Raw genomic sequence first — 60,948 nt, 5'->3', positions numbered from 1 at the left:
GGTAAATTTTTGGTCAGTTTCACGCGCACCTAGACCTATCTTAGGAAGACAATACTGAATATTGTTTAACACTCATTTACACTAATCGGGTTACGTACCCTGTGATTGTAGGTGTAAGTCTATGTTGCTTTCATCAATCGGTGCCCTTGCTGTTGACAACATGATGACACACCGCGCTGAAAAGTAAATGTTCCTCACCTGGATATTTAAAAAGGAACAGTATGCTTTAAAAGTTTTATTTTTCAAATATTAATTCAAAATGGTTCCAGAAGCTGAGTCTTAAAACAATGCAACATTTTATTAGTAATAATGGATATGTGAAATTGACAAAGCTGTAATGTGTGACAATGTCAAAAAGGTTTTGATTTCTCTGTATAAGTGAACGTGACAATGAATTTATTTCTTTTGTAGTAATCCCATTCAGAATCATGGCTTTTAATACAACATTAAATTCTCTGGAAACATTTGGAAGTTCAATGACCACAATTAATGGTAGTCAAGCGAATTCTACAGTAGATGACCAGCATTCCAACAACAATGATGTTCCAGGTAGCGGGGGCTTTATTACAAAAGTTACAGCAGATGTCATTCGATCGGCGATAAATTGTTATTTACTCCCACCAGTAGTCCTGTTCGGATGGATTGGTAACGTATTGAGCTTGATTATTCTTGGTGGCAAGAAAATGCGACAGTACAGTACCAACATTGTTCTTGCTTATCTGGCCTTTATAGATACATTGTTACTGTTAATTGCATTTATGAGAAAGATGCCGTGTCTTGTAGGTAAAGCCGATCCACTCACAGCCCAAACCATTGATTATGTAATGCTTACTGCACCGTTGATATTGGAACTCATAGCCAGTCGTACATCTAGTTTGTTATCGTTGGTTATATGCTGTGAAAGATTTATTGCCGTTTTCAAGCCTCTGAAAGTCAAACTTTGGGTAACCCCTAAACGGATGATATTTTCTGTAGTAGCTGTTACAGTAATCGTAATCGGACTTATTGCTGTGAACTTTGGTTTGATGACAGTTAATTTGTATTATGACAACACAAAGAACAGAACCATGGCACGAATAACATATCTGCCAATCTTTTTGAAGAACCAAGAATTCTTTAGTTTTTACAATAGAGTATTTCTAGCCGTGGCTTTGCGAGTTTTGCCTATGTTTTTTATAACCACCCTTACTATAGCAATTATCACGCAGATGCGTCGAAGGAAAAAATGGCTTCAAGATGTAACACTTGCTACACAAAACTCGAATGCAGAGAACGAAATTCAGGCAATTACCAAGATGTTGATGACAATTGTCTCTATATACATCGTATGCCTTCTTCCCGGAAGCATTTTTCTTGCCATATCATTGATAGATACAAGGTTCTCACTAGCTGGAGAATTTCGTAATGAGTTTCGCGTAGCTAGCGCCATATCTGCGTTTCTTGAGGTTTGTAATTCTTCTGCTAATTTTGTGGTTTACATAGCGATGAACAAAAAGTTTTCAAATATCCTTGTTGAGATGCTATGCTGCTTCCGAACGAAAAATAGAAGATATGATAATGGGGTGGTCGAATCAAACGTAACAATAAGTAGCACATTAGGTTGATGATAAGTATCACAATGACTCGTGTATAGTGCATCGCCTACTGTATAGTACTCTTGTTGTAGATATTGTACTTAAAGATGCATTAAGTATGAGCTAAATTTGCCTGTTGCAGATCTTTCTTTTGGTCTTAAATATAAATAACCCAATAATCAACTCTCTAGATCATCGGACGGTTGTGATTTTTAACGCATTGAAACACGATCGCTATTTAATAATTTAATTTATAAACTGATAATCCAGCATTTGTTTTTTATTGTAACAACCATGTCAGTGAAAATCGAGACTATCCTTCAAACAGTCATAACATTACTCAGAATGAGATAATTTATTAAAATTTTCAATATAATGCTTTTTCATTATCTATGTTTAAACTATTAAAGCGACAAAGACTAGCCCTTTTATCTATACCTAATGCATCTTTAATTTATGTAATATTATTCATGTATTTCTTAAATTCTATTATTACAAAATATTCTAGCTCTACCTTGTGTTTAATATACCATGTACATGTACTATCACATTGTGAATCTGTGATATAATAAATGTTACCAATTGGTGTAATAACATCAAACTAAAATATTGGCTGCACAGACTCCAAACATGGACCTACGGGATTTCGTAAAGGGAAACGAAACCTAAAATCATCTAACTAATCAAAAGAAGAATTATTTTAACTCACAAATTAATTTTTCTGGGAGTAAAATTTCAAACTATCACTGTTAATATAGGGTTACGGAGCTATTAAGATGTTGCAACTCAAACAAATTTGACCTGGGAAAAAAATGAAATCTCTTTTCAAACCCATATGGAATGTATTATCACACAGAGAGATGTGGGGTTTGAGGGAGAGAATTTGGAACATAATTTCTTGTCTTTCCTAAGCCAGATTCCTTACATGCCCTGTTAATAACAATTTGTGTGAGAGTTTTAAGTCTATAATCTTTCACTCTGTAGTAGTTGTGCATGCCATTTATCCTATTTAATGATTAAAAATCACACAATTAACAACCAAAGGTCCATAATATATAAATAAGAAGTCACATTATGGTCATTTCAAAACAACATGCATATATATTTAATAAGTTGAACCATGTCAATTATGGGATCGGCGAAATAATTCGCACATTGGGAAGCGTTTAAAAAATTATCAAAGTTTTGTAGTAATATCGGACTTTCTTGTTGTGTTTTCTTAGTGATCGTAATATAAAATTACAGGTTAAATGGCTTCTACGGCTTTATTAAACTGCTTGCAAGGCTTCTATGTTCCACGTTCTCAATAAAGCATAGATGATAGCTGCTAGGAATATCAGGGTGAGTTCTGGTCTGCCTCGCTCAACACCCTCTTTTATAACCTCCTAATTTCTGAACGTCCTAGACTGACCTTGTGTAAATTCGTTTGTGCTCATGGGTCTTTAGAAACACGGGGTCGCACAGGCGATCCTACCCCTTGTCACGAACAAATACAAATTCCGGTACAGATACCCATAAATTGCATGGTCTTTTGATCTGCCGCGAGGGTATAAAACCAACTTGCAACGCAACCGACTTTAACACACTAGGGGACAAGTTTATCAGATATTTAATGCTAGTAAGGAATTCCTTTCCTTTCTACTTATCCAATAACACCACTGTTGGTCCAGAAGTTTCTTTGTGTTTGCTAGGTACTTGGGCGTTTTCGGGGTCATTTATATAAAATAGGACTCCGCAATTCATTAAGAAATCTTGAATTTGATTATTCAAGAATTGATGGCAAGTTCTTCAACATACTCGTATTTCGTGCAAATCTGAGTTATTTAGTGTGAAATAATATGTATTTGAATAATATAAATATAGATATGATGATAATTATAATTACAGACATTACCATCTAATTCCTTGAGGAACCTGAAATTTACTTCGATTTTTAAATTAGAGACATGTCTATAAATTTATATTTATAGAGTTAATGAATGAACTGCCGGAAAATACGTCAATATAAACGAACTGCAACAATTATCTTAATAATCTCAAGGTAGCAACAAGCGGAAAATTTCTTTAAAGATGCATTATGCTGGCGCTTAATTTGCCTATTACCAAGCGTTTTCTTGCGTCAAATGTTATATAAATTAGCCCATAATCAACTCTCTAGACTAATGGTTCCCAACCTTTTGTTTGCTACGACCCTATTCCAAAAACGATCATCTAATCGTGACCCCTCTATGAAATATCATTATTTAGAGATCATAATGTTGTAATGAGTGACCCGGGAAACAAATCGTAAGCGCGAGAGAGGAAACACGATTGGCAATGTGGCAAGGTGTGTATAGATCAGAGATTTACGAGGGTTGGTCGATAAGTTCCAGCCCTATCTGTTAAAGACCTGTACAAATTCGATAGTTCCTTTTTTTTCCTACATGTATAGTCCCCTTCGAGGTGTACAGATTTTTGCCAACGATGTTGCGAGGCTTGGATGCCGATCAAGAAGAATATCCTCAGCCACCCTATAAAAGACGTTCGCAGCTGACATGGCGTCATCATTACTAGGAAAATGGCGACCGGCTAGTTCCTTGTTTGAAACAGGTCTCATCCATGGTTACAATTCTGGCGACACATATCATCAGGATCTGCTTCAAAACGGCGCAGATTGTCACAGAATGTCAGAAAGCTGACATGTTTTTGATTCGCTGTCAAGGGGTTTGGCGCCCATCTAAAGACTATCTTGCAGAAACTTTTGTAATACCTTAACAAGTTGGCGATAATGTGCAGAACCCTCTCATGAGAGATGCCCACAACACTGGCAATATGTCGAGTGATCAATCGTCGATCAGCCATCACCATGTCATGCACCCAGGTAATGCTTTATTGAATGGTTGCCGTTGATGGCCTTCGAGGACGCGGGTCATTGTCAAGGCTCTCTCTCTGTCACGCTTAAATGCCCTAAATTGGAGACCGTGTCGGCTTGTATTTGTGTTGGGGATAGTCCGTTCAGTTGTAGGTACCTGCCAGTTTGTCCATTTCTGGTGATATTAATGGGAAGGTTCACAAGATGATCTTGTGCGAAGACAATAATAACACTACTGTTGCAGTTCTTATGTATAAGATTCATTCAATGATTGTACTTGTTGGTGGCAAAAGTTTGTTTCAACCCAATCGATCTATCCTTTTCAGACTCAGAAATTTTTAGCCAGTCCTCGTATATGCCTTTCATGAAAACATAGCATTTATTCAAAAGTTTGAGAATATTCCACCGCGACTCCACGAAAAGTACTCCGCGACTCCAAGGTTGGAAACCCAGGCTCTAGTCTATGGGGTGGTTTAGATTTTGCGTAGATTAGACAATCCAGCCATATCTAGGCTAAACGCCAATATTGGCCAGAGACTGCTGGTAAAAGGACTGACAATCGAGATTTCTTTTATCATCATTGCAAATGGACTTGGCCATCGAGAATATGATCAGTGGGTGGCTCGCCATCAGCTATTTCTTGTCAAAACTTAAAACATTCATAACTTTGCTCAGAATAAAGTAATTTGACTAAAATTTTTAACATATTAAATGCTTAAATGCTTTATCGAAACTTACATCTTTAACATTTGCTCAGAATAAAGTAATTTGACTAAAATTTTCAACATATTAAATGCTTAAATGCTTTATGGAAACTTACATCTTTAACATTTGACGAGTTGCGAGTAAATACTCAATCAGAGGACTTTTTGGACCTGGTATATTTACATTTAATTATACATATAATCTTTATATACAAACTACATGACATAATTGGTAAGCGCACAATTTGTGCTTTTAAATTTTGGATTATGTATACCATGATTATTAATTCAAATGTTTACAATATACCTGTTTCCAAGAAATCCGTAGGCGCCAGCGTGCTCATTATAATAATATGTATGATGAGCACGCTGGCGCCTACGGATAGTCTGAAGCTGTACTTTGGGTATGTGGATAAAATAAAACGAGCCTTAGCCTCAACTTGGGATATATTGTTGCATTAATAAAGATAGGTTGCCAAACAATGAAACATGCGCCCATTGCAGCTAAATCGTCCGGGCGGTCGACAAAATGAAATGAAATGAAATGAAATGGGGTTTAACGTCCTACTGTTTTGCTCCGAACTGGGCTAATGAAGACGGGCATACGCCATACAGTGTGCTATGAGGGTAATTTTGCCCGGACAGCGGCACTACGGCTTACTCTTATATCGAATTCCAACTGTCAAGGGATCTTTTACGTTCACGCCAATGTGTACACGGGACCTCGGTTTTTCGTCTCATCCGAATGGCTAGACAGCTGTCCTTTTCAGGCCCTCCGTCCTGCATCACTGACAAGGGGGAACCACGCCGGAAAATCTGGATGAACTTTCTCGGCCAATGCAGGGATCGAACACCCGACCTCCAGGCTAGCGAGCCAGCGCCTTACTCACTTAGCCACCGTGATCCCCCGGGCGGTCGACAAGGGTTGTCGCATATTTATATTCATTTGTAAGTAATTGGGGGGGGGGGGGGCATTTACAAGACAATTTCATTCAGATCATATTATATTTTTTTTTTTTGTTTGAGGGTTCACAAGGTTCTACAAACTGAAACAATGGTCTTAACTCTGGAAGTAATTTACAGAAATTGGAGAAATTTGACAGGCTTTTTCGTTTTACTAATTAAAATAATGCATATAAATTTCAGATTAGATAACTTTTGTCATTCGAACGTTCACATGGTTCACAAAGTAAAACAAGGGCCATAACTGTAGACGTAATTTACGGAAATTGTTGCAATTCAATAGACCTCCGTTTTACAATTTCAAATGATGCATACAAATTGCATACATATCGGATGATAACTTTGATCAATCGAGCATTAACAAGGTTGAACAAAGTGAAACAAGAGCCATAACTCTAGAAGTAATTATTGTAAATTGCTGAAATTCAACAGGCTTCGTCATTTCACTAATCTAAATGATGCATATAAATTTCATACAGATGGAATTAGAACTATTGGCGTTAGAACTTTCACAAGGTCAACAAAGTTAAACATAGTCAATAACTTTAAACGTAATAAACGGAAATTGCTGAAACTCAATAAATTTCTTCGTTTTACTAATTTAAATAATGTATATAAATTTCACAAAGATCGGGTGATAACTTTTGCCGTTAGAGCGTTCACAAGGTTCAACAAATTGAAATTCTTCTTTTTACCAATTCAAATGACACATATAAATTTCATACAGATCGACCGATAATTTTTGATATTAAAGCTTTCACGGTGCAACAAATTGAAACAAGGGTCAATTAACGTAATTAACGGAAATTATTGAAATTAAATAGGATTTTTTGATCTCACAAATTTAAACAACATGTATCAATTTTAAAAGAATCGGGTGATAACTTTTGGTATTAGGGTGTTCACAAGAAATTATGGACGACGGACGGAAAGGCCGACGAACAGACGGACGGAACGAGAGACAGACGGACGGGTCGACGGCAAGATACGGTAAATAATAGTGGTGTACTTACAGGGGGTTGGGGTTGTCTTCGTAATACCCATTATAAATATAGATTGCCATATACCGAGAGGTATATTGTTGCATTATAAAGGGTAAATAATTATGCACTTACAGGGGGTTGGGGTTATCTTTGTGATAAGCAATGGGACGTACATCCAACAACAGCTAAGTTGTCACAAAATTCATAATCAAAACATAGATTTAGTAACATGGATTAATATGAAAATCGGAAAGATTTCACAACCAAGGGGAATGATGGGAATTAATGGGGGGGGGGGGTTCTAGGATAGACCAGAAACATATATTTCAGAAAGGTGAGTTGATAACTGCTGCCAATTAACTTCCAGCAAGATTTCGAAATAAAGGGATAAAACTCGTGGCCGATTAGTAATGCTCCCCTATTGACGTCAATGTTAATTCCATGAGATTACTTGGCTATAGCTTTTAGAATTTGGTGTGAATTATTGTATTTATGGCAAGGGTCTAAATCATTGGAGTCAAGAGGGGAATAAAATTATTGATATTAAACATTCCACTAACTTGTGCTCCTTGGTTACACCTACCCCTGGTTAACACGATATAGGATACAGCTTTTGATGGATTTATGTTTTTTATATTTGGTGTGAATCATTGAGGTTATAAAGGATGAAATTTATCGATACTCAGCGTTCCACTCGGGAGTTAACCACCCTTTTTCAAAAACGCGATAGAAGCTACGGTTTTCAGTAGATTGTTTTTTTTTTCAAATTCGGTGTGAAGCATTAAGACTACATGATAGAGATTTGACATCCGAGATTTCCTTTGGGATAAGCTGCTGATTATGGCGAGATCCCGTGATCCTTTCTCGAAATCCCATGATCACCTGGTAGTTTTCTCGAGATCTCAATTTAATATTGTCGAGATCTTGACATCCTGTGTAAATTTTCTCGAGATCTCGACCAACACTGTAATTTTCTTAACCTAAGCTTTTGGGTTGCCCTTGATGCAGTGTTGCATAACAGTCCGTCATGCAAGCAGGGGCGGATCCAGGAATTTTTGCAGGAGGGGCTTTGCCAGGTTCCTGAGACAATGCACCCCCCTCCCGCATGGTCTTTATCATCATGTTGGCGTATACATACACATTGAGCTTTTTAAACAGAGAAATTCAACACCGCGTTTGACGTCAATTTTTATTACGAATTAATAAAATGACATTGTGATTCAATTTCATGGAAACTTTTCTCAAAAGTGTTGATTTACAAAAAAATTATGTAGCTGAGCAGGGGGGGGGGGGGTAGACCCCCCTCCACCCTCTGGACCCGCCCCTGGCAAGTAACTATGTCTATTGCTTGGGATGAGACTGAACACTGAGGTGTACAACCATTGAAGGTTGAAATTCAGCGAAGAGTAGACAGAAACGCTGCTGTGAAGGCAAAATTCAAACCCCATTTCCATCTTTTAACCTGAGTTATAATTAGCCTCCAAGGCCGGCAGTACTATATACCGGAAACACCGGAAAACAACCGGAAAACACCATTTTTATACTGAATACCGGAAAACACCGGAAAAAAACTGAATACCGGAAAACACCCTAAATACCGGAAAACACCCTAAATGGGTAACCCGGAGCCTGGTCCTCTGTGTGCGGTTTTGGACCAAGGGAGCGCGGATGGAGGAAGGTCAAGCTCATTACGATGTTCGTTTTACAAATAGCCCCCCCCCCCCCACCCCCCAAAAAAAAATTCCGATTTTTTTTTCTCCAAAATTTTTTGACGAAAAAAATTCGATTTTTTCCGAAAAATTGGTTTTACAAAAAAACATTCGGTAGAAAATAACTTTACAGAGAAAAATACTGGAAAAAAAATTTGAATTTTTTTTGAGAGAAATTTGGGAGAAGAAATTGTTTTAAAAAAATCTGAAAAGAAATTTTTCTTTGACCGTAGGCGATCGCTCGCTTGTATGTTAATGAACTTATTTCATCAGCGCTCACCTGGTCCAAAACCACACACGAGGACCAAACTCCGGGTTACTAAATAGCTACCGGAAAACTTAGAAGAGTAAACTGTGCCCGAGATTTTTTTTACAGGGCCCGCCGCGCCGCGCCGCTCCGGAAGGGATCATCGTCAGGGTGGGACGGGGGTGAATTGTCCAGTCACGTGACGAACATAAATCTTCCGTTCCTCAAACCATATTATTTCCACAGTCATTGTCATTAATCACAAATTACAGGATAATATACGACAATGCAGGTTTACTTTGAAATAGTGCAAATGATACTTTTCCATCTACAATCTTCAGATCAAAGGATGCAAGTTCTTACACAGTGCAGCATAATTTGTGCAACAGAAGACATCTCGAATATCGATTGTCGGAAAAAACATTTTCTCGGGGACATTTTTTTCCGAATACGGATTCGGTGTAAGTCTTCAGCCACCAGGAAGTGGTTAACATAGTAATGTTTTATTACGATAGTAGTACATAAAACAAATTGGTTGCCTGAGGTTCTCGGGGGGGAACCGCACACAGAGGACCGGGCTCCGGGTTACCTATTTAGGGTGTTTCCGGTATTTAGGATGTTTTCCGGTATTTAGTGTTTTCCGGTATTCAGTATAAAATGGTGTTTTCCGGTTGTTTTCCGGTGTTTTCCGGTATATAGTATGGCCCTACAAGGCTATCTTTTGATTCCAAGCTGAAAAGATTTAGCCGAAGGATAGACGTTTTTTGTTCATTTTTTTTTGGGGGGGGGGTCATTTTTTGGGGTTTTTTTTTGGGGGGGGGGGGTGTTTTGTTTGTTTTGGGGTTTTTTTTTTCAAAATGTTAGATACAATCTTTCAATGTCTCGCGATTTATGGTAGCCCATACCGGACAGGTATACCATAGAATAATCAACATAGGTATCAAATAAAAACATTGTTGTTTAAAATAAAGGTGAGTTGTGTATGATTTATAGAGCTGCCTGTTTTGGCTATAATACTTTCAAAATAGATAAATAAAAATGAATATATTAAAAATTTCTTTGAAATTACTTTATTCCGAGCGAAGTTATAAGTGTTTGAAGTTCTGGCAGGATGAAGTATAGATTATTTATTATCGTTTCAAAGGTATTTGACAATCGCGGCTATAAGTATAATGTATCTCTAACACAATGCATCTTTAATTTTAAGGCATACATTTTCAAAAACATTAAATAATTGATACTGAGTTAAAAGTTTGACTATTATGACGTCACAATTAAAATTACGAGATAATGACGTTATTTCTATTGTTTTATCACAACTTTATAAGTTTCAGAATCAGGAAGGCGCGTTTATGCTATTTCTGTGTTAAAATTGTTATTATTCAAAGATTTTTACTTCTTTGCAACAACTATGGATTCAAGGTAAGTGAATAGACGTTTTCCTTTTTCTGTAAATTGTGTATTATATTATTTAGGTTTTTTTCTACATATTAATGAAGGCGACCGTAAATTTTATCCGTTCAAGCGTTAGTTTCTTTTATAACGTTAAAAGGGATTCTATATTTGTGTGTTGTTATATTACAGAATGGATTGGTTCCATGGTTTTAAGAAGAAAGTATTAGAAGGACATCGAGCTATGGTATCTCTAGGAGAAGATGACGAAGACGCTCCATATCCATCTCCTAGAACAATCACTGGTACATTTCTTACTCTATTATAAGGGGGTGTAGCTAGTGGCCTACAGTATGCGCCGGGGGTCTTCTTCCTGTCGTGGTTTCGATCCTACGAAGTAGACAAGTTATATTTTACAAATATGTCATAATAATCCTCTCACATAATTATCTTCTTTTTTTTTTCTTTTTTTTTTGTGTGTAATATGTTTTATTTCTGAATTGCAGGTCTCCCTGAACCAATTCCCGGAGAACCATTTTGGGAAAAATCGTATTCAGAATCCACGTCTGAGTTCGATTCTGATGTAGAATCTGTAAATATATCTGAATCAAGTTTCCGGTCTGAAGAAAATGGAGGAAACACCCAAACTACACTGGAACCAAAGAATAAATTAAACCATGATTCAGGTTAGTTTCTGATAGAAAATAAACAATATAATATTTAAAAAAAACCATCGTTCCAAAACATCTTATGTTCGATAGCATAATGTTCGTTAGCATAATCTGAAACAAATATTGTTTATATTATAGTTAACCTGTAAGGTGTATAACCATACAGCTCTGTATATTATATCAACTTTTAATTTCTCAGGTACATCATTAGTGGGTGGTGAAGAAGATGTCAGAACACACAAAGCTGAATCCGATTCAGCTATTATTGCTGATCTACGGCAAGAAGTTCAAGATCTTAACAAGTAAATCATTTTTTTTTCTCACTTTTTCCTAAACAAAACAAGTTTGTAATATACATAATAACTTAATATACATCTAAGTTTGTAACAAGACTCCAGTTTGACACTTTGATACACACACTACTTACTTTGATAAATTAATATATACCTTATTTCTATTATAGGTACATCGATCGTCTACATTCTGACAACGACGATTGCAAGAATAGGATTATGATTCTGCAAGACAGCGTAGAAAGATCTGACGAAGGATTAGACTTCTATAGAAAGCTGTACGAAAGTTCCAAGTATAAAGGAGGGAATGGCGTTGTACAACCTACAAAGAGCGAGAAACGGGTGCGATATCATTACGGAAAGAGGATACAAGACGACGGTCCATTAGTTGTTGATCCCTTGGTTAAAGCTTTAGTGGATAAACGACTTGAACGCATCACACAACCCAGTCCAGATGATCATAAAGACAGAACCTTGATTAAAGGCAATCTAAACTTGGAAGATGGTGATGAATGTAAAACAGGAGACAGGAAGGAAATGGATGAAGCGATGAACAAGATAAGGGGGTGTAACAGAATGGACAAAGAAGAGGGAGCTAATACCATTGGTAAGAATATGATTGATAACAGTAATGACAAAGTCGAAACTCCAAAATTCATGGCGAGAAAGGAAGAAAAGATTACATGCGATGCAGGATTAAGTATGTATTCATCTTATATGGATGGATATTCAACCTGTAAAATATTGAAACCTGATCTTCTTAAAAAGGAATTAGATGTTTACAAAACCAAGGTTCCCGAAGAAGGAACGGAAATAAAGACCGTATCTGGTCTAGTTCAAGAGAACAGAGGGTTTTCAAATGGCAATACATGTACTTCTTTACATACAGGTCATTCACCCATAGAACGATCGGTTATATCAGCGAGTTCATCCAGTGCTTCAATGATTACCATAGAGAAGGAAACCACTGGAACTGAAAGATCATGTATAAATGAGAAAAGAGGGGCAGTTTTCCAGATTATTGAAAATGGAGGAAACGAAATTAATCAGGGCGAAGATCTCAGACATCATGTTAACCCCAAGACTCCGCCTGCCAATGATATTGAAAGAATTTTAGCAGAAATAGAGATGATTGACTACCTGATTGAAAATAGAGAAGAAGATGCGTCATCTTTTCTTAGTAAATATACGATTCGTGACAATTCAAGAACAGAAGAATCATTCTGCTATCAAGATAGTCTCGGGAAATATCAAAAATTGCCTGCTATTGGACGAGTTCCGTCTGATCTACATACAGAAAACAAAACCACAAAGCCAAGAATGTATTCTTCAGATCAATCTATAAACAATGATGATGCTTCCAGCAAGAAAAAACTCAAATTCACAAAATCTAACACCATTAATGTACCTACTTTATCAATCACAGAAAAGAAGAACCAGGTCCGAGTAGCCAAGCTGCTGCCAAAAACACACACTAATAATAAAGAAATGCATTCTAGGTGTACCCTGCCAAAAACCAAGTCATCGTTTGGAAATATTTATTCCACCCTCCCAGGGATCAAGCTACCATCTGGAAAAATTAATTGTACCTTGCCAAAGATCAAGTCTGAAAACTCTAACTTGCCCAAGATCAAGTCTGGAAATTCAAATTTGCCAAATATCAAGTCTGGAAATTCTAACTTACCACAGATCAAGTCTGGAAAGTCTACTCTGCCTAAGATTAAATCTATCACAGCTGGAGACAACAGTAAAATATACAAGATTGTTAACAAAATGAAAATTCCTGTTCTACCAAATCTACTGAATTCAGTACCAACATTATCAACAATTAAACAACCAAAGTTACCTTCAATAAAACAGACAAAACGTCCGTATATTGGTAAATACAACAAGTTACCTCCCATATTAGATTTAAACACAGAATTAGATAAACATACTACTTTTAAAGATACATAAACTTATTCTATATCAATGTAAACTTTTAATAAGAAATATTTCTTAAATTTAATCATTGTATTGTAAATATTAAGGAATTGATGTACATGTGTGTTACGCTGGTAAATTATAACTATACTGATTTTGAAGAACATAAAATATGTATTAACTTTTATATATGATTCATATAAGAGGGCATTTAAAATCAATATAAATGTACTATTTTACTTTACGCTAAAATGTTGGGGTTTTTTTAAATAGTTTTGAATAAACCATTTAGGTCACAAAGGTATTCCTTTTCGTCAATTTTTATTATGCCTGTTGTATTATTCTAAATGCAAAGAGACACCTATGTAGAAAGACGTCAGACGGGTGAACAATCCGCATAGGAAAAGGGGCGATTATTTGTAAAAGGGTTAGCACCGGGAATGAAATCCCGTCACCATTTTCCCTGTATCAAAGACGATAACATGTGCGAAAAGTATTTGAATCGTCCCCTCTGCCCTTCAACAAATCGGAATGGGCACTTCCCAATCAACGTAAATACAGTGTTTGAAACCATAAAGTGAATTAGGAGAAGGCGTCGAATTTTTAAGAAAAAAAAATCCCGCCTATAAGGCACACCCGCCCCAATCGAGCCTATAGGCTGCACTTGAACAAACCCCATTTATGTGCTTTAAAACAAAACAGTTACAGATGTAGGTGCTGCTATATTACAGTGGATCAAATCGTACCATTAATAACAGATCACAAACAATACAATATATCTTTCTTATCCTATATTATTAAGTACTGGCGGGCCGTATTCTTTCTCATGTATATCTTACCACTTGATCAGCCGGTAAGAAATATCAATGTGTGCAATTATCAGATATTCGACTTGTTTTGTTCCTCGGAACCATGGTGCTCTGACATGGGAAATTGTCATGTGGACATTCGTAGCTGGATGTTAAACATCAAATTGAAACGAAACGATGATGAAACCGTAACTTAATTATTAATAAAAAAAAAACCCAATAAAAGACACAAATCAGTATTGCAAACTGTGAATATCTGCCCGAAATCTCAATTTCCAAACCTACGCTATGGATACCTACAAATTAACATATGTCTGCAATTTCCCAAATAAACATCATAATTAAGTTGCATATATTTTCAAATGAGGTCTGTCTCCAAAAGAAGGAACTACTGGAATCCGAGTGCTCGCAAAACGGTTACCAACGCTTTGGTCATCTCCGAATTGAGCTTTACCTGGAGCACCAGAAGCAGTTCGTTCGTTCGTACGTTGTGAATAACGTCCGCTTCCATCGCGGGTGATATCGCAGATACGCCAGGAGCAGTCCTTATATGGATTTCAAATATCTGAAAGAAAACACCGAAAGATCTTCGAGTCACAGGAACCTCAAAATATAATCGCATATTCTTACTCCTAAAGTAACTACACTGGTTACCGGCAAGAAACCTGATAAAGTTTAAAGGCCTCGTCGGCACCTATAAATCATTAATAAATGAAATGAAATGAAATGGGGTTTAACGTCCTACTGTTCTGCTCCGAAGACGGGCATACGCCATACAGTGTGCTATGAGGGAAATTGTGTCCGGACAGCGGCACTACGGCCTACTCTTATATCGAATTCCAACTGTCAAGGGATCTTTTATGTGCACGCCAATGTGTACACGGGACCTCGGTTTTTCGTCCCATCCGAACGACTAGACAGCTGTCCTTGTCAGGCCCTCAATCCTGCATCACTCACAAGGGGGAACCACGCCAAAAAATCTGGATGAACTTTCTCGGCCAATGCAGGGACCTCCAGGCTAGCGAACCAGATCTTACCCACTTATTCACCGTGATCATGTAAGACAGCTCCTAATTGCATGGTGATGGAAATGTTTAATGTGTACACCACTGGTTGAACTAATCTTTGTTTGGGATGTGAACTCACCCTAATAGCATTTAATGCCAGATGAACGAGTTTTCGCTTTCCCTAAGGTGTGTCAAACTTTGGGATGAATTGTTCAGAGACACCAGAGAATATACTGAACTATTTTAATTTAATAATACAGACTCATCTGTTTAGAGATTTCTATAATTAGAAAGATGTGTGCACCATTGTGTAAATATACATGCAGGGCGCTTAGAAATCAGAATACACAACCTATACTAATACAGTTAACTAGCTACATAACAGTTTTCATATCAACCGATATACTATGAAATTTGGAACTGTTTCTTTATCTTCTGGGGACTAGAGACTTGTTAATGGAGACTTATCACTCTTACAAGAAATTAATACACCTGACCGTAAATACCGGTCACAGACCCAACTTGGTAGATAAATCAACTGGTCCTTCTGTTATACAATGAGTAATATGTACATTTTATTCACCTTTACAAATATACAATATACATACAGTGTTTTACAAGATACAATATTGTACAATCAATTTTATGGTGCACCAAACTGAAAAAAACTAAATCCTCATAATAAAGACTAACCTCTAGCGTAGTGACACTATAATTCAAATTGTAATCTTAATAGTTATTTTGACCATTTTCATGAAAGTATTTATAAAGGGGAATACATTGGACTTAAGCCGTTGATTGGCATTTGCATTTTTCTAATAATATCTCATTTTTCACCGCTTAAAGGAGCATTAGGTAAGATTAGATAAAGAGCTGACAGTTTTCGCTATAATAGTTAAAAAATAGATAATGAAAACAGAATATGCTGAAAATTTCAGTCAAATTGCTTTGTTCTGAACAGTGATATTAGCGATTCAATTTTAGGCTAGCCTCGATCTTCATTACTAACGTTGCTACGATAATAAAGACAGTAATTATCCATTTTTACATTAAATTATCCATCACAAAATGTATTCAAATCCCCAAAATATCACAGGCTAACGTTGACATTGAGAGTTGATTATGGTCTGAAAAAGTTAATTAATAATTTAGATAACATTTTCAGACCTAGAGGAAGACCTGCAATAGGCCGATTTAGCTCTTGCATAATGTATGTGTTAATCCATGCTAAATATATTCAAATTGATTACTTTACATTGACTTCAGCAAACAGAATCAAAATATCAATGGTAGATAATCTCCCATCTTGGATTCAATCAAATAAAACAGAGGCCAATCAAAAGATTTTAGATGGCACTGGCGTGTTTTGACCATATCTGGTTATAACTTTACAAAGGGTTACAAATGTTGACAAACTTTCAGTTCATTGTTTTAGGCCAATATTTCTTTTATAGATTTAACTTTTATAATATTGTAGTTTGCATGGGAATTAAAACCCCACAAAGACGATTAGAGACTATAACATACAGAAATCATTTGCTAAACAACATCACACATTTTTAAAGAAAAAAGTGTATGGCATATTTGATATACAATGTCATTTTCCCTTCAATGAAGGTTAAAATAAACAGCTTTCAAAAACAAAGTTTATTAGCTAGTTTAAAACCCAAAAAGAAAAAAAAACATTTTCTCACTACCCCTTTAAAGCACCTGGACAGATCTGAATTCCATTTGCTACAAATTGAAATTCAGATACATATACATTGTATAATTGTTTGCTGTTAAAAGACAGGTACCTCTTGCCTTGCCCAAGGAGCAATACAATTTATTGCTAATAAATACATGTAGTACAATTTGCAGAATATGACTAAATGTTGACTCAATAAAACCCTACTTATCAAAATATAGCATGAAAAAGAAGTATAAGTTTAATTTAACCAAACTGCCTGAAAACTCATGAAGATACTGCGAAATGAAAATAAATATGGAGTCAAAAGGTTGAATCTAAAATATTTTTTCTCTTCATGTACTTGAGCATTTTTTCATTTATTTTTCATATTTTTAAGCCAATACAAAAGGGATTTATAGATATTTTGTCAAAATGTCTTAAATGGCTGTTTACAAAATACATCAATATAAAATTTATCAACAAAAGAAGTCAATACTTATTAGTATTTAGAATCTACTGCTTTATATCTATGAAATTCAAGCGAATAATGACCAACTTTCACTCCATATTTCTATTCTGAATGTTTTGTACAAAATGTATGAACAGCAACATGATGTTTGAACAGCTACACACACACACACTTTTCATGGAAATATTTTAGAAAAACTTTAGAAATACATTTTGGGACCAAATTTTCACAATTTCGTATGGTATCATGATTCATAATCGCTGCTGAAAAATTTGCAAATACCAGATACGACTTTTTGACTCTGCAATGACTTTATCTCTTTTTATGAATTTACATTATATGAAAAAAAAGAGAAGAATTATATATAGTTTCAGTTCTGCTTAAAGTTTACACTATAGGAACCAGTTTCACCCTGCTGTAATTGGAAATTATCAGTTGAAAGTCCAAATGGCTTTAATACTAAATTACCCAAATCCTTTAACTTTCCTGAAAGAGATAAAAGAAAAAGAGTTAATCCAAAATAAAGACAGCTAGGCTTACTTTAATGTATACTGCCAGATTTCCTCTTGCCAGTTGTTCAGGATGTCTTAGCAAGGGTGTAGTCATTCAGAGGGACAAAAAAAATTCAAGATTTACATTTTAATGTACCAAATTCAGTAAGAAGCTAATAATATCAATAACATAGCACATTTTGCCAGGGCAGTGGCACTACACAATTTAATTATAGTTTTTTTAAAAAAAGAAAACATACCTAACATTTCTGTTTTCATTTTTTCATTTCTGTCTTTTATTTGATCTGCTAGTCTCTGAAAAAAAAAACCAAATAACAAAAACTGGACACATCTGGACTACTTCATTATTCAGAATTAACATTATTACATTTGCTGTTTCTGCCCTTTGTGCACGATTGTTAGAAGTTTGATCTTCAGCAGATGATCATCCGATCTTCCATTGAGCATTGTAATTATACACCAACCAGTTATAATATAAAAATTCCAAATTGATAAAAAATTAATCAAGAGTTGTTTTGAGTTTTTTTGGCCAAGGTGTATATTTTTATTTTTATTCTCTGTCGAAGTTCGTCCGATCACAGGACATGAAGCATGTAGAATTGTTATAATGGAAAATTTGTCTCCTTCTTTGAGTGTTGACAAGATGCTTAAGACACATTTGGTTATCTTATCTCTGTTTTCCATGTACACATTACTGCATGCCAGTTAAATGGAAACGGTCCCGTTATATTTGCATTAGACTAATTAGTTTAGATGTATTGTGGCTTTGACTTCACACTTTTACTTATCTCATACGTAGATATATTTTTTCCCAAAAACATGACAATTTTTGGCATTGTCCTGTTAAATATATTTTACACATAAACACTATAAATTTATCTGTATTTATTTTACCATAAAATTCTTTGAAATTCAAATTCATGTAATTTGACTGATTAAGTTCTTTAGCCAGCCAATTCAATGCATCCTTCAGTACATGCAAATATGAGTAAAATGGGAGCCCTGGGATGTACAGTACTTACCATAGCAGTGATTCTAGCTTTATTCTGTGTAGGATCTAATTCTACAGCTTTCTGATAATCTGCTAGTGCTTCATCTAATTTATCTATTTTTTCATAAAGTTCTGCTCTTCTTAACACGGCTTTTAAATAGTGGGGATGTAAATCTATAGCACTACTACAATCTTTTATTGCCTCTTCATTATTCTCCTGTAAAATAAAATACATGTTTAAAGAATGCAAAACTGAAAAATTGACAATCCTCAAACGCTACTCTTAATTTTACATAAAATATTACTTAAAATGGGGTTCTCATTTCGAGACTAAAATATGGTAATAATTTTTTTTTTCAAAAGTTGCTTGTAAGTAGAGATCTGTTACCAGAGAACCAGTAGAAAACGCAGTACCGGTATGTTATTCATGTGACCTAACTGCTTGGATCATACCCACAGTTATCATATATGAAAGACCACCAAGCCCCCTACATTAAGCTAAAATTACATGTAAATGTTCTGTCATGCTACCAAGAACTTCTCTACACCAAAAGAACTTCTCTACACCAAATGATCAAACAGAATTTTCAACTATAACTATCAAGATTAAAACTTGTCTGTAGTATCCCCTTTATTGAATCAATAGCCTATGTTAATACTTTCAAAAGAATACAACCATTGTCCAATATTACAAACTAGTCTAGAACCTATGAGTGAAACTTGTTTTAAATGCTAGTCATTAATAATTAGGAATACACCCATAGTGAAACTTGTTTTAAATGCTAGTCATTAATAATTAGGAAATTAGTTTAATATCCACACAACACGAACCATATTGATTCTTTTTATAATAATTCAAATGTGCACAGGGGTCTTTAAAGAAGGAGAAAAGTTGAGTATCCAGAGAAAACCTGCAAAGTTAGATTGGTGACTCAACCACTTGACAACATAACAACCTGGGATCAAACCCATGACTTGCACAAATGAAAGCCTTATGATCTAAATCACATGCACCACTTATAACCATCCAACCCTGCCCTCTCCTCCCCCAAACTCCCAAGACCTTTACTAAAATTAAACCAATTTATGTCTAGTGGAAAAATTTGTGTTATAATTTTGTTTACTTACTAATTTCATATGACAAGCACCTCTGTTAGAATACATGATAGATCTTTCTTTAGGGAAAGCAAAGGGGCATATCTTTAAAGCTTCTGAATATTTATCAATAGCTTCATTAAACTCAGACTCTCGAAAGAACTTGTTGCCCTCATCTTTGCATTCTTGGGACTTGTTTTTTCTTTCCTGAAAAAAATTGACAATAATTCAATTTAATGAATATTTATTCTTAATTTTATTTCCATATAAAAATGAATCAAAACCCATCACATGTTTCCAAAAGATAGGTTGCCAGGCAACGAAACATACGCCCACACACAGCAGCTAAGTCATCCAAGCAGTCGGTAATGAAATATTTATCATACACTAAAATCTGATTAAGAGTAACAACTCATTAAGTAAATATCTGAAAATCATTAGAAATTGTTTGGCTTTTAGTTCTGCTAACGTTTAGTATACGAAACATTTAATATCATGGATTTAGCTGTTCCAAGTTATCAAAATTCATTAAAAATCAAAATACTTGTTCGTTTCAAGACCTTAAACTCTGTTTATCAATCTAAAGTCAATCGGATGATAACTTTGGTCTCTACAGCATCCACAAGATTTTTCAAAGTCATCAAGGGCCATAACTCTGGTACTAATTATTGGAAATCACTGAAAATCACTGGGCTTCTTCGTCTCAGGACCTTAAACACTGTGTATAAATTTACAGTCAATCGGATATTAACTTTTGCCTCTAGAGCATCCACAAGATTTTTCAAAGTGATCAAGGGCCATAACTCTGGCAGTAATTATCGGAAATCACTGAAAATTAATAGGCTTCTTTGTCTCATGACCTTAAATACTGTGTAAAAATTTAAAGTAAATTGGCTAGAGCGTCCACAAGCAATTGTGGACGCTGGATCGACGGATGGACGAGGGCAACAACAATATACGACTACATTTCAATGTGGGCGTATAAAAAGGGAGTTTATGGTATTCAACAGAGTTTTTTTGCAGTAAACAGAGCTAATCCATTATTAGGATACTAAATCTTATCACCAAAACTTAAAACTGTCTGTGAGTTATAATGGAGCGCCCATTTGGTGGTATGAGAATTCCAGTAGATATTAGCTTTACTGCTGTAAGTAACAATGTGCTTTAAGGCAATATTATGTCAACGAAAATTTGTAGATCTCTACAATAAGTAATGCTCTCTAATATTTGAAAAGCATGTCAAGTCAATGATCTTTCTAGTTTCTAAATCTGCATTATTTTCAACGATTTCCTCTCCACACCAACTACATGTAGTGACAGCACAGGTCAGGGGAGGTAAATCTACAAAGATTAAAGTAGAATAACATTGAATGGACTGGGGTTTAACGTTATAGCAAGAACACAGTTAGTTCATTTTCAGTCTAACATTGGGTAATTTTTATTTCAAGGGCTACATGTGCAATGAGAAGGTTCTTCATGAGTCCAAGTCATTCTACATGTAACTTTAAGAGTACAGTCCAATCCCCTAACTGCTTGACTACCTGACCATGTCCCCTTATTGAAATGAACTATGCTTAAACAATTACCAATTTTTCATCATCAGACAAAGTTTCTTCTAGAGTCCTCTTGTATTCGTCCTCATCTATCTTTTCAACTTTCACATCATCTTCTTCCTCCTCCTCCTCATCTTCATTATCATCTTCACCCACTGAGAAATACTCTTCTTCACTATCACATTGTTCTTTATTGGTATTTTTTTGTTTATTGTCTTCACTTTTTAGCTCAGATGATACTGATTCAGAACTGTCTGATATTTTAGAAAGTGTCTCTTCTTTTCCTATGTTTTGTTTTATTTCATTATCACAATCTACATATTTTTCTGTTTCATCTGCATCAGTCTTAAGAGAAATATCTTCAAGTTTTTTTGTTGCTTTATTTATTTCTTCTGACTCAGCCATTGTTACAGTCACAATGTCTCTGTAAATAAAGAATAGGGCAATTAGTATCTGATCCCAATGAATTCAAAAGGTGATAAATATCCAAAACCCCAGGAGGTCAATGTAGGCATAATGTTTTTTGTTCAATCTAATGATTTCTTCAACATGTATATTTCCATCATCATCAGCAGAAACTTGTCTGCCATGTTTATATAATGTTATGATTCCACTTACGCCACATCTGTTATTGGGACTTGCTTGATATTGCGCTATCAAATTGGAACATTCTGGACTTAATCGCTTGATGTACAAAAAACAATATTCAAGGCTGAACATCATTAGCAACTAAATCACAATACTATTTCTGAATGCTCACAACTCTTCGAATTTTTCTATTTAGATGTATATATGATGATGCATATAAATAAAGATGACATCACTAGCAGAACTGTGACATTATTTATTAACATTATAATTATGTTGCTGACAATATTAGTAGGAATTCTATGAAAATCTTATACCAACCACAAGAAATTCGATTTTCAGTTTTAAATTTCGTATTTGGTAGAAAATAAATATAAAAAATAAAATACTGAATGCACTGAAATACTTCAAATTTCCGTTTCTTTTGTTCAAGACAGGACTTAGTTTCTTTTCTACTTTCACTTTGGGGTTCGAGTTATCGAGTTATCTGGCCTTGGTCTATTAAAATTTGATGTGGGTAAAAAATTATAAAAAGAATCTAGATTTTATTTTAATTTTATAAGTATTTTGTGACTCCAGCCATTAGATGAAATTGAGACATAGATTATGGTTTATTCAATAAGAAAGTTCATAATGACTATCTAACAGTTGCCAAAAAAACTACATTTCGTTTTACCATTATGTCTTTATCTATATTTTGTTTGACCGGAAGCTGAATGTGCCGCCATTATTATTTTAGAACGTGGGTAAATCGTAAATAAAACAAGGAAAAGTAGTAAATAAATCCACAACCATGGCTGACGCAGCGGCACGTTCACTGCAGTACGAATACAAAGTTGTAAGTATCACATTTAATGTCTAAATAACTTACATGCACTGATATAAGAGATGAGCTCGAGACAGTCGGTATTGGCTAAATAAACAGTAAAATCGACGTACGGTTCGACTGTACGGTGTACGAGAACGTAGCTAAAAACGCTGAGAGTGAGATACACTCGCTTCACTCCCCAGAAAATCTTACTAGGCAACTTTTTACTCCTAATTATAAACGGTCGCGTGTCACTACTAGTGTCAGTCACTCACATTGAATCCCTCCCTGTACACAATGCAAGAAAATAAGACCTGTAGGCTGTACATGACAAGGAGTAGGGTCGCCTGTCCAACCTCGTGGGTTTTCTCTGGGTCCTCATGTTTCCTCCCACTGCTAAAGTCCCCTACGCACAAGCGAATTATTGAAATATAATTTAACCATGTGTTAGCCCCGAAATGACCTAGTTTGTGTCAACCTAGTTTGTATCGAGTGGATGTTGAACTCATTTCTCTCTCTCTCTCTCCTAAGTTGCTTGAGCGCCACTATTGCACTCTAAATATAGGTCAATGTACAAATTTAGGTAACCCATTAGGCCAGGGGAAAGAAATTGGAATCTTTCAATTTTCAGATTTTAATTTTTTCAAAGATTCCAATTTCTTTGCCCTGGTATCCCATCCATTAGAAAGTAGAAGACTTAGAAATGATAACTTTACCAACCAGTCACTGTCTTTTGCTGTTTCACAGGGTAGTGATACATGTATATGTATATTGCAAGGGTAAACGATAGGCCTCAGATGGTAGCTACATGTATAAACAACCTCATCAGTGAGATCAATGTTTTTTTAACAAGTTTTCATGGCTGTGTGTAGGTCTATCCTTGTTCAAACAATTGTTCTTGGTTTGGAACATTTGGCATCTCTTTCTTCAATATCTGTCGGGACACATATTCTTTCTGTTTAATGTGAGTCAGCAATTTATTTTTTTTTCTCGGATGAAGTAATACGTAGTAGGCATGGCCTAGAAGCTTTTACCATTCTTGATCAGGATCTATAATCATTTCTTGTTTCTTTTCTTTCAGAATTCCAATCTTGTATTGCAAGTAGATAGAACTTTGATTGATAGAAGAGCTCGAGATGAAGCTACAGGAGAGGTTATGTCCCTTACAGGGAAACTTCTTGGCACCAAGATGGGAGACAAAGCACAGAAAACAAAGCCCCCTCAAATGGAAGAAAGAAAAATAAAGTTAGTGAATTTGCAATGAATTTATGAGTTGAAGAAAGGTTTAGTGTAATGAATGACAAGTATCACTGGTTTTGAAAAGAGTAGAAACATTGGGAGTCTTTTAAGGATAGTTGATAATAAGTTTCATGATATTACTTGCATTTATGTCTCATTGACATGTATTTCATGCTGTTTGATTTATTGTTTTTAGGAGACGTAAAAGAGATGAAGCACAAAGAGATATGATTAAAATGAAAGGAACAACATTACTATCAGAAGGTCTTGACAACATGGTGGGTATTGTCTACAGACCTAAAACTCAAGAAACAAGACAAACATATGAAGTACTTCTAAGTTTTATACAGGCAGCTATTGGTGATCAGGTTTGTTCAAATTCTTAATATTCAGTAAATCTACAGGGCTACCAATATAAGATTTGTTGCCTGATCATGTAAAATCCTAGAAGATCTTACAAGTTGTCTTAATTTAAGAATGGGCAAATTTGTCTTTTGCATTGGTTTTAAACATGGTTATTGTGAAGATTTAGTGCATCCTGTTTACAGAACTGAATTAAAGAGTGATAAAATTTGCTTTCTTAATTTATATTGATTTCGTTTTAAAGGATTTTGTACGTTTGTTTACAGCCCAGAGATGTTCTTTGTGGAGCTGCAGATGAAGTTCTTTCTGTACTGAAAAATGACAGGATGAGAGAGAAAGAAAAAATGCGAGAATTTGAGAATTTATTAGGATCCATTCCTGAAGAAAGATTTGCTTTATTAACTAATCTTGGCAAGAAAATAACAGATTATGGCCAAGAAGAAAAAATGGCAACATGTACGTTTATTTCTATAATTAACTCATTAGTCATTAGGTACCAAATCACCTGAATATCCATGTTACTTTTGTTGTTACAAGTTATCATATCAACCATAACACAAGTTTGTCCTTACCAAGTGGCAATAATAGTGCATATTGACAGATGGTCATTTGAAGACGCTTTCAATGGTCTACAAATAATATCTACATGATTTGTTCGATATGTAATATCTGTTGAGTTTTGTGTCAATAAAATATATTTGCTATAATCAGTAGGACATGTATTCAGTTTATGAGTCTGGTACCTGAAGTTTTTACTGATTCCTTGTTAAAGAAATAATGATGATATCATAAGATTTAATGCGTTATTTCATTTTGATTATTTTAACACATTTATATGTTATTTGTACCGTTGACACATAAATGTAGTTAAAGCAAGGTGTGACTTTGAATTTAGGTTGAAGATTGGTACTGTCAGAAGGTCTGCAAATTATGTAAATTACTTTTTAAACAACACACTATTTTTTTGTCAACTAATTGCACTGTAATTTTAAATATGTTTATTTAAGACTATTTATATGTTGTATTTTATAGCTGAGAACATAGATGAAACATATGGTGTTAATGTACAGTTTGAAGAATCCGAAGATGAGGTAATTGTTATAATTTGATAGATATCTGCTACCTGGGAAACATGCCTGTAAATGATTGATTATCTGACAAAATTTACCTGATCTTGTGCCTGACATGTATTAATAAAATCGTTGGAAAATGATAAATCTGTGCTAAATAAAAGAGCAAACATAGGAGGGATTGTGTCAGATAATGCCTGACACTGGCAGGTGCATTATTTCCAGACTTGATGGGAAAAGTTCCATAGATTACATCTCCCAAATTATTAGACTATATTGACTGTTCAGTCTGTGTCTTACATGTATATAAGAGTATGATACTAGGGACTGTATAAATTATAAAGGCTCTGTGATGTCTGGATGGTTATATGATGGAAGTATGTATTACTGTTATTATAGGATGATGCTGATATGTTTGGTGAAGTACAAGAAGATGAAGAAGCTGATGAAGGAGAAGAAGCAAATATAGATGTTTCATTACATTCTAATGTAAATATATATCTATCTTTTATTTGTCTATGCTCTCCATTAATTTTAAAAGAAGAACAATATACTTATCTAGTATTAAACTAAGGTTAGGTGTAAATCCATGTTTTGCTGATCATGTATATCATTCCTGCTAAATATAGATGACAAGGAGTAGGGTCATCTACCTATATTGTAAACACTTTGTTTCATCAGCAAGCTATATTCATCTGGACGCAATCAAATTAATGAAAGATATGGAATTTGCTGTTGATTGAATGACCTAGTTTGGTTGAAGGGACAATTAATCCCTGTAACTTTATAAAGCTAAACTCAAATCTATATTGTGATCCCAAATCTCAAGGGTGAAACTATTTCTATCTACAAATAATACATTTGCTAAAAATACAAGTATGCTTGAGATTTACTAAATTATGTTAACAAGATTTATTCTTAATTTTACAATATTTTGTAATTATTGTTTTTATTAGTTAAATGAGGAGGCACAAAAAGCTGATGGTGGTTTACATCCAAGAGATGTTGATGCTTTCTGGATTCAAAGAAAACTAAGTAAAGCTTATCCTGATGATCCAAATATGGCTCAAACTAAATCTAAAGAAGTTCTTGATATATTAAATGTAAGTATAACTGGTGAGGGGGTAAAATATCTAAGCATTTGTTATGACATGATCGATCAGATCTTAATAACTTGCATCCTCATAACTCAGGATTATAGTTATCAATATCAATAAAATTTTAACAGCAGCAAAATGATCAAAATTGGACTCAGAAAATATTGTAGAATTTTGAATACCGGGCAGATTTAGGTAATAGATGTATTTGTATTTCAAGATGAAGGATGATGGAAAAAATCCTGTAATTTTTGGCCATAATTTTGCTTTTGGGATGCTTGCATCAGTCAAATTCAATCCTTGAGGTTAGATAGATGGTTGTATAATCATAGCACCAAGAAATTGATCAATGTAGCAGTGTACAATAAAGAATTATTCTAACAATGAATGTTTTATATGATTATAGAATGCTGGTGATGATAGAGAATGTGAAAATCAGTTAGTTATGTTACTGGGTGTTACACAGTTTGAATTTATTAAAATACTTCGTATGAACAGACAAATGAGTAAGTATTTTTGTTTTGTTGAATTTCTCAATTCAACGGTTTTATTATTGTTTAGGTACAATATTAATATTTTACATTTCAAGTATTGGACATTGCAATCTGGCTCTCGGCATGATACTTAGATTTGATTAATGTCTTATTAAAGTAGGACCAGAGCATACACCAATAATAAAAATAGAAATCATAAAATGATATTTAGAAGTAGAATTTCATAAAAAAAAACAACATAATAATCATATAAGCTAGAAATGATATAAAATGATATTTAGAAGTAGAATTTCATACAAAACCATAATAATCATATAAGCTAGAAATGATATAAAATTTGAATTACAAAAGATATTTATTAACTTGTAATATTATATTATAGTCTATATAACAGTCTGTATCTCATAATGAATATTGATTTATATTTTATCTTTATAGTTCTGTATTGTACTCTCTTGGCATCTGCCCAGACTAAATCAGAAAGAAATAAGATAGAAGAAAAGATGATGAGTGATGCTGAGCTTCGACTCATTCTAGCAACATTACAAGAGACAGAGAGGGATGATATTGTAAGTGAAGAAAGAGCTAGACGCCAACAAGCGAGACAGACTAGAGTAGCAGCTGATATTGAAGCTATGGATGTTGATGACAAACCTGTAAGTTTATACATTATTTTAATACTAGTAATTGGAAGTGTTTGTCTTTAAAGTGACCTTATCGCTCTCACAATATGATTAAAACACAGCTTATAATTCGTTTTGTTTTTTTATAGTCAAAATTTAGTTTTATTTCTCTTTATTACACTACAATCTGGAAGAGTTGATATCTGGTTGAAGTGAGGGATTAGCCAATGAAATGGTCTGCTACGGCAAGTTTTTGGCCTGCGATGCATGGAACTGTGGGTAAACCACTAGAAACGTCAACGCTGATTGATTAATCACTCACGTCATAGGGTCAAAAGCCACTTGTTCGACCCCTGACGTGACCGTCTAGTACAGCCAGTCAGATCTTCATGTAGCGTAGGCCGTCAAAAGTATAAAAAAAATGTAACGAAATATAGATTTGTATTTTAATCAGATTGTTGCTCTCACTGAGAAAATAAGAATGTAATTAATTGTGAATAATATATTGAAAAAAACATTATTAGGTCATATAAAAAAATGTTTAGGTTCTCATACAATCCTGTGTCACTTTAAAAGGACTGCATAATCTGTTTATAAAGTACACAACCCTGATAAATAATACTGGGTAATCATACATGTACATAATTATAAACAACATGGTGAGATAAATGTTGTTTCTTGAAATTTGATGGGTGTGAGAAATCATTGACATAGTAAAAAAAACAAAAACCTTCTTCCTGCATCAGATTATTGGTTTGGATTGTCTGAGAACCAGATTATGGAAATACATTGACTCACTTAGCAGTCATTGTTTTTTGAGGCGCCGATCGCTTGTGGGCGCCTGCAGTGGACCTGAATTTCGAAACCGGGAGAACTTTTTTATGGGAGCAATTTTTTCAATTTGTTTATTAAGGGGAGCTTTTTTCGACTCTCCTCTAAAATACAAAAAACAACGACTGACTTATTAAGATATTTCTTAGTAAGGATTAGTTAAACAACCACTAAAACATATGTACAGTTTATTTGACTCTAACTGGTTTTGGTTCCCCACTTGTACGTTACAAGGAGTGGGGTTGCCTGTCCAGCCTTGTGGGTTTTCTCCAGGTCCTCCGGTTTCTTACCACTGCTAAAGACCCCTACTTGCACGTGAATTATTTAAATAAATTTGAACCATATATTAGTCTCGAAATGACCTAGTTTTTGTTGAGTGGACGTTAAACCCCATCTCTCTCTCACTCTCTTTAAAAGATCTTTAAAGTTTTCAATTTATTGTTGCAGGAGTTGGGACCAGTTCAGAATTTAGATCTTGATGACCTGACATTTGCACAAGGTTCACATTTAATGGCTAACAAAAGATGTCAACTCCCTGATGGTTCTTTTAGAAAACAGAGAAAAGGTTTGTTATTGTTCCTCAGTTATAAAATTTCAATCAAATTCAATATCTTTAATGGATTGATCCATATACACGTTCGACAGTAACATTATCTGCTTTAATATTTTTCACGCCAGGTTCCCAAAATCTGGGCCTGGTTCTATGAATAACATAGAAAGATTGTTATTATCTGGGCTTGTTGCACATTTAATCATAGTAAAAAGTATAATTATATTCTTTTATTTTGTTATAGGCTATGAAGAAGTTCATGTTCCAGCTCTGAAACCAAAACCATTTGATACCGATGAGGTGAGAATTATTGGAACATAGGTTTTAGGCTCAGTTGGATAATGTTTTTTTTTTTAAAAAATAGTAGGCTACACAATTAAATGCACAATATTCCAGACATTATAGAAAATATAGAGACTATTGGACCATACACAATAAAGTAATCTTACCAAGCAGTATAGTCAGCTAAAATTATTATAAATAGTTTTAGAATTTTTAACTAAAGATGGACTCCATGTACTTTAATAGTGAACTAATAAGGAACTCGTTTTAAAGCAGTTTGTGTCAATTTGAAGAAGACATTAATTCATGATCTGCAAAATGCTAACAGAGATACCTCATTACACATAAGGCAGTGACAGTGGCTCATTGCATAAGACATTGGCTCACTAACTGGGAGGTTCTCGTGTTCGATCCCTGAGAAAGTTTATCATGATTTTCCAGCGTGGTCCCTTGTACACATTAGCTGACGTGTGAAAGCCCTTGGCAGTTGAAATTCAATATTGGAGTAGGTGGTAGCGCCACTGCCACTGCCCGTGAAAATTTTTCCTCACAGCACACTTTATGACATATGCTTGTCTTCATTAGCCCAGTTGGAGCAGAACAGTAGGGCGTTAAACCATATTTCATTTAACATACTTTTATTTATGTTTCAGTCTTTAGTTCCAATAGACAGATTACCAAAATATGCACAACCTGCTTTTGAAGGATTTAAAAGTTTAAATAGAATCCAGAGTCGTCTGTGTAAAGTTACCATGGAAACTGATCAGAATTTATTATTGTGTGCACCTACTGTAAGTACAAGTACCACAATCCCATAACATTAAAAAGGTTGAACAATCTTAAATGTTACATATAAATACTATGATGTGTCATAAACCCCGTTTGATTTATTATTTCATGTTCAGTACTTCTGTGTACACATGGAATATGAATTTTAAACATTTGCCTAAAAATTGTTAAATTGAGAACAGTGGCAATGTATTCTCAGTGGCAAAGTCACCAAGTTCACCATTTCAATTCAAAAGTTCACCATTCAATTCAGAAATTCCCCATTTCATTTCAATCTATTTTAATTTAGAGGTTGACCATTTCAATTTAAACTTTTATTTTTGTTGTTGTAAATAATGGATTGTAATTTATATTATAGGGTGCTGGTAAAACTAACGTAGCGTTATTATGTATATTAAAAGAGATAGGTAAACATGTTAATACTGATGGTACTATTAATACTGATGACTTTAAAATTGTTTATGTGGCACCTATGAGATCACTGGTACAGGAAATGGTGGGAAATTTTACAGAGGTAAATATAAATCAAAATGAACATCCAAAGTGTATATGTACATTATCACAGTTAAAGGACATTAGAGTCTATTAAACTGTTCATTTTACTAAAATCGGCCTATACTTAATTCATAATGAAAGATATGTATTGTTGGGGGGCTATATATAACTTTATGAATATTAATATATCTGTACAATGAAAAAACACATCATAATTGATTGTATTTTAAAATTTAGAAGTGTTTTCATAAGTTTGCTCAAAAATATATTTACAAAAGAATAGTTGCTGATTGAATATATTATTTGTTGGTATACATCATTATCCTAATCATGACATTGAGATATGAATAAATAAGAATATAGACGTCTTTTTTTTGTAAGAACTGTTATATTTTGTGAATTAATTTGTATTATTTGCATGTTTTCCTCATTTATGATGAAAATTGAATGTTGTGCCTCGTCTGATTTGTAGTAATATTTTGTAGAGATTAAAGTCCTATGGTATTAAAGTAGATGAATTAACAGGTGATCATCAGTTATCAAGAGAACAGATTAGTGCTACACAGATTATTGTTTGTACACCTGAGAAATGGGATATTATAACTCGTAAAGGTGGAGAGAGAACATATACACAGCTTGTTAGACTGATGATATTTGTAAGAACATTATTGATTTTATTGATTTTTTTTATTAAAGCTGGATGGTTCATGCTATGGGACATTCAGTATAATTCACAAAAATTGTCCTATTAGTCTTAATTTTGAGATTTTATCTTCAAAAAATACTTTTATTCAATTTATTAAATGGGTAGATTAATTACAGGACAGGCCACATCAAAAAATGATAACATTTGTTAAATTATTGATTATACAGTCTATAGAATTGCAAGATCTAGAAGATAATCCATGTTATAGTAATATTTGTTGATCTTTATTCAGGATGAAATTCATTTATTACATGATGATCGTGGACCAGTGTTAGAAGCTCTAGTTGCCAGGTAATCATTTATTTTGCATTGGGGGTGGAGGGCGAGTAAGTGAATGTGGGTTTTGATCTCATGCTTGTATATATCACCTGCTTAAGCTCATAGGATTTTTCTGGTTTCTCCAGGTTCTTCCCAATGCTATAGATACCTGTGTACAAGTGAATTATTAAAATAAAGATATATTTGCTATGTTAGTCTTGAAATTGTATTGAGTGAATGTTAGACCCTGTTCTCTCATTTTATTGCATTATAGATTGTTTTGTTTTAACCATGTAAACAGAGAGGCACTTCATAATTGTCCCACTTTTAGGGGTACCATGAGCAGGGAATGACAAAGTGTTCCCTATCTCTGCAGATGATGCAGAAATCAGAGGTCCATGTATACACTGACATGTACATACAAATGCCCACACAGTTTGAATTTGATATAAAGTATAAGGTTCTGCAGTCCTGTTCTTTCCTTTCTCAGTAAACATTTTATATTCATTTCATCATATTTACATTTCTTTTCTATTTTTAGAACTATTCGAAACATAGAAACAACACAAGAAGATGTACGATTGGTTGGTCTCAGTGCTACTTTACCCAATTATGAAGATGTAGCCACTTTCCTGAGAGTAGATCCCAAGGAAGGTTTATTTTTCTTTGACAATAGTTTCCGTCCAGTACCTCTAGAACAACAGTTTATTGGTATAACAGAGAAAAAGGCTGTCAAACGATTTCAACTTATGAATGATATCGTTTATGAGAAAGTTCTGGAACACGCTGGAAAAAATCAGGTATGTAATTTTGTTAGCTATGTCGTTAATTCTGAGCAGTTGGTGTTGACTTGTGAAAATAATATATAGAAGAAGGTCAATTTTGTGTTGAGTCCTGCAAATAGTTAATCTTAGATTTTCAAAGCATCTTTTGACACTTCTGAGGTTTTGTAGCAATGTCCTTTGGATTTTTGATCTGTCGGCCATGCAGCCACAAGTTTATTTCTAATATTTAGTGTGACAAGGAATAGGGTCGTCTGCTTAAACTGTTTTTCTTTTAGTTTTCCAATATACTTGCATCTGCTAAATGAATACTTCACATAACTGAGAAATATGGAATAAACATTTACCATATGTTAGTCCCATATGACCTAGTTGAGTTAAAATCCTGTTTCTCCCCTGTCACTATTTATTGTATAAAGACATGTGTATGTGTATATTTGATCGTTTCAGGTGTTGATATTTGTACACTCACGTAAGGAAACAGGTAAAACAGCTAGAGCTGTAAGAGATATGTGTTTAGAGAAAGATTCACTTGGTCTCTTTCTTAAAGAAGGTTCAGCATCAACTGAGATTTTAAGAAGAGAAGCAGAGTTGGTCAATGTAAGTAATATATATGTATAATTTAAGCTAGCAGCATGACTTTAAATGAACACTAGATGGCACTAACAGAACACACAATCTTCAAATTTGACCCATAGGGGACATCTTTTTGGTAATTTTTCTACATTTATACAGCTGAAATTTATCATGTCAGTAACACAACGGAAAACTTAACGGTGAGAGGCATGTAGTAGAAACATTATACTTTAAATTCATTAAAAAAAAGTTTGATGTTGTGACTAACCTATGTGTAACCGTAACCTTATAAAAGAGTAGTCTTGAAATTATATTCTTTCCAAGAAATATGAAGCAAAATTTGAATAGGTGTTCTTAATTAAGATTGATGTGACCTAATTTACTATGGATATCTTAATATATTTATTCACAAACAACCTTCATAAATAACAAGCTTTTGCTCTCCGGCTCTTGACACATTATCATAAAGTTTATTTTTGGCTATCTTGCATTATGTTGTCTGGCTGGTTTTCAAATCAAAAGGATCTCAGTGGTCTTGGCCTCCAAATCAGAAGATCGTTATTTATTGATGACATACACTGTATATCTAATACTCTTTGAAATATATCCACATATACGATTATCTCTTTAAACACAATTTTTTTCAGAATCATGAATTAAAAGATCTGCTTTCCTATGGTTTTGCTATACATCATGCTGGAATGACAAGGTTGGTACTAGATTCTAAAATGGCTTTGAATCCGCTTGTGTTATGCCATTATATGAGCCATATTTTGTGGTATTTAAGTCATCTATTCTAACCCCAAAACTTATTCTTGGCTGAAAGGATAATATTTCTTATATTCTGTAACAATAATAGTGGTTAGTAGGCTCAAACAAAATATAATGAAATCCCATTCTATAAACTACTAGATTTGACAATGTGGTGGTATACATGTTAGAGCAGAAGGCCAATGGTAACAACTCATAATTTACAGGTGCAGAACTGTTGCTGACCAATTCAAACTTGGGTAGATGATGTGTTAGTCGAAATGGCCTTCATGTTAGATTTACTTCTCCACAAAATATGCATAAAGTTCAGACGACAAATATATTTTTCTGCGTAATTGGAATGTAATCTCTAATTAGTGCAATTTGAAGATCAAATCTGAAAGGAATATATCTAAAACATTATGCTGAAAAGTATTTTTATATCATGTTAAAAAAGTTAAATGATTATTTTATTGTTTTGTATTATGTAGAGTTGACAGAACATTGGTGGAAGATTTGTTTGCTGATCGTCATATACAAGTACTGGTATCAACATCTACACTAGCCTGGGGTGTTAATCTTCCTGCTCATACTGTTATTATAAAAGGTACACAGATATATAATCCCGAGAAAGGAAGATGGGTGGAATTAGGAGCTCTTGATGTCATGCAGGTTTGTTACTATTGTTCTTTTTTGTTTTTGTGACATATTGAATAACACAATATATTATCTACATAAGCATTCTAAATAAGTAAGAAGTGGAATTTAGGCGCTCTAGCAAGATAAATCATACCCTGTTTCATGCATGACACCCATCTCTAGTTTTTATAGCCCATTACCACAGCTGCAAGGAAAATAGTTGAGAAAACAACATGTGAGTATCTCCGTAGTATCTGATGTGATATAATAAAATATATTATGAAACATTTACTTGAGCTAATAGATGTTTTTTATTATTATAGATGTTAGGTCGTGCTGGTCGACCACAGTATGATACTAAAGGTGAAGGTATAATGATAACCAATCACAGTGAATTGCAGTATTATTTATCACTCATGAATCAACAGGTATGTTTTATTATCATTATTTTGGCAGAAAATATATTAAAAAGATGCTGGCATTTCTCTTTCCTTCAACAGACTTCAACTTTTTTTACTGCCAACCATTTATAAACAAACATTGTAATGGTGTGTCTTTGGTGATCGGGATTACTTTTATATTTGAATTGTGAATAATGTTCCATACACTGTACAGGTGATTGACTAATACACTTTCACCATAATTAATGCTACTTATATTACAGGAAAGCTTTTCTGTGTATTAAAGCAATGTATTGTTTCCTCCATGAAATATAGATATTTATTATTATGGGTTTTTTTTGCAGTTACCAGTAGAAAGTCAGTTTATTAGTAAACTAGCTGATAATTTAAATGCTGAAATAGTTCTAGGTACAGTACAAACAGTTAAAGAAGCAGTTGATTGGTTAGGTAAGTACTGAGTATATCTACAGACTAGAGTCCTTATCTTTCTCTATGTATATCTTCATCTTTATTAACCTCATTAGCTAATAGATGATTTTTTTTAATGAGCAATCAAATGCCTTGAAGCTTTGAAGGTATACAGTTGGGATACTGAAAACCTTTCAAAAATATTTCTTTTTAAAGTATTTTAATTTAATTAGCAAAGCTTTCAGATATTTAAATTTTGCTAAACCTTTGATAACTTGGATGTAAACTATTTTCAGGGTATACCTACCTATATATAAGAATGTTACGTAACCCTACATTATATGGTATTAGTCATGATCAGTTAAAAGATGATCCATTATTACAACAGAGACGTAAAGATTTAATACATACAGCAGCTTCTTTATTACATAAACATAATCTGTGTAGATATGATAAAAAATCTGGTAACTTACAGGTATGTTCATCTGGTGGCCTGTTATCTTTCACTACAACTCGGGTATCATGTAGTTGTGCTGTTTTAGCAGGAGTTTCTGTATTTAATGTTTAGTTTCAAACCATTGTTGGAAAACTGTTCAAATTCATTGAAAATCATAAAAAACTATTGGGTTTCTACTGTTGTGTAGTTTAAAATGGTCTGTCCAGATTAGATAATGAGTGTTGGGTTTATATCTGTTTAGTTTCCAGACCAGTGTTGAGTAATTAATTAGTCTGGTCAATGGTTTGAAACTGAACATTAAATAAAGAAACTCCTGCTAAAACAGCACAACTACATGATATCTCAGTTGTAGTGTTTGTAAGTCTTGGGGGATTTTTTTAACGCTACAAAAATCACCTCATGTATTTCTTTGAGGAAATTTACTACTTCTAAAGCTCCCTGGGTCAAAGTGAATTATTGAAATTATACTATATGTTAGTTCAGAAATGACCTGGTTAGTGTCAACTGAACATGGATAGCATTTCTCTCTCTCCCACTGTTATGCTGTCTTCATCAGTTGAGAGCTAGGAAGAAAATGTATTTCTGTCAATGGTAATAGAAAGAAGAGATCTAATAGAACACAAGTATCCACAAACTATTACAAACAGTTGTATTTTCTTTTTTAATTGTCAATCTCAGTAAAGGAATGAAAATAGAAACTGCTTCCACTCTTTGGAAGTGATTTTTACAAGTAAAAGGAAAGGAGGAAACCACAGAAAAATAACTCTCTAAATTGTTCAATCCTGTGCAATTGAATGAGTCTATAAATATAAGGAAAGACAATATTGAGATATCAAACACATGAATTTAACCTTAGTTTAAACATACATTATGCAAGAGCTAAATCTGTCTATTGCAGGTCTTTCTTTAGGCCTGATATGTTATCTATATTATTAATTAGACATTAATAAACTTATCCAGACCATAATCAACTCTATATGGTATTGCTAGCCTGCGATCTTAAGTGGATTGTGAGCCGATTTACTGCATAACTTAATGATTTAATGATTAAATGGATAATTGAGACTATGCTGTTTATTGTACTGACTTTAGTAATGATGACGAGGCTAGGCAGAAATTGCATTCGTTTAGTTCTCGGTTCATAGTGGATCAATTTGAATGAAATTTTCAGCAAATTGCCTTTACGTTATCTAGTTTTTAATTATTATAGTGAGAACTGCCAACTCGTTATCGAATTTCCCATAATGTATCTTTAAATGTTTATTTTTTTTTTGTCTAGGTAACGGAATTGGGGCGTATAGCTAGTCAGTATTATTGTACTCATGATACTATAGCAACTTACAATCAGCTGTTGAAACCTACACTCAGTGAAATTGAACTGTTCCGTGTCTTCTCACTCTCATCCGAATTCAGAAATCTAACAGTTAGAGAGGTATGTCAATTTGCTTTATTTTATCACATACATATTGGAATCAATATTCCTATGTTTGCTATTCGTAAATGTATACTTGAAAATATTTCCCCTTACAGGAAGAAAAGTTGGAACTGTTAAAGCTACTAGAAAGAGTACCTATACCTATTAAAGAAAGTATTGAAGAACCTAGCGCTAAGGTTAGTATTCTCACTATACAATAACTGTTATAAGATCAAATTTCACTTTACATGTTATTAAAGGGAATGGTGCACCCGTTTCTATACATTGACAAAGGACAGATAGTGGCCAGTCATATAAACTTTTAGACAAATTCCCATTCATTTGCTGCAAATGAATGTGTTAGTGTATACTAACAGATCTTGTATGGTGACTTTAATCTGAAAATTGGAAAAATAATTTATAAACAATATTTTATTTGATTTGAAATGTACACACTTCAATAGATGGCCTACCTATGATCCAATTTGCAACACTTTAGACCATTTATTCAACACTCTAACCTTGTCTCTTGTTTTTAATACTACAGGTGAATGTTTTACTACAAGCTTATATCTCACAGTTAAAACTAGAAGGTTTTGCTCTAATGGCTGATATGGTATATATTACGCAGTCTGCTGGACGTTTGATCCGTGCCATATTTGAGATTGTTTTACATCGTAGCTGGGCTCAACTTGCTGATAAAGCTCTAGCTCTCAGTAAAATGGTCAACAAAAGAATGTAAGTGTTTTCTCTGTAATATGCTGTGTCTTTCATATTCCTCCAAAGACATAGTGACAGAAAACTAGACCAGACTCAATTTCTTCCATTCTAATTAAAATTGACAAATATTTTGCACTTTATCATTTTTATGTTGTCTACTCCACTTCACCTTATAAAGACACTTCTTTATATGACAATTAACAATTTATGCGTAGATTGTGGTCAGTTGACTCTAAATCAAAACCTGCAGTCAGAAAGTTCTGCCAAATCTTTTGAAAGGCTCTAATTATTGAGATATTTAATTGGCTAGTCATTAAAGGTCAAAAGTGGGACCAACCTTGTTTTAATTGGATTAAATTTAAATCACAAAATGAAATGTTTTTAAGCATTTCTAAATCAAAATCTGTAAAGAGCAATCTCATCAGGTTCCTGATTTTATACAATGTTAAAAAATTTTTTTTAATTTCAACAGGTGGCAGTCCATGACTCCATTGAGACAGTTCCGTAAGATTGGTGAAGAAGTTGTCAAAAAGATAGAAAAGAAAAATTTTCCATTTGAAAGACTGTATGATCTTGGCTACAACGAAATTGGAGAATTACTACGTATGCCAAAGATGGGTAAAACCATCCATAAATATGTGCATCAGTTTCCTAAACTTGATCTATCTGTACATATACAACCTATAACAAGATCTACTCTACGTGTTGAACTTACTATAACACCAGATTTCCATTGGGAAGAAAAGATTCATCAGAATTCTGAAGTAAGTTTGATCAAGTGATTTTCATCTTCCAAATATAAGGGTAAATTGAATCTCAGTAGAATCCTTGCATTCATGAGCTAATTTATTTTATTTAAACCGCTGGTTGGCATTACAAATGATAATGGTAAATGTTGTGCATTATGGCCTTGTTAACTGAGTTATGAACTTTAAACTTTGTCTACCTTGGCTTATGTAAGATAAAATTGCGATAGCTTTTAGCAACCTCCTTTACATTATCTTTAATTAAAGCGCAAAAAAAAGGAACTTGCATCGTAGATTCTCCAGGCAAATACCTTACCACAAGGTATGTAATAAGGAACTTGCATCGTAGGTTACTCCAAATACCTTGCCACAAGGTATGTAATAAGGAACTTGCATCGTAGGTTCTACATTAAAATACCTTAACACAAGGTATATAATAAGGAACTTGCATCGTAGGTTCTCCAGGAAAATACCTTACCACAAGGTATATAATTAACATTTTTCTGAAATGTGAAAATAAAAAAAAACATATTCCCAATTATAATTGCTTGACAGAAGTTTTATTGTCAATCGTTTAATTACTGATTAAATACAGCTGATATTTTTGTGATCTTAATTTACAGGCTTTCTGGATTCTAGTAGAAGATGTCGATAGTGAAGTTATTCTACATCATGAATATTTCTTACTGAAGAGGTAGGAATTTTATCTGATATTTGAAGATTTTTGCAATGTTTCTGGAAATTTTCGTTGTTGATCTGTTTCCTCCATAATGTACTCAATTTTCTACCATTTTCTCACAATTTTCACCATGGTACAGTAATCTAATCAGTCATCTTTTTGTTATTATTAATTAAATGCAAATTACATTTTCTTTATAGTAAATTTGCCCAGGATGAACATGTTGTGAAATTCTTTGTACCAGTGTTTGAACCTTTGCCACCACAATATTTTATTCGAGTTGTTTCAGACAAGTGGATTGGTAAGTTTTGATATAATTTCTGGCTATAAACCGTATGGATTAAGTGTCTTTATCTCATATTAAGATTTTACTTACTGTAAAACAAGAAATTAATGTGAGCAATAATCAATAATTAACCATTAATTTTGATAAACATTTGTAATATAACAAAATACAATAGATAGTTCCACAAGTAAATCAATAAACTAATCAGCAGTGATTAATTAGTTGATAGGCTAAACAAAATATTTAAATAACATTAAACTAGTGTATAACTTCTTGGATTAGCATAAAAAGCTCACCCAGTAATCTTTTTAAAATAAACCGATATAACCAGTTGTATTAATTTCAATACTCATTTTTGTTTTTTTTTAAGGTTCTGAAACTCAGTTACCAGTATCATTCCGTCATCTAATATTACCAGAGAAATATCCACCACCAACAGAACTGTTAGATCTACAACCTTTACCTATTACAGCTTTACGGAACTCTGTCTTTGAAACCCTGTACATTGAAAAGTTTCCAATCTTCAACCCTATACAAACACAAGGTACATATATTTTAGTGGCTTGATCTTTTCACACCTAAAATGATTCTTGAGGGATTAAATTAAGTGTTTAATATATATAAATAGCGAGCTGCAGTGGCTCATTGAGTAAGACAGTGGCTTGATCCATGTGTTGACCGAGAAAGTTCATCAGGTTTTTCGGTGTGGTTCTCTTTGTCAGTGGTACAGGCCAGAGGTCCTGGCAAGGGACAGCGTTTAGTCGTTCAGATGGGACTAAAAACCAAGGTCCATTGTACACATTGGCATGCACGTAAAAGAGCCCTTTGCATTTGAAATTTGATATAAGATTAAGCCATAGCGCCGTTGTCTGGGCAAAATTTCTCCCATAACACACTGTATGGCGTATTCTCGTCTTCATTAGCCCAGTCAGAGCAGAACAATAGGATGTTAAACCCTGTTTCATTTCATTTCAGTATTTAATGCTATCTATAATAGTGATGATAATGTTTATATATCAGTGTTTAGTACTATCTATAATAGTGATGATAATGTGTATATTTCTGTATTTAATGCCATCTATAATAATAATAGTGATGATAATGTGTATATTTCAGTGTTTAATACTATCTATAATAGTGATGATAATGTGTATATTTCAGTGTTTAATGTTATTTATAATAATGATGATAATGTGTATATTACAGTGTTTAATGTTGTCTATAATAGTGATGATAATTTGTATATTTCAGTGTTTAATGCTATCTATAATAGTGATGATAATGTATTTGTTGGAGCACCTACTGGAAGTGGTAAAACTACTTGTGCTGAATTTGCAATATTGAGAATGTTTACACAGAATCCTGATGGCAGATGTGTTTATGTGGCACCTCTGGAAGCATTGGCGCAACAGGTTTGTTACCAAATGGAATACACCATTGTAATATTTGAAAAATTATTGATAGAAGTTAAAGGAAATTGAATAATTTCTAAGTTCAATAGATGAATATGTATATAAATATATGGTATGCATTTGATTAATTGTGTATTATGTTAATTACTTATTCTATTTTTGTACAGATCTATAATGAATGTTATGCTAAGTTTGCTGCTCAGTTGAATAAAAAGGTTGTATTATTAACTGGTGAAACTGGAACAGATCTTAAACTGCTAGCTAAGGTAATTAGGATGTTTAATAGTAGTGGTGCATAGTGTCAGTATCATATCCAGGATTTCCAAAATGACCTATAAATTGTTAACATACTAAGATTCATAAATATATATATACAGGTGTATTCGAAAATATTATAAATGCCTATAGTTAAATATGAATGTGTAGCTGTAGCTCCCAACTCATTCCAAAAATTAGCTGCTTTTTTCAATGTACCCAAGAGCAGTGAGATGTTTAATAGAGCTCTTTCTGTTGATTGTTTTTACAGGGTAATATTATTGTATCTACACCAGAGAAATGGGATGTATTATCTAGAAGATGGAAACAGCGTAAAAACGTACAAAATACTAATCTATTTATTGTTGATGAACTACATCTTCTAGATGGACAGGCTGGGGTAAGATTTAATTACAGTTAAATTTCAAAGGTATTTTTTAAAATAATCAAAACTAGATGTTTTAAAATTTATATTGTAATTAGCTTGTTTAAGCATTAGTTGTATTTTGTTTATTGCAGCCTGTATATTAATTATTTTGTTTATTGTAGCCTGTATTAGAAGTAATATGTTCCAGAATGAGATATATATCCTCACAGTTAGAGAGAAATATACGTATTGTAGCCATCAGTTCTGCTTTATCTAACGCTAAAGATATAGCTCAATGGTTGGGTTGTGGTACAACATCTTTCTTTAACTTTCATCCTAATGTTCGACCTGTACCACTAGAATTACACATACAGGTATGTGGTATTCAAATTGTACTCAACAATATATATATATATTATAATCCTTGAGTGGCATTAAACACATTAAAAAACACAACACAATTTATATGGAAATACAATCACTGTTTTATAGGCATAGCACAACGTTTCGACAAGTATTCTCTTATCGCTATCAAGCACAAAGGATAATTAGTTAAACTAAAAGGTAATATTTATAGGGATACAAAAAGGAAGCCACAGACCTATGCTGTTAGACTTACAAATAGATGTTACCATTTTTTTTTCTGTTTACTAATTTGACTTTTGCCGAGTTTTAATGTATCTTTCTTATGAATTTAGGGTTTAAATGTGTCCCATAATGCCTCAAGAATTTTAGCAATGGCTAAACCAACATACCAAGCCATTGTAAGACATTCACCAAAGAGACCAGTAGCTGTGTTTGTACCATCAAGAAAACAAACTCGTTTAACAGCCATAGATATTCTGACCTTTGCTGCTGCTGACATGCAGACAGGACCAGATGACAAGCCACAGAGTGCTTTCTTACATGTTGCTGAGAGTGATTTAGATCCATTCCTCGATAAAATCTCTGACAAAGTAAGTTGTAGTATTAAATTCTATTGGTTTATTGTAATACATGAGTAAAACCGGAAATTCTGAGTTGCCCGTGATAATTGTTGCAATTGATTTTTGCTTCTAAATGCCCATACTCATTACTGTCATTACAGATTTATGATTTTGCCAAATTTCATTTGGCTGAAGTTCACTGTTTTTATCGTGGGACCTTATTCGTAATTTAGAATTAATATGAACTATAATTATCTATTTGTTTCAGACATTACGAGAGACGTTAACTAGTGGTGTAGGATATTTACATGAAGGTTTAAGTGAGAAGGAGAGAAAGATTGTAGAACAGTTGTTTAATACAGGAGCTGTACAAGTTGTTGTTGTTTCACGTAATTTAGCCTGGGGTGTCAGTATCGCTGCTCATCTTGTTATTGTCATGGATACACAGTATTATGATGGTAAAACTCACTCGTAAGTTACAAGTTAACCCTTCTTAGTTAATTGTTAAGATATTGGGGGAGCATTTAATAACTGATGTGTGTTCTTTACTACATTTTTGGACACAAAAATATAATTTGTGAACAAAAAGAATGATACAGCAATAAAGATTTGGAAAAGGCCACAATTCTGAATGGATTATTTTGGAACTTGTATACTTTAACAATTGATTTTGGTACATGGTCCGCCCCCTTGGGCAGTGCCACACCCACTTTTTGTTAATATTTTGTCTGTAAATAATCTACAGGTTGCAATTATTAACATATTTGGATCCAATTCAGTATGATCCATCATAGGGTTGTACCTATTTATATTGGTCCATGTCCAACACCCAGGGTAAGAGCCACACCCAACTTTTGCAGTTTTGTCTAGTGTTCTGTGTTTAAAATGTAAAAAAAATAACTAAAACCAAATTATTAGGGTTTATATTGATATTTATTTATTTAGATATGCAGGGATCACGTGGCTAAGTGGGTAAGATGCTGGCTCGCTATCCTGGAGGTCGGGGGTTCGATCCCTGCATTGGCCGAGAAAGTTCATCCAGTTTTTCCGGCATGGTTCCCCCTTGTCAGTGATGCAGGACAGATTGCCTGACAAGGACAGCTTTCTAGTCCTTCGTATGAGATGAAAAACCAAGGTCCCGTGTATACATTGGAATGCGATAGTGCCGCTGCCCGGGCAAAATTTCCCTCATAGCACACTGTATGGCGTATGCCCGTCTTCATTAGCCCAGCATTGGAGCAGAACAGTAGGACGTTGAACCCCATTTCATTTCATTTCATTTATTTAGATATGAAGATTATCCTGTAACAGATGTACTACAGATGATAGGTAAAGCTAATAGACCACTACAAGATAAAGATGGTGAGACACTATTATATTCTTTCTAACTCTTAAATTCATTTTGTCATTGTCCTTTAATGTTTGTATCAATAGACATTACGTGAAGCTTTTTCAAACATTTATATGTTTTAAATTCCAGCTAAAGCTGTTATATTGTGTCAGAGCTCTAAGAAAGAATTCTTCAAGAAGTTTCTCTATGAACCACTGCCAATAGAGGTAAGAACAACATTCATTTTGAACATCTACAAATATTGTATTGTTCTTTTGTGACCCTTTCCATCTGTTTGATACTTCTGGCAGTCAATTACATTTTTTGTCCCCCGCCTTTCGAAGAAAGCAGGGGACTATTAAAATGGGTTCGTCCGTCTGTCTGTCTGTCTGTCCGTCTGTCCGTCCGTCCGTCTGTCTGTCCGTCACACTTTTTGGGACACAATAACTCTCTTCCTAATTGAGCTAGAATGTTCAAACTTGGTGTATGTGTTTATTAGGTCAATGCCTTGATGGAGTTCGAAGATGAGCATTTTCCGCTTAGGGTAAGCAGAGATAAGCAATTTGATTGGTTGATGCTTTGGGACACGATAACTCTCTTCCTAATTGGGCTAGAATGTTCAAACTTGGTATATGTGTTGATTAGGTTAATGCCTTGATGGAGTTCGAAGATGAGCATTTTCCACTTAGGGTAAGCAGAGATAAGCAATTTGATTGGTTGATGCTTTGGGACACGATAACTTTTAATTGAGCTAGAATGTTCAAACTTGGTGTATGTGTTTATTAGGTCAATGCCTTGATGGAGTTCGAAGATGAGCATTTTCCGCTTAGGGTAAGCAGAGATAAGCAATTTGATTGGTTGATGCTTTGGGACACGATAACTCTCTTCCTAATTGGGCTAGAATGTTCAAACTTGGTATATGTGTTGATTAGGTTAATGCCTTGATGGAGTTCGAAGATGAGCATTTTCCGCTTAGGGTAAGCAGAGATAAGCAATTTGATTGGTTGATGCTTTGGGACACGATAACTTTTAATTGAGCTAGAATGTTCAAACTTGGTGTATGTGTTTATTAGGTCAATGCCTTGATGGAGTTCGAAGATGAGCATTTTCCGCTTAGGGTAAGCAGAGATAAGCAATTTGATTGGTTGATACTTTGGGGCACGATAACTCTCTTCCTAATTAAGCTAGAATGTTCAAACTTGGTGTATGTGTTGATTAGGTCAATGCCTTGATGGAGTTCGAAGATGAGCATTTTCCGCTTAGGGTAAGCAGAGATAAGCAATTTGATTAGATGAGCATTTTCCGCTTAGGGTAAGCAGAGATAAGCAATTTGATTGGTTGATACTTTGGGGCACGATAACTCTCTTCCTAATTGAGCTAGAATGTTCAAACTTGGTGTATGTGTTGATTAGGTCAATGCCTTGTTGGTTGATGCTTTAGGACAAGATAACTTTGATAGAGAGTGATGAAACTTAAGTGTATAGTTGATAATCAGTTTGATTGCTTGATACTTTAAAAAAAATAAATGTGCGATAAATTAATGTGTCATCTATTTATTTTGGTATTTTGGCGGGGGACATCAGCCTCACTGTTGGCTTGTTAAAGATACATTATGGGAGATAAGTTAAAGATCTGGCAATTCTCACTATAATAGTTAAAAACTAGATAATGTAAAGGGAATTTGCTGAAAATTTCAAATCAATCATTACTAAAGTCGGTAGGATGAAAAACATAGTCTTGATTATCCATTTCATGATTAAATCATGAATGGAAGTCGAACAGGAAATCGGAACCTAATCCAATAAACATTGCAGGCTAGCGATGAAATTGAGAGTTGATTATGGTCTGGATAAGTTAATTAATGTCTAATTAATAATTTAGATAACATTTCAGACCTAATGAAAGACCTGCAATAGGCAGATTTAGCTCTTGCATAATGTATGTTTAAAGAATTGCTGTACCAGTAATTTGCACACCTTGCACAAAGCTCGACTAAAATTGACCTTTTCATTAGTGAACTCCCCACATCAAACAGTGCAGTTGATTTATCAATTCATCCATGTCCTACTGTAGTAATGACCGATATTTCATCTATAATAATTCTAAAGGAAATAGGATCTGGGTTTTGATCAGATAGCCATGAATAATATTTTAAAATTCAATATTTATTTACAGAGTCATCTTGATCATTGTTTACATGATCACTTCAGTGCTGAGGTTGTCACAAAAACAATAGAAAATAAACAAGATGCTGTGGATTATTTAACATGGACATTCCTGTATCGTAGAATGACACAAAATCCTAATTATTATAATCTTCAAGGTAAAGTATATAAACATGTTCACATTAAATCTGGTTGCTTGTAAATATACTTAATATTTAATTTCTTTGAAACTCTGTAAGCTTCCAGTCAGAATACCAAACAATTCTTTAGTAAAACTAACCAGCCATAGCAGAATCTTTCATATACTTTTGTATTATATTTAGATGTAGATTTATTAAGAAATGGTTTACATGTACAAAAATGTTTACCTGTATATAGATGGTTTACATGTACAAAATTATTTACCTGTATATAGAAATGGTTTACATGTACAAAATTATTTACCTGTATATAGAAATGTGTATAAAGTAGTTTATGTGTATAGATTAATGTTTTGTATTTTTAATAGGTGTGTCTCACAGACATTTATCAGATCATCTGTCAGAACTGGTGGAAAATACCATCAATGATCTCGAACAATCTAAGGTATGATTCTTCGTTGCAGTATTGCTTCAACTCTGTTGTGTTCAATAAAATACAACTAGAAATTATTGTGGAGCTGAGCAAATTATTAATAATAACTTGCCACAGGTGGAGGACCAAAAACAGGTTTTTTTGGCACTTCTGTTTGTAGATGGGCTGGCATAAACAATTAGTGTTTTGCGACTTCTTCTCATAAACTGCTTTTTAGTGAAGTCATGCACACATAATCTTAACCCATTTGTGATCAGGGCCCTCAAACTTTTCATTTGAGAAATTGATAAGATAAGTGTTGGCCATATCATCAAATTGATAAACAGTCATCTAATATTATTCTTATTTATTAAAGTTATAACGATGAACATACCTGATATAAATATAAATTATTATAATATTAAATGATTACTTAGAATAAGATAAAACTAGAAATTGTAATGTAAAATTATTATAGGTTTATATTTTTCGTGGAGTTATTATTTGTTTATATTTCTCGTAAAATTATTATTTGTTTATATTTTTAGTGGTGTTATTATTTGTTTATATTTCTAGTGAAATTATTATTGTTTATATTTATAGTGAAATTATTATTGGTTTATATTTATAGTGAAATTATTATAGGTTTATATTTTTATAGTGAAATTATTATTGATTTATATATTTAATGGCATTATTATTTGTTTATATTTTTAGTGAAATTATTATTTGTTTATATTTTTAGTGTATAAGTGTAGAAGATGATATGGATGTTGCACCATTAAATCTGGGAATGATTGCTGCTTACTATTATATCAACTACACAACTATTGGTGAGTACAAATGTACCACATTTTCTTAATCAGTTACATACTAAATAAAGTTCAGTAGCGATGCAAGGTTCAAACTGAATACTAATTTAAAGGCTGTGGCATTTTGACCATGTACTTCTGCCATATTTTCGCAGTGTTGACATACTCGTAAAAATAGCTCTTTAAGTTTTTCTATACGCCCACATGACTCTACAGGTCACAATTCTTATCCGATTTTGACGAAACTTGAAATATAGGTTTATCTCCAAAAGATCTCAGTTCCTTTCGATATTGGCATGTATCAGATCGAAACTTCATGGATTATGGAGGTCACAATTTTCATCTGATTTTGATGAAACTTAGTCGCTTGTTTATAATCCCAAGATCTTAGTTCCTTTCAATATTTATGCATATCGGATCGTAACTTCCTGAATTATGGCCCTTGATTGTACCGAAAATTCTGTTTTTAGCTTGTGGTCCCTCTAGAGGTCACAATTTTTATCCGAATGAGAAAAAAATCTGAATATATCACTGTTACACCCAAATGATGGCTGGGTTCAATTTTTGTGAAAATGGGACCAAAACTGCCGGACAAAATAGTGTAAATATATGGTATATCACAATTTTGATCCGATTTTGCTGACACTTGAAATATATCTTTATAACCCAAAGATCTTGGTTCCTTTTGATATGTGCGCATATCGGATCGTAACTTCCTGAATTATGGCCTTTGATTGGACGAAAAATCACATATTTTTTTTAGCTTGTTCTCTATCTATCTCTTGCAAAATGTGGGCGTATATTGCCTGGCAGCCGCTGGTTCTATAAATGTGTTTGTCTTGAAACTATATATTGAGCTGAAATAAATTGATCAAATGAAATTCTGGCTTGCTAGCCTGGAGATCTGGTGTTCGATCCCTGCATTGGCCAAGAAAGTTCATTCAGATTTTTTCGATGTGGTTCCCCCTTGTCAGTGGTGCAGGACAAAGGGCCTGACAAGGACAGCTGTCTAGTCGTTCAGATGGTACGAAAAACCAAGGTCCGGTGTACACATTGGCGTGCACGTAAACGATCCCTTGACAGTTGGAATTCGATATAAGAGTAGGCCGTAGTGCCGCTGTCCGGACAAAATGTCCCTCATAGCACACTGTATGGCGTATTCCCGACTTCATTAGCCCATTTCGAGCAGAACAGTAGGACGTTTAACTCCATTTCATTTCATTTCAAATGAAATTGAATGTTTTTTGCCCCTTTAATCCAATTATATCACCTAGATGATCAAAGATGGCAGTAAATTAGTTTATGTCAATGAATTTTCGGATTGAATAATTAGTTTTTTGTTATTGAATAAATAATTTCTTGTGATTAAATTTCAGAAAAAGAAAATTTCCATATTTTATTTACATTTATCTTGTTTCTTTTTACAGAGTTATTCAGTATGTCATTAAATAATAAAACGAAAATAAAAGGATTATTGGAAATTATTGCCAATGCTGCTGAGTATGAAAATATTCCCATCCGACATGGAGAAAGTTCTATTCTTAAACAGGTAGATGTTTTATTGATCCATAGTTAGTGGTATGTTGTGAGTGAAGTCATGGTTAATGCTCATACATTTATTACAGGACTTTTTCAGATTAAAAATGGTTGTTATTGTATGACTTTCTGTGGGACAACTTACCCCCTACCCCCCATTTCCTGATTCCATTACATACAAGTGAAGTAAAATTTGCAGGAGTTATTTCATTATGGAAGGTTGACATGAAATTTTTAACCAGAATAAATCATGGCAAAATTGAATGAACAAAGAGAATATTCTCTGTAGTTGAAAGAACTAAAGTATGAGATTCAGGACCTTGCAAGTCAGAAATCTAATTTCACACATCCCATATGGATTCTCATCTGTCATGGATTGAAAAAATAATATATATATTTCACAAAATTTTATAAATGTTGTTGTCTTTCCAGCTGTCATCCAGATTACCAAATAAACTAACCAATCCAAAATTTAACGATCCCCACATCAAGACAAATCTCTTACTACAGGCTCATTTATCAAGAATGCATCTATCAGCTGAATTACAGTCAGATACAGAAGAAATTCTCGGAAAGGTAGGAAGCCATTTAGATTGGTTACAAAAATGATCTTGAGGCCTGAGGTTTGATATGGAATTTTAAATAAATGGTAAACATGACTCGGTTTGATATGGAATTTTAAATAAATAGTAAACATAACTCGGTTGGCAATATCAGTCTCTCTTTGATCACATTCATTTAAAAATTTTTTCTTTAGCAAGAACTATTAAAATTTTGTTTCCTTCTTCTTGGGCCGTAAAAAAACATATTTAAAAAGCAAAGCACTATTTTTACATTTTCACAAGATAGATTATCAAGGTCCATTAGATCTAAAATGAAAATTGTTTGGTCTTGATTTAAAGTGTTTATAAGCCAGATACAAAATGCTAGTAGCTTCTATGTTCAAATACTGGGAAATATTTGTAAAACAAATGTTATTTTCTTACTGTAGGCTGTAAGGTTAATCCAGGCATGTGTAGATGTATTAAGTAGTAATGGTTGGTTAAGTCCAGCTTTAGCTGCTATGGAGTTGGCACAGATGTGTACACAGGCTATGTGGGGAAAAGATTCATATCTTAAACAATTACCACACTTTACTAATGACATCATCAAAAGATGTAAAGACAAGGTAAGATATCAATTTATAGTATTTGTTTATTGTCATTGGGGTGTGTGGGTATGAGTGTTCTGTTAACATGGTGATAGTGGATTTGATCACATAATTGTACCTCACAAAGGTCAAGACCTCTCTGCATTAAACTCTAAACTCTGATTGTCCTTTATCTGAGTCTTTTGCACATTTGAAATAATCATTTACCATATTCATTTATTTTTATAAGCTCACACTGAAATGTGGTCATATATTGTCACCACCCTCATCCACACGTCCATAATTGACTTAGTTTAAATTTATATAATGTGTTTATGTCCATGGTCATATATTGTCACCACCCTCATCCACCCGTCCATAATTGACTTTAAATTTAGATGATGTGTTTATGACCTTGAGACAAAGAATCTTATTGACTTCAACAATTTCTGTCAGAGTCATCACCCCTTATTAATTTTCAATCTGTTAGGGATAAGAATAAAAAATTAGATCTTATTTTACAATTATTTGTGTAATTATTATTTTGCTATTTTTAGGGTAATGAGACAATATTTGATGTTATGGAAATGGAAGATGATGAAAGAAATGCTTTATTACAACTTAGTGAATCCCAGATGGCAGATGTAGCTAGATTTTCTAACAGATATCCTAACATAGAATTAACATATGAAATACAAGATAAAGATCAAATCCGAAGGTTTGTCTCCACATCTACATTTAACTTTAAAATTTTGACATTTACATGATGAAAAACAGTTCTTGTTATCATTTGTCTTTTTTTATATGATTAAAAAAAGTTCCTGCTATCATTTGGGTCTTTTTTTTGCGAATTGTTGTTATTATTATACATGGTTATATGTCTATTACAGTGGTTCTGGAGTTAATGTATCTGTGACATTAGAAAGAGAAGATGAAGTAACCGGACCAGTTATAGCTCCATTCTTTCCACAGGTTGGTTTATTGCATTTCTCTTTTTGTTAGAATAACTAAAACATTATTCATTTAAAAGTATAATTGATAAAGGGACCTACTGAATGGTTATTAAAATTGTCAAACTTATGATAACTGCCAGGATCCGAGTAGTACTGTGTTGTACTCCCATTTTTATGGGCAGGTTGCCAAATGATCTTTAGGGCTTATGTACCTTGATCACCAAGATTTCAGTTTTACAAATCTGGATTTAATTTTACAGGAGACAGACCTGCTCTGTTGTTGACTTTTGAATCACTATTTTGCACTCCAACAGTTTTGACAGTTATGCAAGTGCGATTGTAATCCATTAATGGAATGGGACCATCAGCTTAATCATGTAGTTTTTCCTCTCATAAAAAGCACTTTTTGTTGGTGAATTAGTATGTTTGTCCCAAAATGACAATTTGTTACTCTCTCTAACTGCCTCTGTCAAATTTCAGTTCATGTAAATATTGTTTACAATTCTGTTAACATCTATTTGATTTTCTTTCAGAATCGAGAAGAGGGTTGGTGGGTTGTTATTGGTGATACTAAAAGTAACTCATTATTATCTATCAAACGGTTGACATTACAGCAAAAGGCCAAGGTTAAGCTGGATTTTGTGGCACCATCACCAGGACATTATAATTACACGATATATTTTATGAGTGACGCGTACATGGGATGTGATCAGGAATATAAATTCTCTGTTAATGTTAAAGAAGGAGATAGTGACAGTGAAGATAGTGACAGTAATTAGAATAAAAATGAAAGTAAGGGATATGATCATGAATCAGTTTTACTGAATTTATGGTTTAATCTTCTGCAGAAAAATTAGTTATTTGTAAATATAAATTGAGATATCATAAAAACATTTTCATTGAAATGTATTCATGTAAATTGTAACATTTTTCAAAAATTAGACAAGAGTGTATTTCAAAGCCTAATATAGTGTAAGAACATTTATATGGATGACTCAAAACCTCAGAACCTCCCTAAACAATTGAAATTAAATTTGAGCATATTATCCTGAATTTTCTTTTTTCGGGAATTGAAGAAGTAGACTGTGTCCCCATCAGAATTAGTTTTATGTGTTGAATAACAGTAATTTAGATTCTGAAAAAAAAAAGAAAGAAATTATTGAAACCTTGAGGAATTTAGAAAAGTATGTAATAAAGGTTTGTGCAAGTTGTGGTAAATTGCATTTAACACTTTATTTTCAAGCATGTATTAATTTTTTCTTGTATTATGATTGTGTCAGTTGAAAGGTATATGATTAATATCAAAATAACAAAGTTTTTTGCATATTCTAAACTTGTCATAACATAGATTTGTGCAAATAAACATTTTGAATTTTCATAGTATCTTTTAAAGATACATTATGGGAGATTCGATAACGAGTTGGCAGTTCTCACTATAATAGTTAAAAACTAGATAATGTAAAGGCAATTTGCTGAAAATTTCATTCAAATTGATCCACTATGAACCGAGAACAAAGCGATTGAATTTCCGCCTAGCCTTGGTCATCATTACTAAAGTCAGTACGATAAACAGCATAGTCTCGATTATCCATTTAATCATTAAATCGTGAAGAAACGTTATGCAGTAAATCGGCTACCAATCCGCTAAAGATCGCTGGCAAGCGATGCCATCTAGAGATGATTATGGTCTGGATAGGTTAATTAATGTCTAATTAATAATTTAGATAACATTTCAGGCCTAAAGAAAGACCTGCAATAGACAGATTTAGCTCTTGCATAATGTATGTTTAATAGTTATTGATACATTGCATGTTTATTTATAATAAATAGATGATGTCTATCAATTATTTCTACAATCACCCAAATTTAATTATCATTTTTTTTTATCTAGAATTCAGAGATGTTATTAATTGAGTTGGAAAACATGATAAATATGCCTTCTCCTTTGACAAACACTACAGGAAAATAATTACTATATACCTTTTAACAGATAAATCTAATATTTAAGACAAAATAAATATTTTACTAATTCATTTCACCACCATTTGTAACAAAGGACTCGAAGAACGAGGCCAAACATATTCCACAAGTCATTTCAAATGGTGACGCTATATTCTTATCTGGAGATACGAGTGTAGACTGGAATAACCTGACACTACAGATTGCCATTCGGTTGAAACTTCTCGCGTATTTCACCGAACATAGCTGATTAGAAATTACAGAAAAAACAGAAACGACTGAATGTAAATCAGTTTATATACATTCATATTACATTATATGCATTGCAACCCATTTGTGTCAATTTCTAGGTCCCAAATATTAGCCATTTAGCTCTTTTAAACTAGTTTTCATTCTGTTCAACATAAAAAATCCACCTATTCATGTTGGGTTTTTCATTTATTTTTTTTTTATCATCCATATAAATTATAAAGTGCTATAAGTGTACCATATCCTGTTTTCTAGGAGATAGGGCCCAATCATATTGTCATACAGTAAAAACGTGTTGAATAAATAAATGTACTATATTCTCATCTTTTTCTGTGTTTTTTGATCAAAATTAATTGGAGTGGGTGGGGGGATGGATGGTCGAAAAATGGTTAGCAGGTGCGCGCTGTATCATAAGGTCTGTCTTTGAGTCAACTGGTGTGGTTTCGATTCCCCAGGGTTAGCATGCGCACTGTATCATAAAATCTGTCATTGAGTCAACTGGTGTGGTTTCGATTCTCCGGTTGTACGTGACAGGAGTGGGTCGCCAGTCCAACTTCATGGGTTTTCTCCGGGCCCGCCGGTTTCCTCCCACTGCTAAAGACCCCTACGCGCAAACAAATTATGGGAATAAAATTGAACCATATGTTAGTCCTGAAATGACCTAGTTTGTGACCAGTGGACATTAAACCCCATTTCTCTCACTCTCTCGATTTCCCAGATGTACATGACAAGAAGTAGGGTCGCCTGTCACACCTCCTGGGTTTTCTCCGGTTTCCTCCCACTACTAACGACCCCTATGCGCAAGCGAATTATTAAAATAAAATGAAACCATATGTTGGTCCCAAAATGGCCTAGTTTGTGTCGAGTGGATGTTAAACCCCATTTCTCTCTCTCTCTCTCTCAAAATTAATGATTTTTGTTTTACCCTCTGTTTGAAAAGATATCATAAAGAATAACACTATTGATTGCCTCCGCGGATGACACAAATACAGCAATTCTTTTTTATTAGGCCTTCACCCACAATTTGCATTTCTATTTTTGTTGATATTTTGGGTTCGAGTCAAAGAAGATTGTCTGAATTTCCATTTTCTGAAACATAGTGAATATTGATGATGATCAATACGGTCAACCTCCTTCAATGTTTCTATCAGATAATTGTGATTGTTGGGCTGTTGTGTGTTATGAAGATTTGACATTGACGTCAATGTTGAGAGAATTAGTAGGCTCAGACCGTAATGGAGGGACGTAACTCCATTTTTAAATGTTGACGGGTGAACCGGTCATTATTCATTCAGTACAAGCATAAAAATGTCGAAAAATCTGTTTGCTTTATATTTCATTATTATGTTATTATCATAGTTCACAAATTGATAGTTGTCCAAATATTATTTTACAATTTTGAAGTATTAATTCGTTTCGCTATACTGACCTGAATGAAATCCGTAATTTGAAACTAGCCTCTGTTATCAAGTCCTGTGTAGAAGGTAAAGAAAGAATACTGTAATGCCAATTAATGGCATGGCCTAATGTTGGAGACTACAATGTTGGAGGTTGTATAACATGTGTTTTGATATCAATGTTGACAATTTTTTGTATCAACAACGGTAACATTGTGGTTATATTATAATTTATCAGATAGAAAAATTTATTATCTTGTAATTGCATGTTGTGATATTAGAGATGACATCATTTCTGCTGTGTTTGTCATTCATGAAAACTAATCACTAAAGTATTAAAGGCTCAATACCACTCTTGTTGTAACTGAATAATGTGTCCCAATCTTTATTCTGGTCAACAAATTGTACTATTTTAGAGTATTTCAATTAATTGATGATACAAATTTCATCTTAACACACCTTATTTAAAAATTTTGAAAAATTCAACATAATGGTTTGAAACGTCTAACGTAAACCTTTTCAAATGAAACTTCGATTTAAAAATATTTTCGAACCCTCTGGACAAGTAAAATATCTTGTAATTGATAATTTACACAACAGGTAGGACACTTAAACATCTAGTACTTAGATTGAGATATTATTTATTTTCTGGAGCTTTCAAGCCAGCAAGAGTGTTATTGTCCCTTTAAGTGTAGCAATGGTTAAGCTGATCATACTTGTTGACATTGGTTTCAGTAAAATAATTAACTAGAAGACTCCATCAACATCAAGTTAGTTATATTCCACAGGTTTACAGTAAATGAAATTTATGGCTTCCTAATTTTATGCTTTAAATCTTCCGAGTGCAAAAACGGAAAATTGGAACTTTTGACCCCTGGGGTCACAAAGAACAAAAAAGGTGAATTTAGTAAGTTTACATTTTTATTGAAAGAATGATTACCTTCGATCATTTGTTATTTCTATATTTTCAGAAATTCAACAATCTTCATTATGGTTTGAAAAGCTTAACATACTACATAAAATAGCACTAGGCCTGTCAAAATGATGAGTTCCTTGGCCTATAGACTGTCTCCGGTAATGAAGAGGATAGCAAATTGTGGACGAGTTCTGTTTTCCGACAAATATCTCTTATTAACAAATACTACAATCTCCGTCACCCTGTCTGTAACTGGAGACATAATGCAACAAAAATACCAGATAATGCAGAATAACATGAAATCTTGGAACAAAAAGCGGACTTTTCACATGGCATGTACTGGACTTGTAATTGGAGCATTTTGTCACTACTGGTACCTATATTTAGACAAATTTTTTCCAGGAACTGCATTTCGCACACTAATCAAAAAAGTGCTTATCGATCAAATCGTGTGTTCACCTATCTATATAGGCATGTATTTTGTTACCATTGGAATGCTAGAAAACATGACAGTGAAGGAAATAGCAGCAGAAGTTTTGGTCAAAGGGTCAACAATATACACTATGGAATGGATAATATGGCCGCCAGCACAGTTAATCAATTTTATGTTTTTGCCCACTAAGTATAGAGTTTTATATGATAATATAATTAGTCTGGGTTTTGATACATATTATTCTAATGTGAAATATCATAGTGAAGTCAGAAACACTGAAGTTATTAGTCAAAGTAAAAATATTGATATAGAGACTATTGTTAATAATAATATTAGTAAAAGTAACTATATGGATAAAGAGACTATTGTTAATGATAATATTAGTGAAATTAACAATATTGATATACATGTAGAGACTAATTCATAAATGATAATATTAGTAATAGTATAGAGACTAATCATAAATTAATACTAGGGAAAGTAACTACATATATGGATATAGAAGCTATTGTTAATGAGGATGAAGAGTGATTTTTATATATATATATATTTTTTTAGAAGAAAGTTAATTATAAGTGTGTCTGTGATGTATAATAAATACTTCTCTAAAATTATGTTATACAACCCTACCAAATGACTATTGTGCACATTAGTTGCTTGAAAACAATGCAATATTTTTTACAACAACGTAGGTTTTATCAATTGTTTAATTTAAATCATTTTCCCAACAGGAATTTCTGTTTGAAACATGAAATCTTTACTGTGTGTGATAAGACTGACAATTTCAGTCAATAATTTGAATAGCCAGTGACCCATAGATAAATTCAGCGGGGTGTGTCCACAGTTGACCTACATTGTTTCAATGGCATTTAGTAATTCAACTGGATCATTGACCTGTATATTGTTTGAAAAAAAATGCATCACTGAATTTACTTTGACTCAGGGAAAAGGTATTTGTTATTGTACTGTCTGCACAACAAAACACAATTTTGTCATACACCACCACCACCACCACAGAATATAAACACGGAATATGATAAATAAATATTTACCTTGCTGCAAAAACAAAATTACATTTTGTAACCCAAGTAGTGGAGACTGTTTGACCTGCCCTATACATCTTGGAATTATTTATGTATAGATTGTTGTTTTTAAAGTCTGTTTTTTAGAGTTTTATATATATAATTTATTTTGAGCAGAACAAATATTTTTTTAATAATTATTTTTCTAGGTATTATGTTAGGTCTGAGATTAAATATGCTATGTAAAGATAAACTAGAGAGAAAGAACATGGGTAAAAGAATGTGTGAAGACTGAGGGCTTTATTTTAGTACGAGTTTCTTTTATCTGTTTATCTTTCCCCAGCCTTACCAAAGACCAGAGTTTTCTAGAATCAATATTTTGGTTAATTACATTTACATTATAAAGTTTAGAATAACCTGCCATATAAAGTTTAACCCTCCTAACCACGCAATATAAATTATAACCCTCCTAACCATACAAAATAAATTTTAACCCTCCTAATTATACACTACATTGATACCTTCCTAAACATGCAACAGTTTGTGTGCTAACCCTAATTATAAAGTCTAACCATACTGTATAATAGTTCGAAAATAGCTAATGTAAAATGAATATTTTGAAAATTTCATTCAAATTACTCTATTGCGATTGAAGATATTAGCCTTTGAAGGTTTGACAAGACGTGTGCAATAATTTCAACCACCCTACTGGTTGTTTGATGCTAAGTCACGCTCCTCCATTTTTAGCTTAAATCAAAATATGGCTGAACTGTTCTAATCTATTTAATATTGGAGAAATCCGATGCCATCGAGAGTTGATTAGGGCCTGGATAAGTTAATTAATGTCTAATTAATAATCTAGAAAACATTTCAGGCCTAAAGAAAGACCTGCAATAGGCAGATTTAGCTCTTGCATAATGTATGTTTAATGATCAAGGCAAGACTACATCCAAGTTGACTGCTGTTTTTGAAAAAGGTACTTCAGCATCACCATTGAATGAATAGTCTCTGTTGGTTGATAAAAGTTGAGATATTGAGCAAATCGAAAGAACTGTGTCGTCATTTAGTTTTAGAAATATTTCTTCCATTTCAGCATCTGCTGATGAAAACAATTTCTTGGTAATGGGTATTGCCAATAGTTTATTCATGGATATAAATTACCAATTTGAAAACTGTTCGACTTTGGTTTTGTTTATGTATTGAATGCCTCAGAATAAATTAATGGATTGTTTTGTTTTTATGGAGTTATTTCCCTTATACCATACCATTCAGATTATACACTCATTTATCAATTTGACCGCGCCAGTGGCACTCTTATCTGCTGTCTTGTCGCCATAGCATTAAGATACCAAAACACTGGAGCGAACACAAGACCTGGTTAGCGAGCCAGCATTTTACTCACTGAGCCACTGTGCCCCTCTCACAACTTATAAAAGTCTGAAATTCAACTTTAAGCTTCCGATCGGTGTTTCAAAAGAGAATTTCTGTGCAATTCAAAAACTTGACAAAAAATACAGCGCCGTTTGGTTCTGACCCTCCCTTGCTCACCCGAAGTCGAAATAGTCCTATTCTATCAAGGAAAAGGGTAACACATTTGGTTCCTCACGATCCTATGTAAACAGTAATATGCTTTGTTTTAGCCAAATAGCTTCCAAGAGTACAAATATTAATCTCCCCTTGTTTGAATTTCCGTTATAGATTAAATTAAGCCTTGAAGGGAGACCACCTTCCTTGTGCTTTCCTAACCTACCGCTCCAATTCTAATTTAAACTTTAAGAATAATAAACGAAAAAGAGGCAAAATATACGAAGCGTAATAATCAGGAAATGACGCTGAAAATACTGTACATGTTTTATTTAGTGTTCGGCACGAATATTCGAATATTCGCTCGTCGAATATAATATTCGAATATTCAAATAGCAATTACCATATTCGAATATCTATTATTTATTCTATTTGCTCTCAAATATGATTAAAGGCGACTTTCCTTGCCACATTCACATTCAAGGCTAATCTTTGGAACCACATGAAGTTGAAACATGGCTACGTAGCTCCAGATACTTCCTCTGCACGGGACGTGGGGTCAGGCAAGATTCAGTCAATTAAAAAGTACTACACAAGTTCTACAGCAAGAAGTATGACAAGATTCAGCGCAGCAAAAAACATCACTGAGAAATTGATCAAGTTTGTAGCCAAGCATTGCCAAGCTCCAGAAAAGGGGCTAAATTTTGGATGTTTGTGTTGTGTCCAGTTCACTGACATTTAATTGGCTGGTATGCTAACCTAAACAACCTGTCCGACTTGAAAGCATTATTACCCTTATATGTTGACAACTATAAACCTGCCTGCTATTGGGAGTATCAAATGACATCATTTATTATAATCGGTATCATTTCTGGGGAATCAGTTGTTTATTTATTCCAAAAAACAAGTTTTATCATTAAAAAGAATGGTAGTGGATGCCAGAATAAAGAATTGAAATCTTTCAATAAAGGTGAGCTATATTATATTCTTTCTGAAAACAGAACATATGTATTATGTAGTTTAATTGGATAAGGATTTGCATGTTTAAACCAGAGACAAAGTACATGTACTGTAGTAGTGTGTATTTTCGTACAGAATTTGCAAATACTTAACTAGATAAAATTTAAATTGTGCATTTCATTTTAAAATTAAAGTAACATTTCTTAAACTGTCATTTTAAATATGGTGAATTAACTTCATGATGAAGTTGAAGTTGATAGATAACAGCTTAACACTGTTACATATGGAGACTGTCATATAACCAATATTCTAACCAACCCAATACATAACATATTCTTTTTATTCAAGGAAGAACACAGATACCAGACCAGAGCTGTTATTTTAATTTGAGAGGGCTCATTTCATCCGGTCCTGATTTTTATACTACATGTTCTTGTGGATGTATACTGCTGTCGCAACTGTCCATTTGTCCGGCCATAATTTGTTTGTGGACACTCAACAGGTCACAATTGTTATCAGATGTTGACAGAACTTGAAATATGGGCATATCTCCCAAAGATCTTGGTTTCTTACGATATTGGCATGTACCAGACCGGGTCTCGTTTTAAGCTTGTGGATCCTCTAGAGGTCACAATTTTCATCCAGTTATATATTTATATCCCTAAGATCTGGGTTCCTAATGTTGGTACTTCAGACCATAACTTGCTGGATTATGACCGATTGTACAAAAAAAACGCCTTTTTGTTAGCTTGTTCTGTCCATCTACTGAAGACGGGCATATGCCATACAGTGTGCTATGAGAGAAATTTTGCCCTGGCAGCTGCACCATGGTTTACTCTTATATCGAATTCCTACTGCCGAGGGATATTTTACGTGCACGCTAATGTATACCCTGGCAGTCGGTTTTGGTACCATCCGAACGACTGGGCGGCTGTCCTTGTCAGTTCCTCCGTCCGACACCACTGACAAGGGGAAGCCAGGCCGGAAAATCCCAACGAACTTTCTAGTCCAATGTAGGGATCGAACATAAGACCTCCAGGCTAGCAAGCCTGTGTCTTACCCACTTAGCAACCGTGGCTCTCAATAATTTAAGATACTGATGATCAATATAAATGTAGACATTTTAGAATGTTTGGGAGCTTTTGTATACAATTCGTTCATGTCTTTATAAAGTTGTGTATCTTTGTATAATTATGTACATGTATATGTATCTTTGCTTTCTGCATGTATCTTTCTATTATTTTTATTTGTATATGCACATAACCTTGTAATTTTTTTATGCAATAAAATTTCTTCTATTACATCAAATTTAAAATATAAAAAGCTTAGTATAAGTTTATGTAATATTTGAATCAAATGTTATTTTTATTTATTAAATTTTTATTTTAATTTTGGGTTGTTTTTTTCTGCATTTAATTTGAATGTAAATTAAGTCTCATATAGAAACTGCTCCAAACGCATCTAAATATAGAGCAGTGTAATATGATACTTAGCATGCCCTAAACAACACATCATCTGTATCAGATAATTAGGCTACAACATATTGTCTTTGACAAGTTGATGACAAGATTCTCTTCAACAGAAC

The 60,948-nt window shown here is 33.6% G+C and overlaps 4 protein-coding genes across 8 annotated transcripts; 3 read left to right on the top strand and 1 right to left on the bottom strand.

Moving 5' to 3' along the window:
* Positions 1–461: 461 nt before the first annotated feature.
* On the top strand, positions 462–13,589 carry LOC130012113 (FMRFamide peptide receptor frpr-18-like). The gene is made up of 2 exons (XM_056099301.1): positions 462–974; positions 13,584–13,589. Exons 1-2 carry the CDS (start codon positions 477–479, stop codon positions 13,587–13,589), a joined length of 504 nt encoding a protein of 167 aa, XP_055955276.1. The 5' UTR covers positions 462–476.
* A 2,082-nt stretch (positions 13,590–15,671) lies between these two features.
* LOC126816766 (tetratricopeptide repeat protein 1) lies at positions 15,672–22,485 on the bottom strand. 4 transcript variants are annotated; one of them, XM_050543483.2, is made up of 6 exons: positions 22,410–22,485; positions 21,449–21,839; positions 19,896–20,069; positions 18,799–18,984; positions 18,016–18,070; positions 15,672–17,750 (listed from the first exon to the last, which is right to left on the bottom strand). In XM_050543483.2, the coding sequence occupies exons 2-6, from the start codon at positions 21,818–21,820 to the stop codon at positions 17,635–17,637; spliced, it is 903 nt and encodes a 300-aa protein (XP_050399440.2). In that variant the 5' UTR covers positions 21,821–21,839; positions 22,410–22,485; the 3' UTR covers positions 15,672–17,634. The 4 variants fall into 4 exon arrangements, with proteins under 4 accessions (XP_050399440.2, XP_050399439.2, XP_050399442.2 ...); XM_050543482.2 differs by having other exon boundaries at positions 22,325–22,475; XM_050543485.2 differs by having other exon boundaries at positions 22,393–22,465.
* A 223-nt stretch (positions 22,486–22,708) lies between these two features.
* On the top strand, positions 22,709–38,241 carry LOC126816765 (U5 small nuclear ribonucleoprotein 200 kDa helicase). Its single transcript, XM_056099300.1, has 24 exons — positions 22,709–22,841; positions 23,893–24,056; positions 24,247–24,418; positions 24,680–24,869; positions 25,446–25,504; positions 25,883–25,972; positions 26,440–26,586; positions 26,987–27,086; positions 27,513–27,730; positions 28,976–29,093; positions 29,323–29,378; positions 30,014–30,151; positions 30,508–30,663; positions 31,130–31,300; positions 31,583–31,641; positions 32,150–32,408; positions 32,841–32,990; positions 33,614–33,675; positions 34,208–34,388; positions 34,679–34,783; positions 35,101–35,203; positions 35,461–35,639; positions 36,901–37,057; positions 38,228–38,241. The coding sequence occupies exons 1-24, from the start codon at positions 22,797–22,799 to the stop codon at positions 38,239–38,241; spliced, it is 3,093 nt and encodes a 1,030-aa protein (XP_055955275.1). The 5' UTR covers positions 22,709–22,796.
* Positions 38,242–54,610: 16,369 nt separating this feature from the next.
* Positions 54,611–58,119, top strand: LOC126816767 (mpv17-like protein 2). Of its 2 annotated transcripts, none has more exons than XM_050543487.2 (2): positions 54,611–54,661; positions 55,480–58,119. In XM_050543487.2, the coding sequence occupies exon 2, from the start codon at positions 55,550–55,552 to the stop codon at positions 56,282–56,284; it is 735 nt and encodes a 244-aa protein (XP_050399444.1). In that variant the 5' UTR covers positions 54,611–54,661; positions 55,480–55,549; the 3' UTR covers positions 56,285–58,119. The 2 variants fall into 2 exon arrangements, with proteins under 2 accessions (XP_050399444.1, XP_050399443.1); XM_050543486.2 differs by having other exon boundaries at positions 54,611–54,715.
* The last annotated feature ends 2,829 nt before the right edge of the window (positions 58,120–60,948 follow it).

The sequence above is a fragment of the Patella vulgata genome, chromosome 3, assembly GCF_932274485.2.
Source record: "Patella vulgata chromosome 3, xgPatVulg1.2, whole genome shotgun sequence".
Taxonomy (NCBI): domain Eukaryota; kingdom Metazoa; phylum Mollusca; class Gastropoda; family Patellidae; genus Patella; species Patella vulgata.
The sequence above is the reverse complement of the archived record's forward strand: the minus strand, read 5'-3'. Positions and strand labels throughout refer to the sequence as shown.

Excerpts from the sequence above, each read along its gene's own strand:
- LOC130012113 (XM_056099301.1), top strand. The coding sequence starts at position 477 with ATGACCACAATTAATGGTAGTCAAGCGAATTCTACAGTAGATGACCAG.
- LOC126816766 (XM_050543483.2), bottom strand. The coding sequence starts at position 21,820 with ATGGCTGAGTCAGAAGAAATAAATAAAGCAACAAAAAAACTTGAAGAT. Across the intron at positions 18,985-19,895 it reads GTGCTTGTCATATGAAATTA|GAGAATAATGAAGAGGCAAT; the intron begins GTAAGTAAACAA and ends TTTATTTTACAG. Across the intron at positions 18,071-18,798 it reads AAGCTAGAATCACTGCTATG|AGACTAGCAGATCAAATAAA; the intron begins GTAAGTACTGTA and ends TTTTTTTTTCAG.
- LOC126816765 (XM_056099300.1), top strand. The coding sequence starts at position 22,797 with ATGGCTGACGCAGCGGCACGTTCACTGCAGTACGAATACAAAGTT. Across the intron at positions 24,057-24,246 it reads ATGGAAGAAAGAAAAATAAA|GAGACGTAAAAGAGATGAAG; the intron begins GTTAGTGAATTT and ends TATTGTTTTTAG. Across the intron at positions 32,409-32,840 it reads AACACGCTGGAAAAAATCAG|GTGTTGATATTTGTACACTC; the intron begins GTATGTAATTTT and ends TGATCGTTTCAG.
- LOC126816767 (XM_050543487.2), top strand. The coding sequence starts at position 55,550 with ATGATGAGTTCCTTGGCCTATAGACTGTCTCCGGTAATGAAGAGGATA.